The sequence below is a fragment of the Onychostoma macrolepis genome, chromosome 03, assembly GCF_012432095.1.
Source record: "Onychostoma macrolepis isolate SWU-2019 chromosome 03, ASM1243209v1, whole genome shotgun sequence".
Lineage (NCBI taxonomy): Eukaryota > Metazoa > Chordata > Actinopteri > Cypriniformes > Cyprinidae > Onychostoma > Onychostoma macrolepis.
In genome coordinates this window covers 774,641-846,729 of record NC_081157.1, presented here as the reverse complement: position 1 = coordinate 846,729, position 72,089 = coordinate 774,641, and the positions used below count along the sequence as shown (strand labels likewise).

The 72,089-nt window shown below is 38.5% G+C and overlaps 1 protein-coding gene across 1 annotated transcript; it reads right to left on the bottom strand.

Moving 5' to 3' along the window:
- Positions 1-33,229: 33,229 nt before the first annotated feature.
- On the bottom strand, positions 33,230-34,977 carry LOC131535914 (uncharacterized). Its single transcript, XM_058768440.1, has 2 exons — positions 34,338-34,977; positions 33,230-33,361 (listed from the first exon to the last, which is right to left on the bottom strand). The coding sequence occupies exons 1-2, from the start codon at positions 34,975-34,977 to the stop codon at positions 33,309-33,311; spliced, it is 693 nt and encodes a 230-aa protein (XP_058624423.1). The 3' UTR covers positions 33,230-33,308.
- Between the last annotated feature and the right edge of the window lie 37,112 nt (positions 34,978-72,089).

The following is a 72,089-nucleotide window of genomic DNA, read 5'->3' as shown; positions in this document are numbered from 1 at the left end:
GAAATAGCTATGTTTAGGTGTAGATGTAGGAGTGGGATTAGCGATTATAAAAACTTTTTTAATGCTATATTGTTACTAAAATGGTTATTTTCTTGCATGTTTATTAAATGGGTAGGTTTAGGTTTGGAGGTAGGTTAAGGGGTCTAAAATCTAAATTGCTTATTAATAAAATGATAAAACTGCATATTCGCTGTAAAATGGGTAGGTTAAGAGGTCTAAAAGTCTAAATCACTTATTGATAAAATGATAAAAATGCATTGATAAGAATATCTTAATGATATAAAAGATACGTAAATATTTTAAGTTTTGTCATGACTTTACTTGGGGGGGCACAATATTACTAACTCATCATTAACTTAACGTTAATTCATGACTTTCTAATGTATCATAATGCCATGACTTTACTTGGGGGGGCACGATATTATTAACTCATCATTAATTACTTATAACTTAACATGAATTCATGACTTGTCTTGGAGAGGCACATCTTTAAAAAGTTATCAATTACACATGTTTTATACATATTCAGTGTTTTTTAGTGGTTTGTAAAAAAGTGGAAGAGCAGAGGTCATGTGGCTGCATTTGGATGGAGAAGGAACTGAACGGTATTTACTTTGGGAGGGGGCGCCAACCATGATCTTCCATACCCCTGTGCAGTTGAGCCCCTGCCCACCATAGTAAAGGTGTGAGAACTAGCAGAGCACCGATGTGCACACATGGCCTACAGGCCTTGATCACTTAGCGCCTTTAGGAATTCCAAATGGTAAGAAAAAGATGGTTGGAATAAAAACAAATGTCTTCGATAATTTTCAACCTTACAAGAGAAGAGGTCAGGGTAAAGAAGGATTGTAAATAAATCAGTTCAGGTATTATGTCACGGTGCACACAGCGGGGAGGAATGAGGAGACACGAGACGAGGACAAACTCAAAATAACAGTCTTTAATAAAATCCAAACAGGGCAAAGCAGGGCAGGGCAGGGCAGGGCAGGGCAGGGCAGGGACACAGGGACACAGGGACACCGGGAGTAACGAGTAGACCAGACAAACACTAACTGAACAGACAGGACTATAAATACACAGGATAATCAAAGATAATTAGACAAACACAGCTGGACAAGAATTAACTGATAATCAGACTAAACAAGGACAGGAACAGGAAAAACCATATATGGACACACGACAGAGGACTGACACCTTATATACCGGATTTACAACTGTGTTAAACTTTTGAACATATTTAAATACATTTTGTTATTTCAAAATTCAAATGTACTCCAAATTCATTATAATATTGTATTGCTTTTGTCTGCTGTTACATTTTTACTCACTGTTATGTCTTTTCCATTAAAATTTCTGGATTAAATTTTTTTTGTTCAAAATTTACAAAATGTATATAATCCATATTTCAAACCTTGTTTTGTTTTATCCTGAATCACTACTGTATGTTTATAATTAGGGGTGCTACGGATCGTAGATTCTTACAGAACAAAAAAGTAGCTGGGATGAGCTCTTCACATTTGTTTACGGGGGTGATGTGGGTGTTTACATGTCGCGAGTCTCACGTGGATGTTTTACAAAAAAGTAAGCGGCGCCTTTCCCCTCGTTTTGTTTGTTCGTTTTGAAAGTTTTTCTTTATATTATGGCTGGCCCTGCCGTCCTCCTGATGGAGCAAGGGAATCGCTCTCTCGAGGACCACACTAGAGACTTTGTGTTTCTCACCAACCTCACACACTACCCAAATTCTATCACGCTGGACTTAACACCGCCACACGAGAGCAGTTGTCTGTGGACGGTCCTCGAGAGAGCCTTGCCGCTTTCATTGAGTGGGTGCTGGTGTCCTGCAAATCACAGCTCACTGTGAACATCACGGACGACGACACGAGCCCCACTCTGGACCCAGAGCCCAGCCCAGCTCAGCCCACCATCAGCCCGCTGAGCCCACCGCGGACGGAGAGCCCATGCCTGCCACGATCAACAAGCATTCACATAGCAAATCTTTTCTGGCCCAGCTCCGGGCCAGACAATCACTTTTCCCTCGACCCAAGTACCGCAAAGAATGACGGCCCTGAAGTGGCCCAGAACTGGATTAAAGACAAGGGCCACACATGGGCCATAACCAGCCCGAATCTCAGGCAGTATTCACCCTTAAGTGGCCCTGAACTGGGCCAAAACAGGTTTTATTATTGGTACCAATTCTCAGCCTCAAGTAAACCAGAATCCCCAAATCTGAGCCACACCTGAGCCTTATATAGCCCAGACCCAATACATAATCTTATATTTGATATTATTGCATTTACTATAATCGCCATTATTCATTTTGTGAAATGTTTTGGTAATGTACACACAAATTATGCCAATAAAGTGCATTAAACTGAATAGAAAATCAGCCTTAAAATTCACAGGTCATGTAACTGTGCAAAAAAAAACGTATTGCATTGAAAATGTTTTTTTTTTTTTTTTTTATTATGAAGAACAAATCAACCAAAATAGAGTGAGTGTATAAAGTATACAGTCTATAAGAGAAACGTAACAGACAGACACTTAGAGACGTAATCACAAGAATTTGTTTCAGAAATGTCAAAGAGCAGTACCACAGTAGTCCAAATGACGATGCGTTGCAGTCGTGGTCCTCTCTGGCGGAATATAATAGTTTAGTGTGAGGAGCAGGGCATAATTTAAGTTGTTAAACGATGAAAATACTATCTCGAACAACTCCGTGAGTGCGCGCGTTTCTTATTCAAAACACGCATCACCGGAAACACGGCATGTCACAATCTTTGACGAAACCGGCGAGAGCCAATGAGTGTTTGATATCCCTGATATCATAATGTCATGACTTGTCTTGGAGCCCAGTTCTTCATTAGTTCTCGATTAATACATGTCTTAACTCTTCATTAGTTCATAGTCAAGTAATTATTAATTAAGGTATTAGTACATGATAATTCATGTACTGTTATTGTAAAGTGTTACCAAACATTTATTTCATATTATTATATACAATCCCTTACGAAAATTAGGCTAACCGTGTTTTTTGGGCGTTTTTATTACCAGTTGTAGCCTATAACAACAGTTTTACTACAAATACCATGGTTAAACTATTTTTGGTTAAGGGAATATTTTCATGTTATTTTATATCTTTTTATTTTACGGCATGTATTTGTGAAAATGATGAGGCTGTACGTTTAGCATACACCACATAATGCTGTGCATTTCAAGGCACTTCAGTAGACCTTTAATGTTACCTGTTTTGTCAATGTTCAAATTATTTTAATATATAAATAAAAAAGTATGACAGGCTTTTACTCTAGTCTTTATCACTTTATTAAGATTAAGCAAAACAAAACGACCAATGTTTACTTCCACAAGCCGTCACGTATAGGCTTGTAGTAAGCTGTCTCTTGCCTGGAGACTCATCAGGTAACAGAAAGTGTCGGGAAACGACACCTCTGGCCATTTCGTTGGGTCGTTTATCCAGTCACAGATACCGTACGGACAGTCTGACACAATACAGCTCAGTTTTTTGACGTATCGTGCTCTGTCGAGCAGCAGAAATGATTTTATGTACACCATTCAGGGTCTCTCGGAGCATCTGTTCAGGTGTGTGTGCCGGCAGCAGTGCTCGCCACGAGAGAGATAGCCATGGACAGCGAGAGCGTGGAGGTAAACGCCACCCACTGCACCATGGCTGAGAGTGTGCCAAGCTCAGTGGATTATAACGTGGATTTATATGTAGACATGCCTTGTCTGCTCCCATCATCTTCCGTCTGTCCCGTCACGACCACGGAGGTAGTGTTTGTATCATCTGTCTGCCCTGAACAGTCGCTCCTGTGTTGGGGGTGACCTTATGGTGTGTGTGTGCAGCGCGCACCGTTCCTAAACCCCCTGAGCATCCTGAACTCCCGCCCAGCCTCCCTCTCCCACCACCTCTGTACCAGTCCTGACCATCACCAGCGCTGTCTCCTGGCAGCCCCTCGGCCCACCATCCGCGGGTCTGCCAGTCTCCATCGGCGTCGTGGCTGGAGGATCCCTTGTGTCCTTTGCTCTTGTGGACTATTAAATACTATCTGCATTCATCTTCATCTTCTTTGTGCGTTTATCTCACCGAAGCGTGACACTAACCAGTCGATTGTGTCATTATACAGCTCAAGTCAGTTCAGCATTGATTCAGTTCAGTTGCATAACTGTGTAAAATTCATCAGTTGTGCATACATACTGTATATACAGTGTATGTGTGCATTTGCATGTGTGTGCGAGTGATATGACAAAATCCTGCGCTCCACTGCACTCTGAACAAACAAAAAACACACAAGCAGTGTTTCACATTTTTCACATCTGTGTGTAGTTTGGCGTTTATGTGGCTAATTATTTTATGCTTGTGTGTAGAGGTACTACGTAAAAATACAATTTTTAGAAGAGTTAAAATATTTTTGAAAGAAGTGTTAGCTTTTGCATGTTGTGTGTGTTTTGTGGTTTTGTGTGTAGAGTTTTGAGAAATGGAGCCATGGTTTCAAAAGCTGTGTGAAAGCATTTTGAAAAAACTGTCAAAACAAGTCAAATGTTTTGCCTGCTATTTATTTATTTACTTTTTCAGTTTCAAAGACATTTTATTCAGTTTCAATCTTTATTTTCATTAGTTTCTTGAAAAGTTGCGTTCATTCTAGTAGCCACAAAATCAATTCTCTTATTAAGCTGCGCTTCTTCTTCCCCAGTGATTCTTCCTCAACGAATCTTTTTTTGGGCTGTGGACCCATCCTTGCTGCTGGGAGAAGACCGTCAGGGTATGCCAAGTCTCTCAGACTGGACAAGCTTCCCAGGTTATCCTAAAAGCCAAATAAACAAGGAATTATTGGACAATTGCAAAACAGGCAAATACAAGTATTATATGAAAAGAAAACCCTACCTCTGCGATAGCTTCATCTTTATCAGATGGCTCTGCAATCGGTACAGCATGAATAACAAGCAGCAGGCTTGCAAGAAAACACAGCTGGTATTGAATCTTCATGTTGTGAGTTTCTTCTTCTGCCCGTGTGCTTCGCTTCTGATCGATTAGTGCCTGATGACACCTTATATACTCTTCAAACTGTGAGGTGTTGAGCAACAGGTGAAATTAAACCATCAAACTGACACACAAGACAATAGCAGGATTTTCAGCTTTCTTGACACAGCCTCTTCCTCCTCGCCCAGATATTCACATTATTTCTCTTCCTCATACCTTTATTTAACGGAATGTTTTTAAGCATTTCTATGTCTTATAAACACAAACAAGAGCAAACTTTTATTTGTGTTTTTAAACGTTATGATTGTAACATTATCACTGTTTCACCTGCAAAATTTTCAATCATTACCGGGGTGTAAAATACTTATAAAAAGTTTTATTTTTACTTGATTACTACTTAAGTATCATTTTGGGGGATTTGTACTTAAATACTGTTTATAATGACGTCTTGTACTTTTAATTGATTACATTTCTGATTATGTTTTATGTCGACCTGTAAAGTACTCATTACATTTTTGCATTTGATATTTTTCTGCACATGCGTTTCAGCTTCAGTCATAACTTTCACCTCTGAGGAGGAATACTGAGACAACAAAGTCCCAGAAGTTTCTTCATTATTTTTAAATCAACATTATATGTTAAATTAATAATAAATCATGTTTAGTGATGCTCTCAGCAGGGAGAGGATAAATGGCATTATAATGATGTATTGATATGAAATATTCTTGTCCTAAATATGTGGTTATTTAAGACAAGATTATATATACAAAAAAAATACATCTATTAAAAACTTTCACCGAAAGAAAAAAAAAGTATATTAAATTAATTATTTTTTGTTGTTACAACCAGGTTGCAAACCACATGCATGACGAGGAAGATGACGGTTCAAACAGTCTTTAATAAATCCATAAGTAAATCCACATATTGGCAAATGAAGAAGCACACCCATAAAAGTGGACCAAAAAAAACAAACAAACAAAGGGAGCTAATTAGGACACCGCTGAATAGAATGACTAATCAGATCAGTAAGGTAACAAATAACGAAACTGGCAGACAGGGAGAAAGCAAAGACAGAAAAACCAACTCAAACTGAACATAACTGTGACAGCAGTAATATTTTAAATAGGTGTTAGATATTTAATAATAATATAATACAGTATATATAGTAAAAAATACATCCATTAAAAACTTTCATCAAAAACTGTATATTATTATTAGATATTAGGAATTTGTAAAATCTTCAAGTTTAAAATTAAAAACAGGACATTTTGCAGTATTAGTTTTAAACCTGACCTTGTATAAAACATTTACATATTTTATAGAAGGTATTATCTTTATTAATTCCAAGAATTTGCCATTTTACTAAATTGAAGAGAAACTGAAAAAAAATTAAATGCATTTTCACATAACAATATGAAAACAGTTGTGAGTTTTACAAAATGTACAGTATTGCATAGTAACTGCAGTCGCAATAACTGTGGTATTTGTGGTAAGACCATATTAAGCACACAATGTGCAGCTCCTCATTACGGTTCGACCAATGTAAAAATTAAGTAAAATTTGTGTTCTGACATCATTCAGACACTATAACTGACACTATTTGTTTTCATTACTTAGGATGACTCTAATTGTTCATAGTCACAAAATTAAAAAAAACAAAAAAAATTATACACACACACACACGTTTCAGTTAAGTGACAAAGTGAAATTTTTATTTGTACAAAATACCAAAATTCACAAAAAAAAAGAAATGTGTTATGTGTGTTCAGGTTTCAGGCCACACCCTTAAAGTTTTATTACACATATTTGTGTGTGGGTTAAGAGATCAAAAGATTATCTCAGAGTGGTTCTGTCTATTCTGCACTTTTTATTGCTATGTGCTTTTTCTGCATTAAGAGTTAAGTCAAGTCACAGCTCAGTTCATGGTTTTAGGTTTGAAAGATATAAAAACTAAAAACAATAGTTATATCGTTGTTTATTCATGCTGCTTTTCATCAGTCTTCATTTGAAACATTTGTTATATTATAGGTATAAGATACAAGATCGTTTATTATTAAATATTAATAATAATATTAAAATAATATTAAAACATGTTTGTCTGCAGAGATTTTCTTTTCTGGGTAGACCAACGGTTTAATGTCGTTACTACTGTTTGTTTGTAAATTTGATCATTTTCTTCACTACTTCAGTGTATGAATGTATACTCAACAATATATTGTTGAAATAAAAGATTGTCTCGCCTAACTCGTTATTCTGTTCTCTGACTTCATAAAAATGTCTTTATTTAACTGTAACGATTTACGCGGTACAGATATCAAGTTTTTGTTTGTTTGTTATCAGTTTAATAATTATTAATATTTAATAATAAACGATCTTGTATTTTATACCTATAATATAAAATAATATAACATAAATGTCTCAAATGAAGACTGGGTTTAAAGCAATATTTTATTAAATCAACCAAATTCATGGAAATATTGACTTATATAAACAAAGAGGTGCTAACGAGACAAAGCGTATAACGCCATAAGCGCAAGTCCTAACAATTACAAATAGGTGGGAAAAATAAGATAAGGATGGTGAAACTGCGGTACGCAAATTCAAACAGAAAGAGCGAAGAAAGTCATGGAAACTTAAAAAAAGGTTCTGGTTTCAAAGCGTAACGCTATGAATAACTTTGCGGTTTATATCTCACAACGCATTTGTGAGATATAAGTAGCGCCGTTAAACATGTAGGTAGATGAAAAACGTTAAATATAAACTAGAATGCAGCTCTGATGTGACTTATCTCAGTAATAAACAGTTGCGTTTGCTAACGAACTACTGGAATTAATGACGTGTTAACGCGTTGGTATAATGCAGATGAGGACAAAAACTGCTTACCACACGTTTTCATAAAAAAGAAGAACAAAATATCGAGACAACTGTTTTCTGGGTCAGACTTAAAAGACAGACGTCTAAAACGTCGGTATCAAAGCATTGGTGTGGACAAAATAAAAAAGACATGAATCATCCCACCTTTCACTTAAAATGACGTATCAACTGTAAGTCATTTGCCTAAACTATTGTTTAGAGACATACACAAAAGAAATGCGTATCTTTAATTGTAATAGTTAGAAAAGTCTGAAGTATAATAGTTGTATAGGTAACAGAAAGACACAAACACCCGCTTTTCGTGCTCGGTTTGTCTTGTGAACACACACATCGTAGACAGCCCAGAAAGATGTCCTAAAAGAAATATCATTTGTTTAGTCTTAAGCACCGCCGTGTAGAGGGACTGTCATATTTGATCAATCAATAAAAAAACACTTATTTTGCTGTATTTCTTTTGAGAGTTTAACCCTGTTAACCCTAATTACAGAATAATGCAATATCGGAAAACGATCAGACAAATCTGAACATAAAACACTGGATTTAATTTCTTCACTTAGAGAATTTGTAAGTTGTTGAATTTTCCTTAACTCTTGTAGGTTTATGGATAAGAGGAAAATAATAACTAGAATAAAGAATATTGAGAAAATCTGCAGTAAGGGTATCAAATTTCTCAGACCTGGTATGTTATTGTGGCAAATAATAATAATTTAGTCCTACCTCTCGATCCATCTCAGCTATCATTGAGGTTTTGTCTTTCTGTCTGTCTTTTGATCAGGTTTTCTGATTGAATGTGTTGTTTTAAGGCGGGCAGAATGCGTTAGTTCGATGCATGAACTATATGCGCAATGGATATTTATGCGTTTTGAACATATTTTCAAACTCGGTATAAGTATGTTTCTCTTTGAGAACTTGTTGGTAATTTACACGTTGGGAACTTGCAGACAACGTTCTGTTTGACAGCACTTAACGGATATGAGTTTAGTGTTTGAGTAATGTTTTATAAAGCGTTTTCATAAGAGGAATGTATTGAAATGGTTGTTTAACAAGTTTGAAATGTTTTAATGCTCCTGTTTACAGTTTTTTCTGAATGCTTAAACCCTAACTGTGATTCTTATAGCACAATTTCTAAAACTATTAATACTTATAGCAAAACCACTCACTGAGTTTGCAAAACTAAAAGCACAAACACTGCTTTGCACTCAGTTTGCAATTTTGTAACACACACTTTGCAAAACTGTAGGTACAATCCACTGCACAGCACTCTTTTTGCGGAACTGTGAACACAACTCACTGCTTTACACTCAATTTCCAAATGATCAACACACTCCTAGCAAAACCATACACATTTATGGCTATTATTTACACTATTTTGCCAACTGTCTGGCACACTGTCACATGTGAAAACTGTTTTAGATAATTAGTTCACTTTGCAATCAGCCTAAGCACTATAAATAAGCTACAGGTAAGCTGTCCGTGTGGAGTACAATGGAGGGAGCAGGAAGAGTGAGAAGAGTGAGAATTAGAGGAGGCCGAGGAAGAGGACGTGGAGGTGAAGAAGTAGGAGGAAGAGGAGGAGGAAGAGGACGACAAGGACGAGGAGGTGAAGTTAGAGGAAGAGGACAAGGAGGAGCAAGAGGAGGATGAGGAGGGGGGAGAGGAAGGGTAAGAAGAGTAAGAAATAGAATTACTGATGACATCAGAGCTACAATAGTGGACCATGTAATCAACCTGTCAATCAATGACCCTGAGGGAAGCTGGCCAACGGGTTCAGCCTAACTTGAGCCGCTACACTGTAGCAAGCATCATAAGGACATTTCGAAATGAGAATCGGTTAGTCACTTTGCACTACGATTTGTAGCACTGCCATATTCTAATGAGAAACAACAATACCATAGATGTAAAAATACTGAAATTGTTACTTTACAGAATTGCTAGACGACCAGATGCTGGGGGCAGAGGAAGAATGTTCACTGCAGAACAAGAAACCCATATAGTCAATATGGTGATTGCAAATAATTCCATAAGGCTACGAGAAATTCAGCAGCGCATAATTGAGGATGACACCACCTTCCAAAACATACACAATGTGAGCATTTCTGTATTAGGTCGTGTACTTGCCCGCAACAGAATCCGAATGAAACAAATCTACAGAGTACCTAAGAAACAGTGAACGTGTAAAACAGCTGCGATATGACTATGTGCAGGTAAGCTATAGTATCATTGGTACTGAATCTGGAAGTGCATACTGTAGTGCTGTGCATGGGCCTGCTGTGCTGAATTTGTTTTGTCTTGTCTAGAGAGTGATGGAGCTAGAGGCAGATGTCATGGGTCATGAGCAGTTTTTTGTGGATGAGGCTGGTTTTAACCTCACTAAGACAAGGAGACGTGGCAGGAACATTATTGGACACCGTGCCACAATCAATGTCCCAGCACAACGTGGTGGTAACATAATTATGTGTGCAGCTATAAGTCAAAATGATGTTGTTCACCGTCATGCAACCCTGGGCCCATATAACACTGCACACATTATTACATTCCTGGACACCTTACATGACATGCTCACTAATGTTCAGAGACCAGAGCAGACCAGATACGTCATCATATGGGACAATGTTAGTTTCTATAGGGCTGCTTTGGTCCGCAACTGGTTTACAGATCACCCACTCTTCACTGTACTCAACCTCCCCCCATACTCTCCATTCTTGAATCCAATTGAAGAGTTCTTCTCTGCCTGGCGCTGGAAGGTCTATGACCGTCATCCCCATCAACGCATAGCCCTTTTACAGGAAATGGAGGAGGCATGTGGGGATATTGACCAGGCATCATGTCAGGCCTGGATACGCCATTCCAGAAGATATTTTCCCCGGTGCCTTGGACTAGAGGACATTGCATGTGATGTAGACGAAATTTTGTGGCCGGACCCAGAGAGACGACACGATGTAGACTGATTTCTTTTTTTTACAGTACTTGAAGTTTGGATCCCTCTATGTTTACAGAACTATGACAAAAGTATGACCTCAAACTGACATAGCCTACCTTGTGCACAGAGAAAGCAAAAGTCAGATGTGTTTTTTATTCATACCATCAGTGTGTAGTTGGTGCATTGTGTGCTTATTAATGTGTTGGCTTGTGTTAACTGTTTGATACGAAAATACAATTTTTACGAAGGTTTGAAGAGTTAAGCAAGGTTTATTAGCTTTTGAAAGAAAACTACAATGTTTTGCTGATTTGGTGAAGGGTTTTCTTATTTGTGTGTAGAGTTTTGCAAAAATAGCCAATAGTTACAAAAAATGTGCTTAAGCCATCAGAAAAAAACTGTATTGCATTCAGCATACTGTAAATAAAGCAATTAAATAAGCTCATAGTAGGCTATTATTTCAATTAATTCTGCGTTAACAAACCGTACATACTTCAGCGGTTCTTTGTATGATTTCATAATAAAAGCCTTTAAATTGTTAACAGACTATTATCTTTTATATTAAAACTTAATAAAAACATTAAGTAACGCGCAGTTGTGTAAGACACGAACCAAAACATCGCGTTAATATGTTATCCGTCCTTTTACACCCATTTTGTGCACTATCGATTTTAAGAGCGTATGATTTATCGCACGTGCAGATTATATTTTAAAGTTGTTAAGCCAAATCATTGCGTTTATAAGACCGGTTTATTCTTTCTACAGGCTTATACTTTAGACATGTAGAACACATCCACATTTATCTGTAGGCTGCTCGATATCGGTCGTGACTCGTATCCGACACGAAGGATCAGTGAATGAAACCGCGACCACAAACATCATCAGGATAAATTAACAAAAGACGATACGTGTTCACGTGGTTAAATTTATTTGAATGTTTCGCTGATATAAAATGACCCTGAGTTGTTAGAAAAGAGATGTACACTGACATCACTGTGAGACGACTTAAGGAGACGATGAACCGGTTCGTTGAACCGAACTGTGGGGAAGAATCAATTCGCAGAAATGAATCGGGCTTTGCGTCACTAACGGAGATCACAAAAAGGGTTTGTAAGTACGCAGAAGAAGCGTATACTTCGCAAAAAGTGTGGAAATGCGAGTCTTTTTATATAGGTCATCTGAGCGTGCGTATAATCAGAAGTCCGATGATTTAGAGATCTGTCACGTATGACCATTTTGGGATATGGATCCCCGGCGGCCATGTTTGTAGTCTGAGGTGTATGCTGGGTATTGTGGTTCACTAACCTGAAAGGCCAGCAACATTTGAATGAGGTATTATTTAACATCTTTGTAAAAACAAAAAGAATTGTTAAAACGTATTTAGCCTAAACAAATATATAAATAAGAAGAATACAATATATGGTAAAACAGACTTGACGTGTATATGTTGAAATGGAGCCCCCGTTGTTGCGTTATTTCGTGAAATAGCATTAGGATTCGTGTTCTTGAAATCAAATCTTAAGAAAAAGTCAGTCAGTCCCATCTGCTATCTGAATATTCAGTCTGTCTTCATCGTGAACTTATGAACCCGTCATCAGCACCGTTCTGGAGAACGCATGTGGTTTTAGACGGTTTGCTTCACAAACCCCAAGTTTGTTGTTTTAGCCTCTGCATGTCTTCATCTAATTGAACGCGACCAGTATTTTTAACGACTGTTAGCTCATGCCTGTATTTTTCTAGTTTCATCGTAAACTATAAGCAGGGCCTTGTAATAACGTGTTGAACGTCTGACAAGTTGGTTGATCACACATCCGGAGTTTTACTGCGGTGCTATAATACATTTTCTGCAGCGGTTGTACTTGTTAGAATATTTTAAACTGGTTCCAGGCTTGTTTTATGAGCGTACCCTTGTTTGTCAAACTAGTCTTAAGTGATATTGTTGACATTTTTAGAGTTAAACAGGTTAATGAGCTCTTTCAGCATCTATAGTTGCAATAATGCATGAAATAACTCCATTATAGGGTTTCAGCTGCAGCTGAATGATAAAACAAACTTAAGAATATTGTTGGCAATTTGTGAGTGTCTGAGAAAGCTGCGTGCGTGAGAGAGTTTGAATAAAAAAATGTTTTAGTTAAAGATGCGATTAACTACAAGCATCCTAACTTAGAAACACACCACTATATGGTTTCCCCACAAACCGGTTGTTCGACACATTTAAAAAGTCGTAAGAAAGTTTGTGTTTTGAAGAGAAAGTCAGATATGGTATATAAATTTAAAAAAAAAATTTAATTATTGATTAATATGATAGAATCACGCTGAATTTATGAGATTATGTATTTATACTGTTTCATGTTCTCACTGGTTACTGTAATTGTTTAAATGTAACTCAGTTGTTTTAATCAATCTAAAGCTTTTAGTCTGTTGTTACAAATATCTTAAAGAGAAAAGTGTAGCATCAGAACGAGTCAGACAAAACTAAGATTCGATCAGGACATCGAAACATGAGGAGCCGAAATTCCAGGAGAACATGACAACGTCGTAAAGATGCCTATCTCCGACCTCTGGAGCAAGCCTAACCAACAAGCCTCTTCCAGAACAGTTTGCAACATTAAGACAAAAGAACACTTATTGATAAGTGTTCAACGCAGGAAGGAGATCGTCAAATTTGGGGTAAATAATCAAGATTAATGGTCAAAGAGATGGCCATCACATGTGTTCCACGAGAGAAATCACAAGCTTCTTTAGATTGACTCTTCCCCCACACATAGAAGACAAAGAACCAGACGGAAATCCTTCTGTCCAAAGAACATGTCTTTTGGTCCCCACAGATCTACACAGAGACTTTCTTTTTCATATGCATATAAAATCATCCTAAAAGGAACTTTTCTAGGCATAACACTATATTATGTATGTAACCCACACATTAGACTATCATGTTTTAAGCACATATTATGTATGTCTTTTTAATAACTATTGAATGACTTTAAGGTTAGTCGTGTTTGGTATGTATGAGTTTGACATTTCTAGCTTGAAACGTTTCTTCCAACTGATTCTTTGTCATATGTATCATATTCTGGTTATAGAAATCACATCCAAAATTATACTTTGCAAGAGTGTGTAAAATTCAGACCATGTGACCAGATAACATGCTGATTTATGATGGAAGGAACAACCCTAGCTAAGATAATAGCCTATCTAATTGGTCAAGACACCAGATGGGGTGTGTCCAAAAAGCCGAGTTTAAAACCTCAGGACAGCATCAAATCTTTCCCTTCTACTTCTTCTCGCCACCGCGTTTTGACGCTGTTTTAGCGCTCTTTGAGCGTGCTCTGGCCTACAGGCCAGTTGCTACTTAACACCACGATGAGAAGAAAAACCACCTAGTCTCGTTACTCAATTTATTCTTTTACTGTAGTTTATTTTCTTTCCGTTGAGTCTCGTGTTCAAAAGTTAAGTTTGCCGCAAAGTCCAGCTCCGACTGCACCCGCTTCAAACTTCAACCAGCAACGGACTCCAAGACCACCATATGCCATTTTTGCAACGTGTGAATGTGTGAATGCTTGTGTTCATGTTAGATTAGTTTATGTCTTAGGTTTATATAAATAAAGTCGTATTTATATTTAAAAGAGAAGTATCTTGTGTTTTGTGCTTACAAGTTAATGTCTTAATCTGCCGATCTTGTTACTGTGCTTATTAATAGTGTTTTCACTATATTTTGGATTTTAATATCCAGTGCAGAATTAATGTTATACGGCTCGTTCAGTGAATCGCTGCCGACTCAGTGAACAGCCGCAAAACAGTGATTCTGTTCAAATTCCCTATAAAATCATAAATGATTCCCTTTGAGCTAAATTAAATTATATTTATGTATCAAACCCTACATAATATTGGTGGAGAATGGGGGCAGATTAATCTAAATTGTGAGCATAAACCAAGTTATTTAATCTTTTCCATTGCTGTGGATGAAAGATGAGACGCTTCTGAGCGAGACTAGGGTGTGTGTGTGTGACGTCAGCAGCGCGCGCCTGCTTGAATGAATGAACGCAGAGAAGGCTGTAACCCGAGTCCGCCTCTCCATTGTTCAACTCCAGTAAGTGAACTTAAAGTTAACATCTGAGATCGTACAATAAAAGGTCGAAATTGAGCGTATTCCTCTTTTCTGTAATGCCTTGTTTTATAGCTGAATTGATGTCCTGCGTGTTCCAGGTCATTCAATAGCTATACTCCTGAATCTCAGTCACTGTTAGTTGAACGGAGCTAAACTGAAATAATTAAAAGGTAAATGAATCGGTGGATAAAATTAGTTTTGAGCGTGTTCCTCAATTCTATTTGATCAAAGCCTCATTATTCATAGTTTGATTTTCAGTGCGTGTTCCATTGTCAGATCATCTATGCTATAAGCTTGATAAAGTTAAAGTTAATTTTGTGCCAACAGCGAAGAAAACCTGTTGTGTTTACGTGTCCAGAGAAACTGGCACGGGCTTTTATGATCCGATCACCGTTTTCCTCAACTGCAGCACGAAGCGGCGATTCGAATAAAGTTTAATCAAACTCTGAATGAACTGAGAGTTTAAGCGCCACATCGCAGAACCAACTAAAAGCGGTGTTGTTATTTGTACAGTGTTGAAATGCGCTGACATTTCATGTAACATGCTTAACTGTAATTGCAATGCAACAATTCATGTGCTAGTCCACTAGAGTTTGTTTTGGTTGCCACAGTTACGATCGTGACACGGAAGTCTTAACCTACTTCCGGAGCAACTCTGAACTGCGCACGCGCAGCACATCGAAGCTATTGTAAACAAACTCCATACTGTTGCTAAGCTAATGAAACGGTTGTGTTTACTTTGAAGCCTATGCTAAAGCCATTAGCCTCGAAGGCTAGAAGTTAGCATTAGCATCCATTGGTTGAATACAGTGTGTGTGTTTGAAAAGCTAAAGTGGTTTAACCCTTTTAACATCTAAACTAATACACTTGTTGGTCTTTCTCTTTCTTGTTTATCTAATTTCTCACTTCTTACCACGTATTTACATTTTACTAGAAAGGGAAATACTAGTTCACAATTATTAATTGTACCAAATTTGAATTTATTTGGAATTATTCAAATTTCCCTTCAGATCATTTCATATGATCATTACTTCTAGTATTCTCGTTTGGGCCTAATCATTTTAGGTACGAATAAGCCTTGAACTTTGAAATTTTTAAACTTATTCTACCTAATTGATTTATTACCCATATCAATAGATTCTATTTAGACTTATACTCACTCATTACTTTATTGCGTGTTACCCCCTCATTCTTCCTGTTTTGGTTATACACTTAGCCACTATTTTTAGTTACTAAAACTAAAGAGTTCATCCTTTATTTAATTTCATTTTTGCTTATTTTACCCATTTATTACTTTTCAAGTTTACTTTGTCTTACCATTTTCTTTCCTCTGTGTATCCTAGCTTGGGAACGACACACCCAAGCCTTAATAGGAGACATTGTTATCCCTCACTACGAGTTCAAATAAATTAGAGAGACAAATCTCTTTCACCCAAAATTTATTTATTTGTTATTAGTTGTGCAGCAACTGAAAATAACACTCTACTCGTAGTTGGGCATAACAACTTGCTAGTGGACCCGATCCACTTAATCTACTGTCTCCTTCCCTTCTGCTTTCTTTCCTCTTCACTTTTCACATTTGTAGGGACCTGTAAGAACCATCAATTGATTCTAAGTGAATGAAATACACAATCCTGTCAAAAGGCGAATCATCCTTAAGAATTTGATTGTAATCAAACCCTCTTTCGTTCTTCCTAGCCTTCCCACATTTGAAAACGCAATCCAAATTTTAACATCTCATCCAACGCTGAGATCAATTTAATAGAGATAAGTTTTGGGTAACCGTTGCCTCACAGCCTCCCTGGTGAGCGGTCCAACTGAAAGGTGTATGTTGTCAATCCTGTCAGACTAAGAAAGAGATATCATAATTATTATTATATTCGTTTGTCTAAAACAGAGATTTAATAATATTGTTTGCCTCCTTGATAACATTTAATTGAAAAAAAAAAAAAAGAATTTTCCTCATTTGAAAAAAAAAAGGAATTGTTTATTTAATTGAATTTGTTTTTCACCTTTTTCTCTCTTTTCCCTCTTCCTCATTAGAAGTGACAAAGTCTTCACATCTCTAGTCTACCTAGATACCCTGAGACCAACACAGTCATCACCACACTACACTAGTGGTTCAAAATCACTGACAAAACACTTAGTTGTCCCACCACACATAGGCTTCTACTCCACACAGATCTGTGTCAGTCTCTCTTCTCCCCAGCGTGCTAACATGCCGCAGACTGCAACCCCCTTTGCCCAAGGGGAAGATGGGAACACTTGGCTGAGAGGCACGACAGACAGCCTCACCCCCAAGACCCTTGAACTGTTATTATTTTTAATAATAATCCTAATTCTGAGAAGATTTCTGACACAAGATTCGAGCCAGAACACCAACCACGAGGAGCTAGTCAAAATCACCAGCTCCCTAAGCTATGCCTTCATGACCCAGCTGAAGCTCAGCGACAAGCACATCACCCATCTTCAAGAGGAGCTGACATGTGCTCAACGCCGCATACACAAGCTGGAAGTGAAAGTTCAAGATCAACCCAAAGCACCCAACGAGAGGGAGCAGGAAACAACAGAACAAGTTAAGGAGCTCCAAGCAGCCCTGACAGCAGCTCAGCTTGACCAACAACATGCAAAAGCTGCCCAGAAAGACCTGGTAAACAGACTCCAGTATGCCGAACAGCTACTAGAGAAAGCCAAGAATGACATCAGCAACAAGAATGCTGAAATCAGTACCCTGAAAGACAACCTTGAAAGGTATGGAACTGAAATGGACAATTTGACCCAACAACTAGATGATACCAACTATGAGCTCTATATGGTCAGAAAAGAACTCAAACATGCTTATGAGCAGAAACAAGAGCCAAGGCAAGAGAAACATCTCTCACCCTCACGACTGCTGAGCAGAGCCGAGTCCTACGTCCAAGAACTGGTACGCAACGAAAGAAGCGAAGGGCCACAACCCAAAACCTCACCTGCCTTCGCCACAGAAATCTTTCCTGTCAACGAAAGAAAACCTCCCATCCAAGCAGACCTTGGGGCTGCACTTGGGATGACCGTCAAAGACCTCGACAAGCTGTCTAAAAACATCAGCAAGTTCAACCCGAACTCCACAGAGGGCCACACCATCGAGGCTCATCTGCAATATATCGACTTTTATCTAGAAATGAGACCTCATGTGACTAACAGAGACAGGTTATACCTCCTTAGAGCCACGTCCGGTCCCGAGGTACGAAACTTCCTAGATCGACAGCCCAGTCGAACGAAGTCAGACTACCAGCTTCTTTGTGAGGTCCTGATTAGAGAATTTACAGACCCAGAGTCGGAAAACGGACTGTTAACTGCCTTGGAAACCAAACAAGGTCGACAAGAGACTCCACAAGCTTACTACAACCGACTCCGACAAGCTTACTTTGGTGCACACAACGAACCTGACCTTGAAGAGGATGTGAACTTCAAAAGCCTCTTCCTAAAAAATCTGCACCCTGGAGTCAGTCACCATCTAGGTGTCATGGCCTGTCCACGCTCCATGACCATCCAACAGTTGCGTGACCTAACACAGAAGGCCTACAACAAGCAGAAGATGGCCTCAAAGAAAGGTAACAAAACCTCCACACTCTTGAACTCTGTCACTAAAGACTCTAACCTTGCACTGGACGACACCCAGTTGCATCACAACACAAGAGTTTTCCATCAAGAGCACGGAGAACGTGACCCCCATGTCCACAACAGCTATCAGCCCAACCGCTGGAAAAATCCATGGGACAAGCCACACTTCTCAAGAAACCCAAAAGATAAGAACAACTGGAAACCTAACCAGACATCCAAAGGTAATCGCCTGACTCATCCAAGAGCAACTCGTGTGGGTAAGCGACAGCGAAACCCACCTCAGCACCACTCAGACATGCACAGTGCTGAGTATGCACCAGAACAAGACAGCTTACCATCAGAAGACATGGAACAAGTCATGAGACAACTGAAAGAGTTCCTTCAAGATAAGCTGAACACGGATGACTACAAAATTGAGTCATGCTCGCTGTGACCAGCGATAGAACGGAAGACCGGTGATCACATGGTACACCACCATATCAGAGATGACAAGCACCTGTTCAACAACCACCCCGAACGAGCAAGTCTCTCACGGCCAACTGTGGATGAAAACTGAGGTACCAGAGAACATCACCTCAGTTACCTATCACTCAATAACAAACTGCTAAATGAACTCCAACTCCAAGAACCACATTCCTGTCTGTGCAACAGCAACCACCACAGCACAGAAGGTCAGAAAGTCTGCCACATTCAGAAGGCAGCACAAGAGGAATGCAACATAGGAGACGAAGTTTGCATCCCAGCTTCACACAGCCATGCCAAACTACCTCCGACTGTCTGCTAAAGAACCTGCCTTTCTGGACTGACCCCCATTAGATCATGGACACGCCCTCATCTAAGCCAAGGATGCAGAGAGCCCGTCTTCACTGACATACCCGAAAAGGGGGGAGACAACACAGACTGAAACAGATCTGACCACACTTACACTACACCAGTAACACACACAACATTACCTACACCCAGAGGTAACCACATCTACTGATAACACATTTAACAAACATATTCTTCCCACAAGTAGAATATCCAAATTTTAGCATAACAAAGTTACATACTCCACCATGAAGGAGCATGCAGCTATCCTCACCATAGTTAGAACACCTGACACAAAGTTAAGGTACATGACTCCCTAGCTGCACATGACATCCTAGCTCAACAGTAGTTGAAAACCATGCTAGGAAAACCCACAGTAGCTTTGTTTTGTTTTGTTCTTCTTTTACCTATCCTTTTCCTTCCCCTCTTTCTTTAGTAGGTGAAAAACCTAGACACCCTGCAAGGGTCAAAGGTCTGATATTAGGATTGACTCACCACACCTAATATCCGCAAGCCACTCTAAACCAAATGGAAGCCAGAGAGCTCCATGCACGATAGGTCAATTCATTTTACCACAAATGATGTCACCAGAAACTAAAGGTGAACACTCTTAAGTTAAGACAACTTAGAAGAAACAAACAAATCTAATCACAAAATTTGATCGAAGAATCAACGTACTAAACTAAATTAGAACAACAATTTCCAAAATTGAACTAAAAACTATTCAGTTTACCAAACTAGATTGACCAATTGAATATAACCGCCTGTACCCGAATAACCTGATGCCCTGCACCAGTACAGTAACTGTCATGGAGGTGTTGTCTTGTTGTTTGCTGTGTTTGTGTCTGCTTCTTCTGCCTCTGATTATCCAGTGCTTGCCGATGTCTCCAACTCGACACATCGCCAATCAAAGGGGGTATGTAACATCAGAACGAGTCAGACAAAACTAAGATTCGATCAGGACATCGAAACATGAGGAGCCGAAATTCCAGGAGAACATGACAACGTCGTAAAGATGCCTATCTCCGACCTCTGGAGCAAGCCTAACCAACAAGCCTCTTCCAGAACAGTTTGCAACATTAAGACAAAAGAACACTTATTGATAAGTGTTCAACGCAGGAAGGAGATCGTCAAATTTGGGGTAAATAATCAAGATTAATGGTCAAAGAGATGGCCATCACATGTGTTCCACGAGAGAAATCACAAGACTTTTCCCCCACACATAGAAGACAAAGAACCAGACGGAAATCCTTCTGTCCAAAGAACATGTCTTTTGGTCCCCACAGATCTACACAGAGACTTTCTTTTTCATATGCATATAAAATCATCCTAAAAGGAACTTTTCTAGGCATAACACTATATTATGTATGTAACCACACATTAGACTATCATGTTTTAAGCACATATTATGTATGTCTTTCTAATAACTATTGAATGACTTTAAGGTTAGTCGTGTTTGGTATGTATGAGTTTGACATTTCTAGCTTGAAACGTTTCTTCCAACTGATTCTTTGTCAAATGTATCATATTCTGGTTATAGAAATCACATCCAAAATTATACTTTGCAAGAGTGTGTAAAATTCAGACCATGTGACCAGATAACATGCTGATTTATGATGGAAGGAACAACCCTAGCTAAGATAATAGCCTATCTAATTGGTCAAGACACCAGATGGGATGTGTCCAGAAGCTGAGTTTAAAAACTCAGGACAGCATCAAATCTTTCCCTTCTTCCCTTCTACTTCGTTTTGACGCTGTTTTAGCGCTCTTTGAGCGTGCTCTGGCCTACAGGCCAGTTGCTACTTAACACCACGATGAGAAGAAAAACCACCTAGTCTCGTTACTCAATTTATTCTTTTACTGTAGTTTATTTTCTTTCCGTTGAGTCTCGTGTTCAAAAGTTAAGTTTGCCGCAAAGTCCAGCTCCGACTGCACCCGCTTCAAACTTCAACCAGCAACGGACTCCAAGACCATCCTCAGCCAACACCCAACCATTGGCTTCCCAAGACATCACTTCAAAGACTACTGAACTTCCAGCCAATCAGCAACTCGGGAAAACCCCTTTCCTGCAACGACGACGACAGAAGGGAATCCTTGTAACCAAAGGCAACGTAAGTAAAACAACTCCAGATTCTAACTGAACTGGTGCATTTAATATAAAATTTAGCCTCATTGAGAAACTCAACGCGAGGGTTAATTAAGTGATTGATGGTTTGTTCAGGTCTATGTGATAGCACATATTGCTATAAACTTGGGATTTCACTTTCTCATTCTCTAAACTCCTCCTTTCTCTCTTTCTGCAACGTGTGGATGTGTGAATGCGTGTGTTCATGTGTTAGATTAGTTTATGTCTTAGGTTTATATAAATAAAGTCGTATTTATATTTAAAAGAGAAGTATCTTGTGTTTTGTGCTTACAAGTTAATGTCTTAATCTGCCGATCTTGTTACTGTGCTTATTAATAGTGTTTTCACTATATTTTGGATTTTAATATCCAGTGCAGAATTAATGTTATACGGCTCGTTCAGTGAATCGCTGCCGACTCAGTGAACAGCCGCAAAACAGTGATTCTGTTCAAATTCCCCATAAAATCATAAATGATTCCCTTTGAGCTAAATTAAATTATATTTATGTATCAAACCCTACAAAAGCCTGTCACGCATTCTATTTTCATTTGTCTCAGGACCCTGTTACACAAAAACCACTTGAGCGTGGACACAAATATACGCTTTCATTCCAGTTTGTACACGCGTTTTAACTGATGTAGCGCACTAGAAGTTAGGATCGATAAAAATCAAAGAGTAAATAAAGGAATTAAGAGCAAATAACTAAACTAAAAGAAAACAACATTTTCCTACGGCTTAGAGTAACTGCAGTTGCAGTAACTGTGGTATAAGTGTTCTTTTGTCTTAATGTTGCAAGCTGTTCTGGAAGAGGCTTGTTGGTTAGGCTTCCTTCAGAGGTTGGAGCTAGGTATCAGATTTATGACGTTGTCCTGTTTTCTTGGGGCCTCTCTGGAATTTCGGCTCCTCATGTTTCGATATTCTGATCAAATCTTAAATTTGTCTGACACATTTTCACTTTGGCCTGCAGACCATTGAGAGCTGAAGCCATGACAGCAGCCCCATCATAGGTCTGTGCCACAAGCTTATCCTTAAAATGGTAGCCCTGCATGTTCTCATTTAATACATCAAAAACGGACTGAGCATCTCGCCCCCCCGAAACATAAAAAAATCCAGTAAAGCACTCCTGAATTTTACCTGCACTATTCACATAGCGAACAATGACAGAGTTGGGCACGGCAGGATATATCAGTCGTTTCATCCACCTGTCATCCAAAAAAGGGAGCATCCTGAATTTCATCTCTGATCTGATCAGAAATGGTGGCTGCAAGAGCAGAGATCAAGTCATTTTGAAAAGTATGGGACATTCCAGAAAACACAGTTGAGGACTGGAATTGTGTGGACAGGACAGAGTCATATTGAGCGAATGTTTCTGTGAACTCCCTGTAATTGCCCTTGTTGGATGATTCACTCCTCTCATCATGTCCCCTAAATGACAGCTCCTGCCGTCATTTAGGGGACATGCCGGTTTAGGAAGGCCCTGTTTTGTTTGACGGTTTCAATGTTTACCCACTTGAATGCGAGCACCTTCATTGATTGCATGCTCAACCCTGATACTGCCCATGCAACTTAATCTTGCACATGCACTCACGTGTTCATTGCTCCTTTCATGCCTTTTATATGCCCTGTCAAAGTTAGACAGATCTCCAAACCCCACGAGATTAACGTGTTCTAACGCATTTTTAGTCAATAAAACGTTAACACAATAGTACATATTTTAGTGGAAGCTGAGCTTGCAGTCTTAAAGAAATCCCCACTGCTTGGTTGTAACGTGGTTATTTGAGTTACTGTTGCCTTTCTATCATCTCAAACCAGTCTGCCCATTCTCCTCTGACATCAACCAGATATTTTCGTCCACACAACTGCCGCTCACTGGATATTTTCTCTTTTTCGGACCATTCTCTGTAAACCCTAGAGATGGTTGTGCGTGAAAATCCCAGTAGATCAGCAGTTTTTGAAATCCTCAGACCAGCCCGTCTGGCACCAACAACCATTCCACGCTCAAAGTCACTTAAATCCCCTTCCTTCCCCCTTCTGATGCTCGGTTTGAACCTCAGCAAGTCGTCTTCACCACATCTAGATGCCTAAATGCATTGAGCTGCTGCCATGTGATTGGCTGATTAGCAATTTGTTTTACCAAGCAATTGAACAGGTGTACCTAATAAAGTGGCCGGTGTATGTATGTGTATATATATATGTGTGTATATATATATATGTGTATATGTATATATATAATTTTTGTTTTGGTTTGTTTTTTTATTTTGTGAGTATGAACAATTAGAGTCATAGAGTCATGAATGATGTCAGAACACAAATTTTACTTTATTTTTTATGAAACATAGTTACATTGGTCTAACCGTAATGAGGAGCTGCACATTATGTGTGCTTTATATGGTCTTACCACAAATACCACAGTTATTGCAACTGCAGTTACTATGCAATACTGTAATTTTTTGTAAAACTCACAACTGTTTTCATATTGTTATGTGAAAATGCATTTAATTTTTTTTCAGTTTCTCTTCAATTTAGTAAAATGGCAAATTCTTGGAATTAATAAAGATAATACCTTCTATAAAATATGTAAATGTTTTATACAAGGTCAGGTTTAAAACTAATACTGCAAAATGTCCTGTTTTTAATTTTAAACTGGAAGATTTTACATATCCCTAATATCTAATAATAATATACAGTTTTTGATGAAAGTTTTTAATGGATGTATTTTTTACTATATATCCTGTATTATATTATTATTAAACATCTAACACCTATTTAAAATATTACTGCTGTCACAGTTATGTTCAGTTTGAGTTGGTTTTTCTGTCTTTGCTTTCTCCCTGTCTGTCAGTTTCGTTATTTGTTACCTTACTGATCTGATTAGTCATTCTATTCGGCGGTGTCCTAATTAGTTCCCTTTGTTTGTTTGTTTTTTTTGGTCCACTTTTATGGGTGTGCTTCTTCATTTGCCAATATGTGGATTTACTTTTGGATTTATTAAAGACAGTTTGAACCGTCATCTTCCTCGTCATGCATGTGGTTTGCAACCTGGTTGTAACAACAAAAAATAATTAATTTAATAATACACATTTTTTTCTTTCGGGTTTTTAATAGATTTATTTTTTGTATAATCTTGTCTTAAATAACCACATATTTAGGGCAAGAATATTTAATATCAATACATCATTATAATGCCATTTATCCACTCCCTGCTGAGAGCATCACTAAACATGATTTATTATTAATTTAACATATAATGTTGATTTAAAAATAATGAAGAAACTTCTGGGACTTTGCTGTGTCAGTATTCCTCCTCAGAGGTGAAAGTTATAACTGAAGCTGAAACGCATGTGCAGAAAAATATCAAATGCAAAAATGTAATGAGTACTTTACAGGTCGACATAAAACATAATCAGAAATGTAATCAATTAAAAGTACAAGACGTCATTATAAACAGTATTTAAGTACAAATCCCCCAAAATGATACTTAAGTAGTAATCAAGTAAAAATAAAACTTTTTATAAGTATTTTACACCCCGGTAATGATTGAAAATTTTGCAGGTGAAACAGTGATAATGTTACAATCATAACGTTTAAAAACACAAATAAAAGTTTGCTCTTGTTTGTGTTTATAAGACATAGAAATGCTTAAAAACGTTGCCGTTAAATAAAGGTATGAGGAAGAGAAATAATGTGAATATCTGGGCGAGGAGGAAGAGGCTGTGTCAAGAAAGCTGAAAATCCTGCTATTGTCTTGTGTGTCAGTTTGATGCTTTAATTTCACCTGTTGCTCAACACCTCACAGTTTGAAGAGTATATAAGGTGTCATCAGGCACTAATCGATCAGAAGCGAAGCACACGGGCAGAAGAAGAAACTCACAACATGAAGATTCAATACCAGCTGTGTTTTCTTGCAAGCCTGCTGCTTGTTATTCATGCTGTACCGATTGCAGAGCCATCTGACAAAGATGAAGCTATCGCAGAGGTAGGGTTTTCTTTTCATATAATACTTGTATTTGCCTGTTTTGCAATTGCCCATAATTTGTCCAATAATTCCTTGTTTATTTGCCTTTTAGGATAACCTGGGAAGCTTGTCCAGTCTGAGAGACTTGGCATACCCTGACGGTCTTCTCCCAGCAGCAAGGATGGGTCCACAGCCCAAAAAAAGATTCGTTGAGGAAGAATCACTAGAGAAGAAGCGCAGCTTAATAAGAGAATTGTTTTTGTGGCTACTAGAATGAACGCAACTTTTCAAGAAACTAATGAAAATAAAGATTGAAACTGAATAAAATGTCTTTGAAACTGAAAAAGTAAATAAATAAATAGCAGGCAAAACATTTGACTTGTTTTGACAGTTTTTTCAAAATGCTTTCACACAGCTTTTGAAACCATGGCTCCATTTCTCAAAACTCTACACACAAAACCACAAAACACACACACAACATGCAAAAGCTAACACTTCTTTCAAAAATATTTTAACTCTTCTAAAAATTGTATTTTTACATAGTAACTCTACACACAAGCATAAAATAATTAGTCACATAAACGCCAAACTACACACAGATGTAAAAACTGTGAAACACTGCTCTTGTGTGTTTTTTGCTTGTTCAGAGCGCAGTGGAGCGCAGGATTTTGTCATATCACTCGCACACACATGCAAATGCACACATACACTGTATATACAGTATGATGAATTTTACACAGTTATGCAACTGAACTGAATCAATGCTGAACTGACTTGAGCTGTATAATGACACAATCGACTGGTTAGTGTCACGCTACGGTGAGATAAACGCACAAAGAAGATGAAGATGAATGCAGATAGTATTTAATAGTCCACAAGAGCGAAGGACACGAGGGATCCTCCAGCCACGACGCCGATGGAGACTGGCAGACCCGCGGATGGTGGGCCGAGGGGCTGCCAGGAGACAGCGCTGGTGATGGTCAGGACTGGTACAGAGGTGGTGGGAGAGGGAGGCTGGGCGGGAGTTCAGGATGCTCAGGGGGTTTAGGAACGGTGCGCGCTGCACACACACACCATAAGGTCACCCCCAACACAGGGAGCGACTGTTCAGGGCAGGCAGATGATACAAACACTACCTCCGTGGTCGTGACGGGACAGACGGAAGATGATGGGAGCAGACAAGGCATGTCTGCATATAAATCCATGCTGTAATCCACTGAGCTTGGCACACTCTCAGCCATGGTGCAGTGGGCGGAGTTTACCTCCACGCTCTCGCTGTCCATAGCTATCTCTCTCGTGGCGAGCACTGCTGCCGGCACACACACCTGAACAGATGCTCCGAGAGTCTCGGGCTCTGGGACGATCTCCAGCTCTGTCGCTCTCCTCGGCGATCGTGGCAGGCATGGGCTCTCCGTCCGCGGTGGGCTCAGAGGGATGATGGTGGGCTGAGCTGGGCTGGGCTCTGGGTCCAGAGTGGGGCTTGTGTCGTCGTCCGTGATGTTCACAGTGAGCTGTGATTTGCAGGACTCCAGCACCCACTCAATGAAAGCGGCGAGGCTCTCTCGAGGACCGTCCCTAGACAACTGCTCTCGTGTGGCGGCGTGTCCAGCGTGATAGAATTTGGGTAGTGTGTGATGTTGGCGAGAAACACAAGGTCTCTAGTGTGGTCCTCGAGAGCACGACCTTATTTCAATGACTTAAAAATGTTAGTTTTTCACTAACCACGCATAAACGTGTACATTCGTGCTGCTCACATATCACTGTGGCCCAGTTTGTGCTGAATACAATGTTATCAGACTTTATCCATTAATATTCACTTCTTAACTATATACTTCTCCAGGGGCCCAAAACTCAACATTTTGACATTTTGTAGTCATATAGCCTAGTATGTATGATTTTATAGTAGCCTATGTTATGATTCTGTAAGACTTTTCTATGTACACAAAAGGCCTATTTCTCTCAAATCTGTCTAAATCTGTGTTAGTGAGCACTTCTCTTTTGCCGAGATACTCCATCCACCTCACAGGTGTGGCATATCAAGATGCTGATTAGACAGCATGCTTATTGCACAGGTGTGCCTTAGGCTGGCCACAATACATGTCTTAAGTGGCTGGGCAGTAGCCAACAATACATTGTATGGGTCAAAATTATCAAATATTAGAATATTAAGTAAAGATCATGTTCCATGAACATATTTTGTAAATTTCCTTCAGTAAATATATCAAAACTTATTTTTTGATTGGTAATATGCATTGCTAAGAACTTCATTTGGACAACTTTAAAGGCAATTTTCTCAATATTTAGATTTTTTTGCACCCTCAGATTCCAGATTTTCAAAGAGTTGTATCTCAGCCAAATATTGCCACATCCTAACAAACCATACATACATTATATATATATATATATATATTAGGGGTGGCACGGTACACCCAAGATGATCTACACCCAAGATGGCGGCGCGAGTACATCGCGAGGCTCTGGGTCTCTCCAGATTTTGCAATTTTGCGGTATTTTTCTTACTCATCTCGGGCCTGTTCGTGCAGAACAGTTGTGCCTTTACATCGTACACCCGTTGTGAGCTTTTGGATATCGGTTTGCGAATTTCCGACACTTTTATGGACAATCTTCGACTCCTTCCTGAGATCGCTAGGACACCCGAGGCTATGCACCCTACCCGGCCGGGCGGAAGTGCTCGCAGGCGGCGTCGAGATCGTAAACAAAGGCGGGGGAAGCGCGGACGACTAAGAGCTAAGCTAAGGCTAACACCACACCGGCTCTCTTTACCCAGCATTTTCCTTGCCAATGTACGGTCGCTAGTGAACAAAATGGAGGAGATTCGACTCAGCATCACACACAGCAAGAAACTTTTGAACTGTAACGTCCTAATCTTCACGGAAACCTGGTTAAACAGCGGAATACCGGACACCGCTATTGAGCTAACGGGACGCCACACACTCCGGGCGGATAGAACATTAGATGGCTCCAGTAAGACCAGAGGTGGTGGATTGTGCATTTACATTAACAAAGCTTGGTGCACAAACTCTGCTATTGTTGGGAGTCATTGTTCAGCTAACCTTGAGTTTCTCATGGTTAAATGTAGACCGCTTTATCTACCGCGGAGTTCACTTCCACCATTATAACTGCAGCCTATATTCCCCGGATGCTGATGCCAAGCTTGCTATGAAAGAACTTCACGCAGCCATCAGTAAACAACAGACTGATCACCCGGGCGGCTTTTATTGTTGCAGGTGACTTTAATCACTCAAACTTAAAGTCAGTGCTACCCAAGTTTCACCAGCATGTTTCCTGTCACACCAGAGGAAACAAAACCTTAGACCATGTTTACACAAACATGGCTGGAGCTTACGTTGCGACACCCCTCCCCCACCTGGGACAGTCAGATCACCTTTCTTTGTTCCTCACCCCCAAATATGCACCCCTCATCAACCGTGTGAAGCCATCAGTGAAGACCATCAAGGTGTGGCCTGCGGGGGCAGATTCCACACTCCAGGAAAGGTTTCTACACACAGACTGGAGTATGTTTGCTTCTCAAGCCACCAGTGGCGCTCACACAGACATTGACTCTTACACCTCCTCTGTATTGGATCATATCAATATCACCATTGACAGTGTTACAACCCAGAAACAGATCACCACATATCCAAATCAGAAGCCTTGGATGAACAAGGAAGTGCGACTCCTGTTGAAGTCACGCAACACTGCCTTCAGATCAGGAGATGCACAAGCCTACAGCACATCCAGAGCAAACCTGAAGAGGGGCATCAAAAAGGCCAAGCACTGCTACAAGCTAAAGATAGAGGGACACTTTTCCAACTCTGACCCTCGACGCATGTGGCAGGGCATTCAGGCCATCAGTGACTACAAACCCACCCACTCCACCCCCGCAGCCACTGATGTCAACTTCCTGAACGAGCTAAATTACTTTTATGCTCGCTTTGAAAGAGACAACAGAGAAACTGCCACCAAGCTCAATCCCTCAGATGACCACCCACCAATCATACTCTCCTCCACAGGTGTCTGCAAGGAACTGAGCCGGATCAACGCGCACAAGGCTGCTGGACCAGACAACATCCCTGGTCGTGTTCTCAGGGCATGTGCGGAGCAGCTCGCTGGGGTTTTTACAGACATTTTCAACCTGTCTCTTGCCCAAGCGGTCCGTACCAACATGCTTTAAATGCACTTCCATTGTGCCAGTGCCAAAACACTCTAGTCCGAGGTGCCCTAATGACTACCGCCCTGTAGCACTCACACCCATCGTCATGAAGTGCTTTGAGCGGCTGGTCCTGGAACACCTAAAAGACTCTCTACCATCCACATTGGACTCACACCAGTTTGCCTACCGTAGCAATAGGAGCACAGAGGACGCAGTTTCCATGGCACTGCACTCTGTGCTCACTCACCTGGACAATAAGAACACTTATGCACGTATGCTGTTTGTTGACTTCAGCTCAGCATTCAACACTGTCATCCCAACCAAGTTAATAGCCAAACTTGGAGACCTGGGCATCAATACCTCAATGTGTAACTGGATTTTGGACTTCCTGACCAACAGACCCCAGAATGTTCGATCAGGATTCACCTGCTCCACATCCATCACACTTAACACTGGTGTACCACAGGGCTGTGTGCTAAGCCCGTTTCTCTACTCCTCTTCACCTCTGACTGCAAGCCTGTGTATGGATCTAATTCCATCGTCAAGTTTGCAGACGACACCACGGTGATTGGCCTCATCAGTAACAACGATGAGACTGCCAATAGGGAGGAGATCCAGCACCTGGCCACATGGTGCACTGAAAATAACCTGCTCCTCAACACCACCAAAACGAAGGAGCTCATCGTGGACTTCAGGAAGGAGTCAAGAGGCACACGACACCATCCACATCAATGGAATGGCTGTTGAGCGTGTCTCCAGTTTCAAGTTCCTGGGGATCCACATCTCGGCGGACATGTTGTGGAAAACCAACACCTCCAGCCTGGTCAAGAAGGCTCACCAGCGCCTCTTCTTTCTGAGGACACTGAGGAAGAATCAGCTCTCCTCTGCTATACTGGTGAACTTCTATCGCTGCGCAATAGAAAGCATCCTGACCAACTGTGTCACAGTATGGTATGGGAGCTGCTCTGTTGCGGAGCGCAAGGCACTGCAGCGGTGGTGAAAACTGCCCAGCGCATCACAGGGACTCCACTACCTGCCATCGAACACATCCAGAGGAAACGCTGTCTGCATCGAGCTGCAGCATCCTTAAGGACCTCTCACCCAGCCCACAGACTGTTTTCTCTCCTGCCCTCCGGCAGGCGTTTCAGGTGCCTCCGGACCAGGACCAGCAGACTAAAGAACAGTTTCTTCCCCAGAGCTGTCTCTTTACTGAACTCTACCCCCCGTTGATCCACTTCCTCATATATTATTAACTCTTCTCTCCTACCTCACATCTGCCTTATTTGCACTACTGAATGTAAATTTTTATCACAGTAACAACTGTTTACTTTTGTATCTTGCACTACCATACCTAAATTGGACTATGCTCATTTGCACTGCCGACTGTTGTTACATTATCAATGCTTACATTAATATTTTGCACCGTATGTCTAATTGTAATATGCAATCACTTCCACTGCACTTTTACACCTTGTTTATAGTAACAGTCATCTGTATATATATTATATTGATAGTACATATCACCTGTAAATTCTGCCTATAATAATAGCCATCTGTATATTTATTCACTATACATATTCACCTGTAAATTCTGTATATTTATTCACTATACATATTCACCTGTAAATTCTGTATATTTATTCACTATACATATTCACTTGTAATTTCTGTATATTTATTCACTATACATATTCACCTGTAAATTCTGTTTATATTAATAACCATCTTTCTATATATATTTATACATATACTCAGTACATATCCTTGTCCTGCACTTATTCAACCATTGTATATACTGCACTTGCTACTATTGCACTTCTGGTTAGACCTAAACTGCATTTCGTTGCCCTGTACCTGTACTTGTGTAATGACAATAAAGTTGAATCTAATCTAATCTAATCTACACAGATGTCACGGTTCGGTACGTACCTCGGTTCGGGGGTCACGGTTCGATATAATTTCGGTACATCAGGGGAAAAAAATAAATCTACTATGCTCAGTTTCTTTTCATTTATTTTGAACAGACAGTAATGCAAATTACAAATTTTTACATGTTATATAAAATCTGTTTTGTTTTTATTGTGAGTGTACACAAATAAAAGCAGACCTTTATACAGCGATTATTAATAAGACAATAACTGTTTATAGTTGATTCTGCTGGTATAAGGAAACAGTTGAAGTGATCGCACCGGAGCCACGCTACACAACACAACACAACACAACAGTTCCAGCATTGTTAACTTGACAGCGCAGTTGGTACTTTACCAAAATAAAATACAGTGAGCCAAACATCAGCACGCGTGCCTCGTTGGAACGCGTCTGAAGTACATTTACATAATAAATAATAGTTTAGCATTCAGATACGTTACATCACAAATATGGAAATATTATGGAATATTTGGATTTGTGCCAAACGAGAGAGGATACACATTTACATTTAATCATTTAGCAGACGCTTTTATCCAAAGCGACGTACAATATGAGAACAATAGAAGCAATGAGACCATCGAGAGTGCAGCAGTATACAAGTGCCATGACAAGTTTCAGTTAGCCCAGCACAGTACATGTAGCTAGGGTTTTTTTTTTTTTTTTTTAAATAGATAGAATAGGTAAGTGTTAGTATTAGTTGGTCAGGTGCTGGAGAAAAAGATGCGTCTTTAGATGTTTCTTGAAAATGGATAAAAATTCAGCTGTTCGAATTGTGATTGGGAGGTCATTCCACCAGCTGGGCACAGTCCAGGAAAAGGTCTGTGAGAGGGATTTGATGCCTCTTTGTGATGGCACCACAAGGCGTTGTTCACTTGCAGAACGCAAGCTTCTGGAGGGTGCATAAGTTTGAACTAGTGAGTTTAGATATATTAGTGCAGTCCTAGTTGTTGTCTTGTAGGCAAATATCAGTACCTTGAATTTGATGCGAGCGGCTATTGGTAGCTAGTGTAACGTGATGAAGAGAGGGGTAACGTGAGCTTTCTTTGGTTCATTAAAGACCACTCTGGCTGCTGCATTCTGGATCAGTTGCAGAGGCTTGATAGTACATGTGGGAAGGCCCGCCAAGAGAGCATTACAATATTCCAGTCTGGAGAGAACAAGAGCTTGGACGAGGAGTTGTGCGGCATGCTCCGACAGGAAGGGTCTAATCTTCCTAATGTTGTATAAGGCGAATCTGCAGGAACGGGCCGTTGTAGCAATATGGTCTGTGAAGCTTAACTGATCATCGATCACAACTCCAAGGTTCCTGGCCGTCCTGGAAGGAGTTATGGTTGACGAACCCAGCTGTATAGAGAAGTTGTGGTGAAGTGATGGATTGGCTGAGACCACGAGCAGTTCTGTCTTGGCAAGGTTGAGCTGAAGGTGATGGTCTTTCATCCATTTAGAGATGTCACTCAGACAGGCTGCAATGCGGGCAGCTACCGTCGGATCATCTGGTTGGAATGAGAAGTAGAGTTGAGTGTCATCAGCATAGCAGTGATAAGAAAAGCCATGCTTCTGAATGACCGATCCTAATGACGACATGTAGATGGAGAAGAGAAGTGGCCTAAGCACTGAGCCTTGAGGAACCCCAGTAGCAAGAATTTGTGACTTTGAAACCTCACCCCTCCAAGACACCCTGAAGGACCTATCTGAGAGGTAAGATTCGAACCACAGGAGCACGGTTCCGGAGATGCCCATCCTTCTGAGAGATTACAGAGGATTTGGAAGCCGCTCTTGCCAGTCTCAGGGACTCTGTAACCGAGAGTAGGGCAGTCTCAGTAGAGTGGCCGCTTCTGAAACCAGATTGGTAGTTGTCCAGAAGATTGTTCTGCACAAGAAACAAAGAGAGTTGGTTGAACACAACTCGCTCAAGAGTCTTTGCAATGAATGGAAGAAGGGATACTGGTCTGTAGTGTTCTAAAAGTGCTGGATTTAGAGAGGGTTTTTTAAGCAGTGGGGTTACCCGAGCCTGCTTAAATGCTGTTGGAAATGTACCAGTGTGAAGAGAGGTGTTGATAATGTGAGTAAGCGCAGGTATGACCGAAGAAGAAATGGCCTGAAGGAGGTGAGTGGGGATAGGATCTAGTGGACAAGAAGTGGGATGATTGGAAAGGATGAGTTTTGAAACTTCCGTCTCCGAGAGAGGAGAGAAGGAGGTGAGAGAGTGTGTATTTGTCGGTAAGAAGTTATCAGAAAAGAAAAGAAAATTGCAAAGTCATCAGCTGTAAGAGTTGATGAAGGAGAAGGGGGAGGAGGACAGAGAAGTGAAGATAATGTTTTGAAAAGTGTGCGAGAGTCAGAACAGTTGTTGATTTTGTTGTGGTAGTATGTCGATTTAGGAGACGTTTGCAGAGAAGGAAGAGAGGAGTGACTGATACGCACTAAGGTCAGCAGAGTTTTTTGATTTGTGCCATTTCCTCTCTGCAGCCCTTAGTTTAGCGCGATGTTCACGGAGAACATCAGACAGCCAGGGGGCAGAGGGGGTAGAGCGTGCTGGTCTGGATGAAAGGGGGCAAAAGTTGTCTAAGCAAGATGTTAGAGTGGAGCAAAGAGTGTCAGTAGCACTGTTTGTGTCCAGTGCTGAAAACTGAGAGGGTGAAGGAAGTGCAGATGTAACTATTGAGGAAAGGCAAGAGGGAGAGTGCGAGTGTAGGTTACGGCGAATGGTGACCTGTGGGGGAGTATGTGCTGTGTCCGGAGTTAGTGTGAGGTTAGAAGTGATGAGGAAGTGGTCTGAGGTGTGCAGTGGAGTAACTAATGTGTTGTCAGTGGAGCAGTAGTGTAGATGAGGTCCAGTTGGTTACCTGATTTGTGAGTAGCCATAGTAGTCACTCGCTTGAGGTCAAATGAAGTGAGAAGAGTGTTGAAGTCAGCAGCCTGGGGTTTTTCTAGGTGGATGTTGAAGTCACCGAGCAGTAAAAGAGGAGTACCATCCTCAGGAAAGTTGGACAGTAATACATCCAGCTCCTCCAAGAAGTTACCCAGTTGACCTGGGGGACGATACACAACTACAAAGTGGATTTTAACAGGGTAGGTAATAGTAATTGCATGAGATTCAAATGAGCTGTTGCCTGTAAGAGATGGTAGAAGCTCAAATTTCCATTCATTTGAAATAAGGAGGCCCGTACCTCCACCCCTCCCAAGTGTGCGAAGGGTGTGGGAAAAAGTGAAGTTAGTGGAGAGTGCTGCAGGAGTGGCAGTGTCCTCAGGTTTGATCCAAGTCTCAGTTAGGGCCATGAGGTTAAGACCGGAATGAGTAGCAATAGAAGGAATAAAGTCCGCTTTGTTTACAGCAGACTGGCAGTTCCAGAGACCAATTGGAATAGAGAGTAAAGTAGTAGAAGACCGAGGGACAGGCCGTAGGTTAGTAGGATTGGCCTGTTTCCAACATACAGTGCGTGCCTTCCGAGCATTAGTAGTAATAGTGGCGATTTGAAAGCACATAGTGTGTACAATTGACTGAATGAATAAGTGAGAACAATTAGTATAAAAGTAAAGCAAGGGGAGAAAGTAATACTCAAGTGCCTTGTCGGTGTTCTTGCTCGGTGGAGTCGTGCAAGGTAGAGTCGATCGTCTTTACACTCGTCGGTCTTCACACGAGGACTGCCGCGGTATACAATCTGATTTTATACTTGCCTAAATTATTCCTTATAGAAGTCAGCTGACCACGCCTTACTACTTAGCCAAGCGAAACTGGGAAATTCCCAGCACAAAGCTCCATTTCGCAAACAGTTGAGTGCACAAGCCTTTAAAGTATACTCCTTTGCAGTGATGGGAATAACTGTGTTATAAATAAACGGCGTTACTAACGGCGTTATTTTTTCAGTAACGAGTAATCAAACGAATTACTGTTTCCCCCGTTACAACGCCGTTACCGTTACTGACAATAAAATGTGGCGTTACTATAATTTATAATATTATTATCATTTTATTTTTCAGTTTATCTGAATGGAAGCGCAGTGTAGCTGTATTTAACGTACCGTAAACTCTTGTGTTAAGGCGCACGGCTCGCCGTCGCTTTGTCTCGCGCGCAAAGAAAGATACAGAGCAAGATAGTTTTTCATAACATGCAGAATTGATGCACTACATGTAAACGATATTTGTTGTATTTTTCTGTCAAAATAACGGAATTCAGCTTTTGAGAACTGCCGGGTTCTCTGGTAGTGGGCGGAACTTATGCGCAAGCGACAATCTCATTGGCTGGCGCTCTTATCGTCCCTGTTTTGATTTCAGCAAATCAATTCGAGTGAATGCAGACAACGTGATTAATATTCATGAACCCAGCAGCTCATTAATCATTAGTGCATTTTATATTGTTATTAGTAGTAGAAATAGTAGTAGTTTTGTTATCTTATCAGTATTATTTTTAAGTTTTTTTTTTTATCGAAACACTAAATGACAAACAATATCTTAAGCACCACCACCAGTCCTAAGTTCAGTCAACATGACAAATAATTACTAAAGTTATATCATCATATAATGCTAAATTATCATAATATCAGATTATAATGCTTGACTGACTGATGCTAAGTGTCAGATATTTAAAAAAAAAAACTGTGCCATTTTACAAACATAAGCTTTATATATATAATTGGTTGATACTATTTACAATAATTTATTGAATTTGACAGGTGTCTCTCACATTGTCCCACAGATATATTAAAATAGATTAGTGTACAATGTTTTATAATAATTTCATTCATTTAATATTGGGGGCATCCAAGTTATTTGACATATTTTTTATAAAGTAACGCAATAGTTACTTTCCCTGGTAATTAGTTACTTTTATAATGATGTAACTCAGTTACTTACTCAGTTACTATTTGTGAGAAGTAACTTGTAACTATAACTAATTACTTTTTTAAAGTAACGTGCCCAACACTGCTCCTTTGTGTGTGTGTATATATATATATATATATATATATATATACACACACACACACACACATTTGTTTTAGTAGTTTACGGGGACTCTCCATAGGCGTAATGGTTTTTATACTGTACTTACTGCATGTGCTATTGCCCTACACCAACCCTACACCTAAACCTACCCCTTACAGGAGACTGTCTGCATTTTTAGATTTAAAAAAACACCATTTAGTATGTTTTTTAAGCCTTTTGAATTACGGGGACATAGGCAGTGTCCTCATAAACCACCTTCAAATTGTAATACCTCTGTCATATCCGTGTTATTACCGTATACAAATTTTGTCCCCGTAAACCACAAAAACCAGTACACACACACACACACACACACACACACACACGTGTGTGTGCAATAGACATTAGCTAATGGTTTTCACAGCATTTAGTTAATAATTCATGTGAAAATAGAGTTGTCACTTTCAGTGTGGCAAAATAAGAAACAACCCCTCTCCCCCTGTCAAAAGAAAATGGCAGACCCGAGACTGCAACAACAATAGACATTCGCATTGACAAGCACTTGTGTGAGTGGTTATGAGATAGATTACTTTAGTTTAAAAATGTACAAAGACATTTTTATCATTCATAACTTCTGGAGAAACAAATAGCACAGACACTAGAAAAGATGGAAATTTAAAGAGCACCAAATGTAGTGTTTTGAAAGACTACGCATTTGACTGTACATATATGCTGGCATAGGTGTAAAAATGCTTTGGGCTTAATACTGATGTAATGAGATCACAGGTGTATATTCAGTGTAATTTATAATTGCTTTGATTGCCGCCCAGATAGCAAAAATCATTTGGGCCTGATCTGGTCCAGACCCATCGGACGTTCTGGACCAGATCCGTGTAACAGACTCGGGCCGGTGTCTTTTGGCACAACGGGCCAATACCGGCATGGATCCGGTTTTTCCGGATCTGGACCAGAACTGGGCCAGCTCCAGACCAGATGTGGATTCCTTTATGGTGATTTGGCCCAAATGTGGGCAGCATCTGGTCCAGTACCATGCCGGATCTGGGCCAGCTCATTTTGTGCATTTTATATTATATATATATATATATATATATATATATATATATGCCTTCATACACACACACAAATAAGTTGTATACATATCTAGAATTCAAACACAATTTGTTTATTTGTACAGTGCTTTTCACAATACATATTCCAATGCAGCTTTACAGAAAATGCATTTAAAAAGAGTATTGCATTTAAAAGTTACAAATAAAAAGAGTAATGTCCATATGCCACAGTATTTTTACAGTTCCCGGATAATACAAATCATACAAGTAGATAATAACTATTTAAGTAGAAGTGATAAATACCTTTAAAGCAATGATTACAAGCATCTTACCCAGACAGCAAGCAGTGTCGGCCCACAACTGGCCCGCATGGATTTCACACGGGCCAGATGTGGGCTGGATCTGGGCCAGAACTATGTTGCTGTCTGGGTACATAATACATAATTAAATATCTTTTTTTTTTTCTTAAGGTATAATACGAAGGTCTTAGACAACAAAAAGTTTAAAGACATGATTTAGATGTACAGACAATTACTGTCCTGAACACTATTAAAACAATATTCATATAAAAACAATTGAATTACTACACAAAACATCTTTTACTACACTACATCTTTTCTTTTGATAATTTTTGCATCAAAAGCAAAATTAAAATTAATTTAAAACACTACCCAAAGTAGTATAAGTCTCTACTTCTAGTGCTTACTGTACATAATATTCAACAAGCTTAAAACAGTGCTACACAATGAGAATGAGAAGAATCTGAATAATTACCACAGTGAAATTTGATATCACAGGGAAAGGTCTTACAAATGTGTGTCACCATTGTGTGCTTGAGTTGGTTCTAGTTGTTCGAGTCTTCTGCAATGCCGTTTTTCAGGTAAATGCGAGCCCTCCATCTGACTCCACAGCTTAAAGACAGTTCCCCCCTTTTCGTAGTCTCTAAAAAAAAAAAAAGATTAAATATCTTTTTAATATTAACATATTAATATATTAAATATATTATACACACACATACATACAGTACATATATACACAAACACACACATAAGGTCAAAAGTTTACATACACCTTGCAGAATCTGCAAAATGTTAATTATTTTACCAAAATAAGAGGGATAAGACATTTACATATTGTCCACAAGAGAAAAAAATTGTTGAATTTATAAATTACATCCACTTGATTCTTAATACTGTTGTTCCCTGAATGATCCACAGCTGTGTGTTTTTGTTTAGTGATAGTTGCTCATGAGTCCCTTGTTTGTTCTGAACAGTTAAAACTGTCTGCTGTTCTTCAGAAAAATCCTGTGCTGTGCTTTTCCAACATTTTTGTGTATTTGAACACTTTCCAGCAGTGACTGTATGATTTTGAGATCCATCTTTTCACACTGAGGACAACTGAGGGACTCATATGCAACTATTACAGAAGGTTTAAATGCTCACTGATGCTCCAGAAGAAAAAATAATGCATTAAGGGGTGAAAACGTTTTGAATTTGAAGATCAGGGTAAACTGAACTTATTTTGTCTTGTGGGAAACATGCAACCCAGACAGCAACATAGTGTTGGCCCAGATCCGGCCCACATCTGGCCCGCGTGAAATCAATGCGGGCCAGATGCGGTCGGATCTGGGCCGACACTGCTTGCTGTCTGGGAAGTATCTTCTGAAGGGCAGTACTAAATGAAAAATATTTAGGCAAAATAAGAAAAATGTACACCTTCATTCTGTTTAAAAGTTTTCACCCCTTAATGTATCGTGTTTCCTTCTGGAGCATCAGTAAGCGTTTTTAACTTCCAGTTCTTGTTGATTATATAATTATAAAATGATCGTACACAAAATTAATAGTAGTTATTATGATTGATGTGGTTTGGAATTGGTAAAAGTGCTTAAAAAAATATGATCAGAATATTGAATCGCCTAATAATTATGCACGCACTGTATATGCTTTTCCACCATAAATGTTATCCATGGTTAGCATTTTTTAATTTTCCTGTAATCGAGTAATTTTGTCCTGCTTTGTGTGTAACAAAGATAATGTTCATTCTGCTTACTGTCCATAGGTATAAAGTATAATAACTGATATAACAGAGAAGAAAAGCAAGGGGAAACTGTGCCACCTGTTTTATATATTAAAAAAAACACAACTAATTGCATATTACACAGATATGTTATGAATGTATTTGTTTCATTTAGTATTACAAAGCAATGTTTAAGCCTTACACATAAGAGTCACAGTTTATTAACATGCTCCACTGTGGAAATTAGTGCATGGGACATCAGTGTCATACACACTTCCTTTAATCACCGACTTGAGATGAAAAAGGGTTTGTACCCAAATGACACACAGACTATAGCATTGCTAGAGGACTATGACTGTCATAACAGGTATATTGTTCAGGATGAGTGTGAAGTTATTTGAAGGAGCATTTCTCCAGAAAGCTGCAATTCAAAATCGGCCCTAACAAACAGTAAGTTTTGAACAGCACAAGTTGTAACATTATCAGGCACTCATTATTATCAATACTCAATTATAAATTGTGGCATTCAAATAGCTTGAATAACTCAAACTCCACTGAAAACTTAAAAAAAATGGACTCACCTTACTATGTGACAGTCCCGGCTATCAGCTGGAACCTGAAATTGAAACAGATCGTTATATACTGTAGTGTTGCTGGACAATTTCTCAGTTCATTTACTCAATTAACATGGAGCATACCGTTAACAGAAATAAAAGCATATTTTGGCAAAGCTTTTATAAATAAAAACCATACCAAACAATATAATGCAATACATGTATATCTCCTCAGTGCCCCTCTGTTTCAGGATGTGCCTGAAAGCGTTCTGCCTGCTTATTCAAGGGGACTGGGCTCGTCAAACGTTTGGACACATTACTGTTTTTAATGTTCTTGAAACAAGTCTCTTATGCTCATCAAGCCAGCATTTATTTGATCAAAAATACAGAAAAAAAAAAAAAATTGTGAAGTATTAAAAATAATGAAATGAAATAAAATAATGGTTTTCTATTTTAATATACTTCAAAATATAATTTATTTCTGCGATCAAAGCTGAATCTTCAGCATCATTACTCGTCTTCAGTGTCACATGATCCTTCAGAAATCATTATAATATACTACTTTGATACTCCGCTGTTATCGATGTTGGAAACAGTTGTGCTGCTTCATTTTTTGGGAACCTGTGATACTTTTTTCAGGATTTATTGATGAATAAAAAGTTAAAAAGAAAAGCATTTATTTATTCAGCTTTGCCATCACAGAAATAAATTATATTTTAATTACAATTTTAAAAGTAATTATCAGTTAAAATATTTTTTTATGAATATATTGTAAAATGTAATTTATTTCTGTGATGTGCAGCTGTATTTTCAGCATCATTACTGCAGTCTTCAGTGTCACATGATCTTCAGAAATCATAATAATATGCTGATTTGCTGCTCAACAAACATTTCTCATTATTATCAGTTTATGCTCCTTAATATATGCAGAAACCATGTTATACAACCATTCACATGTTTGGTGTGTGTTATTTAATAGAAATGAGTGTTTTTATTTAGCAAACAGGCATTAAATTGATAAAAGTCAAAACATTTATAATGAAGCAAAAAATATATTTCAAATAAATGATGTTCTTTTGAACTGTCTATTCATCAAAGAATCATAAAATGTTTCCAGAAAATGTTAAGCAGCAATTTTTTTTTTTTTTTACATCTAATAATAATAAGAACCATTACTGATAACGGAGCACCAATAAAAATCCAGCACTAAATCAACATATTAAAATGATTTCTGAACGATCGAGCACTGAAGACTGCAGTAATGATGCTGAACATTCACAGGAATAAATTACATTTTAAAAATATATTCAAACAATATTTCACAATATTACTTTTTTAATTTTATTTTTGATCAAATAAATGCATGCAGCCTTGAGGGTTAGCACTTAACATTGCTAGCCCACCATGACTAATTATCAGGCAGCAATCTTAAACATTAAATTTCAATAGAAGCAGTCAAAATTACTAAAGTTTAAATTAAGTAATTAAGTTAAAATTCGTTAATTACGTATAATTACAGACCTCTGGACCGTTTTCTCCATGTTAGCAAGTCCTCTGATACTAGGCTTAAAGTGTTTGCTGGTCCAACACCGATCTAAGGAGCAATAAAAACACCAAACCTTTAAGTTATCGAGTACACAACATAATAAGAGATTAATTTGTTAGTAGAACAGTTTGACCACACGGTGTGACATGCCTTGGTGAAGTTTTTGAGGATAACAGCGTACAGCCCGTGCCTCGATCGTCTTGACGTCTTCTTCTTCTATTAAGGTTTATTGGCGGTTGGCAAACAACTTTTTGGTGCATTACCGCCACCATCTGGTGTGAGTGTAGACCAGAATGTTGTGTATAAGCATTGTTTAAAAAAAAAAAAATCCTTCCACTTAAATTGGTTTCTCTAACATTATATTACAACTCTTTCCGCGAAATGCTAATCAAGCCAGCATTTATTTGATCAAAAATACAGAAAAAAGTATTACAATTTAAAATAATGGTTTTCTATTTTAATTTACTTCAAAATACAATTTATTGCTTTGATCAAAGCAAATATCTTTGACGTCTTCTGTTCTGAACTGCAGATAAACGCACGCTCGGCCCGGATCTGCTCTGCGACAGTAGTTCCCGCCACTGAAACCGGGCCCGGGCTGGATCCGTGTTACAGCACTGAAACGGATGTGACTGTAATACGGATTTGCCGGTTTGAAAACGGATCCGGCACAGAGTCAACTGCTGTCTGGGCGGTCAGCCAATAATATTCAAGGACTGTAACTATACGTTTTATACAATGTATGGTAGGAACATGGCACACATATGTACAAGTAACTTTCAGGAAATGACTGCATGTGTGAACACATGAAGGTAAATGAACAAAGTTGCAGGTGGTACGCATAAGTGTCAGGGAAGGGACTGTCCCAATCATGGATTTCACACTATGCTGTGGACCCAGGTCTGTTTAAGTATCACTATGGCGTTATGAGGCTTTAGTGAAGCTTCACCTGGAAGACGAAGTAGAGATCTCCCACCGGAAACTGCAAAATGAACTCTTCAAGCTACATGTCTGTAAAAGGTACAGAACATCATCCATCCATTTTGAAATGTGCCCCTTTGGCTTTCAATAAATATATTTCCATATATTTATTATTTAAGTATATTGACATTTTTCAATTCTTTAAGATGTTCATCATAAATATATGGAAATATATTTTATTTGTGTAAGGGTTTATGTTCTGTTCTTTTGGGGTGTACACTCAGTTCCCCGATAGCAAAATGTGATTTTGTAACATAATTGTCGTTCTGAGTCTGATCCAAATACAGTCTTTAGCCCTATTTGGACGTTAATTGTTTCTCATGTAAATAAATTTACATGGCACCTCACTGATAAAACTCGTGGATTCGGATGGGGATTTATTCACAGTGGAGGAGCGAGTTCTGTGATCCTACGAACCCGGGCGCTGCTCACATGGCTAGTCACATGATTGTGACAAATTTATTCTTATTATTCTGTAAAATGTATTAAAAAAATACTTATTATGTGAAATGTATTCTTATTATTCCAAGCTTATTTTCTAATATATAATCCTTTTTATCATTTAAAACTCCTGTTTAAAAATAGGAAAATAGACACACTATAGCTGTATATATTTATAAGCAATATAGTTATGTATATAACTGTATATAATACACATTTTAAAATTTTATTGCATACCTGCTGCTGCCAAAATAGAGACCCATTTCGAATGTTTACATGCTTTTCTTCTTTTTCTGTTCCCACTCACTGTGGTGGAACAGTTAAAGTATTGTTCTTGTAAATACTTTCCAGCATTTAAGAAATAAGTATGCATGCAAATTACACCGACGTACAACAGTTACCATACGGTCTTCGGCAGTGGTCAAAAAGGATTTGAACATTGAATTTTGAATCATTTTCTTCTTGTAAACTCAGAGATGTGAATTTGGACAGCAATTAAATTACCACATGACCTTGGTGTTCATCAAATAACAGTACGTAATTTGGCGGGGATTTTTAGGTGGGCGGTGAGAGATAAACACAGACATTCTGGATTCAGACGGCAATAAAATCACTGACTACCTTACATCCCCCTGAGAAACAATTACCGTCCAAACAGAACTTTTGATAAAAACATGATTTTCTTCTATGAAACGTATCACATTCGATTGCTGATAAAAAGGGAATGCATAAATCCAGATTTAAAAAAAAAAAATTTTAATGTAGAGGCTCTTATTTTTATTTATATTTTTGTGCAGATATTGATACTACTAAATATTCTAGGGGCCATGCAAGTTTAGTGAAAATCTTCAAAAACGCTGGCGGTAAATAGCAACTAAAAAAAATTTTGGTGGGAGTCAGGGTTCTTCCATAAATTTCCAGGAGACGATCATAGAGTTGCAGAAAAAACTCATTCATACACAAAACAACTAATAAATGAACTATCGGCACATTACGGAGTTCTGGGCCTCAGATGTTTCTCCAGGGATCCCTCACCAGAACTAACTCAGCCATCGAAAATTGAACCCTTTTAACAAATCAGACCAAACCATTTTATAATTACAGTGGGTCTCACAAGATCTTAATTCAAAAATGTAGTACATCATACCTCAAAGCAAAAGTAATGTACAAATAAATTACATTTAACAAAGCAATAACAGAAATAAACTAAAACACAAAAATAGACTTTGTACATAACATCCAAACAAACAACCCAAACGGTCCCCAAAACTACATTTCCCATAATTCCTAGCGAAAGATATAAAGGACATCAGGAAATGCCGCGCTCTTTTAATAACAGGCCTTTGTTCCATGCTGCAGTCATGGATCCTGGCAGAACCACGGGTAAGATACACAATTCAAATAATTAAATACATTTAAACCCATTTCTGTCTAGTTGTGGTTTTATTCAAGCGTGCACTCTAGTAATGAACTGGGTCGCTCTTGGATCTTTAATGCTCGCATAAAGAGTCAACATGCACCTCTAACACAATATTTTGGGTAAATAAATAAAAGAAAAAACTAAAATAAATACACAAATTTATAAACAAACAGACAAACAATAAAAATAAAACAATTGAAATGAAATATTTATTAAGTGTGGCCTTAGCCATCACAGTGGGGAAAGAATTAAATAGTTATTTATGTATTTGTTTTCTGTAGTGTTAACAAGTGTCTACAAAGTCATCAACTCTCATGTAATGCCAGAGTAAAGTAAAGAATGCAGCATTTCTATCTGCCGAATGTAAGCTTTTCCATATTCCAAGCTTGCCTGCTGCACTGGGGACATCACATGCCAACCTGATCTCACAGAATTCCGTGTAATGTTCACGGACTTAATTAACCCTGAATCTGTGGTGGCATCACGGAATCGCCGAAAATTCCATGCTGGGCTCACAGAAGGCATCAGCCGTGGTCCATGCACGGATTCACTGGTTCAACACCAGCGCTGCATCGGACCACGTAAAAAGAGTGACTCCGATGCAGTTATACTTTCACTGGAGTACCTGACCCCACCCCTACCCTAAACCTACCCAGTTCTGAACAATAATGACGATAAATGTCCCAGTATCGCGTCGGCATATTGATGCTAAGGGTTTCCGTGCGTGGTTCACGGCTGATGCCTGTCACTGACTTACATTGGTATCACTTCTGTGAGCCCATCACGGAATTTTCGGCGATTCCGTGATGCCACCACAGATTCGGGGTTAATTAAGTCCGTGAACATTACACGGAATTCTGTGAGATCATGTTGCACATGCGTATGTGAGTCGAGTCATGAAAATTATGAAAATAAATCTAGGAATTATTTGATTGTTAGATGTTAAATCAGCGGGGTTGAGGCATCAAAAGTAACTAAGCTGTTTTATGGATGGTAACTGTAATATTATTACTGAAATCTTATTAGTAATTAGTTACACTACTAGTTACTGCAAAAAGTTATATTATTACAGTAACTAAATTACTATAGTAACTAGTTACTGCCCAACACTGCATCCCAGTATGATCTGAGAATGTTCCAGAGAGCATCTTGTGGGCTTAACAGAAGTAAAAAAATCAGACTTTATGTACAGTTAATGTGGTCATCGTCAAATATGCTCTTTTTGCTTGTTAAATTTCTTGATTAGTGACTGAGAAGGTATGACATCTGTTTATATTGTGTTTACATGCAGGTAGCAGAGAGCAAAGACGACATTGTGGAGTTGATTGCCGTGTCACAGATGGAAGATGACCTTGTTCTCCTGGCATCTGACTTCGAGGAGTATACACTACCCTCGCATGTCTACAGCGGGAGCTGTAATGAGTGTGTAAACATGCTCCCAATAAAAATCAAAACTGAACGCTCAAATCACAAAGTAATAAAAATGGAGTGTACAAATGAGATTGAGTTATAAATGAGTCAATAAATGAATTTTTAGTCTGTCAATGTTATATGATTGAAGGTTATTTATTTCTAATATTTTGACGTGTTATTTTGTTAAAGACCGACTATAGATATTATATTGATGAAACATTTTAGTATATGTTAAATACTAACTGTTGAATACTGTTTAAAGTATATGTTAAAATGTTGTATTGATATTCAGTCTAATTGTTTTTGGTTTAATTTTTTTGTTTAGTTTACTTTTACTCTTAATTATTAGTATGCTGGCGTTATTATTAATTTGTTATTGTTAAAATGTTAAACACACAGAGTGACTGCAATGAAAAAAAAAAAGAAATGGTAGATAATACCATCGTTTAGTATAACTGATAATTACTTAATAGTCTTTATTTTCCAAGTCAGTCTCATCTTTTTCCAGATGTCCCCACATGCATAAAATAACAAATCTGTGTACTAATTTCAAGTTTCATATTGTTGTCATTTCTGAGTATTTACATACAGACAGAAATAAAAATACAGCTCCTCACCAGCATACTGTAGTGCGTTAAGAAAAAAATACATACAAAGACATTTCAACTTACAAGGTTAAGCAGCCAAAACATTTCCAAACTCAAAAATGTATAGCTGTGTAAGAAAGTTAATTTTAATCTGTTGGTTTGTCTGTCTATCTATCTTATCTGTCTGGTTGTCGATTTTTCTGATGGACTTTATTGCCTTCAAAACATTCAAACTTTGAATTAGTTCTAAAGTTTAATCTATTACAATGTTTTCAACCTTTCTGGCCTGGCTTTTTCACGCCAACTTTAAAGTTTGACATCAAACTTTACTCATCTAGTTTAAGAATTACTTTACTGTTGTAATAAAATGGTATAAGACAGAGAATAAAACAAAATAAAACCTCATCTTTTTCTGAATAACTGAATAAAACTATATAAATAAAAAGGAATATGAGTTTTTATACAAAATATATTTCACTTAAATTATTTACAGATAAAATAAAAGTGAAAGAACAAAATGTGCTGAGGGACTTTGTGACGTGCTCCAAAGTTCATGGAAAGGAAACCGCGGCAGCAGAGATTAAGCAGCATTCTGCTTGTTTTTAATTATGTTTTGTTTCTGTCTATATGACCATAAATTATGAAGTAACAATTTCCTCTCTAAGGGCATGTTTATACAGTATTTATGTAAACATTTTGCTTTATTCACAGGTATTTTAACCTACATTATTTCTGAATGTATTAATAAAATGTGACGTAAAGCCTAGTGACTTAGGCCTATCACACACCAGCTACAGGTGGAGAGGAGAGAGAGATAGAGCCAATCAAGTGGATGGGGATGGGGACACCTTTACAATTAATCCAAAATGCAGCAGCAAGATTAATATTTAATGAGCCGAAAATCACACTTTTGTTCATCACTTTGCACTGGCTACCATTAGCTGCTCGCATAAAATTCAAGGCATTAATGTTTGCCTACAAAACAACTGCTGGCTCTGCACCCCTTTACCTAAATTCATTACTTCAGACCTATGTGTCTCTAGAAGCTTGCGTTCTGCAAGTGGACGACGCATTATTGTGCCATTCCAAAACGGCTCAAAATCACTTCCACCAACTTTTACATTTACTGTTCCCTCCTGGTGGAATAACCTTCCCAACTCAATTTGAGCAGCTGAGTCCTTAGCAATCTTCAAGAAATAGCTAAAAAAAAAAGCAACTCTTCCATCTATACTTGACCCTCTAAAACTAGCACTAGCAGTTTTTTACATTTATTAAAAAAAACAACAACACTTGATCCTTTAACACGTTCACTTGGTGAAAGGTGCAGTACTCAACCAAGCGTTCTCCCCACCCGCCAACCATTAGAATTTCCGTAGGCGGGATTTATTTTAATGATATTCTAATGGGCCAATTTGTGATATCACAAATACAGGAAAACAACTTTGTAGTCCAAACGAGCCATTCATTGTAGTTCTTGAAAAATGATTTTTTAAAAACGAAATATCTCCCTTAGGAGTTGACTTTGAGATTTGTAACTTTGTAGATCTTTTTATGCCCAAACATACACACTAACTAAAATTCAAAAAGTGAAAAAGCATAATAGGACCCCTTTAAATTTAATAATTATTTAAAATATATATATTTTATTTACTTAACACCCTAATTATGGACTCTTCCTCTCATGTTTTTGAGAGTTAGAATGTAGGATCAACTGGAAACAACCTTTATAACACATTAGGAGCTGAGTTTTAGAGCTATTTATAGCATAACCTCAATGGCAAACAAAATATCAAATCAGACATTTAAACAGTCAACCACCCATTCAACACACCTTCATGAAACCATTTATCTAAGATTCCTGTCACAATGTATTATTTGCATAAAAAAGGACCTGCACTTTGACTTGTTCATAGTGAAACTGAGAGTCTAAGCTTTATATTGATATAAATTACTTAATTGTACCCTCAGAATTGCCAGACTTTTCAATGAGTTTGCTTAAACTCCCGATACAAGCTCAATCTGATCTGTGCTATAAGAGAAAACTGTGAGGCATGTTTTAGTTGAAGCTTTTGCACAAAATGTAAGGAGGGTGGTGTTTCTATGGCTGTCCTGAAGGATTCACTGTCAATGGCACCAATAAGCAGCTTTAATTTGATATAAAACATATTTATATACAGTCATGGCCAAAAAATATCTGTCAGAAAATGCAAGAAAGCAAAAACGCTTATTGTTTTTGTTTGCACTGCAACAACACAAACAGAAGAAAAGTCAAACTTGATCAAATTTCACACAGAACTCAAAATGGACCGAACAAAATTATTGGCACCTTGTCGAAATTGTAAGAAATAATTGCTTTTCAAGCATGTGATGCCCCTGTAATTTGTATTTAGACACACCTGTGGCAAGTAACAGGTGTCGGCAATATAATAATCACACTTGCAAACAGTTAAAATGGAGAACAGTTGACTCAACCTTTGTGTTGTGTGTCACACTGAGCATGGAGAAAAGAAAGAAGTGTAAAGAGTTGTCTGCGGATTTGAGAGAAAAAAATGTGGAAAAACATGGTCAATCTCAAGGCTACAAGTCCATCTCCAGAGATCTTAATGTTCTTGTGTCCACTGTGCTCAATATCATCAAGAGGTTTACAGCCCATGGCACTGTAGCTAACCTCCCTGGATGTGGACGGAAGAGCAAAATTAATGAAAAATTACAACCAAGGATTGTGGATAAAGACCCCCGATTAACTTCCAAACAAATTAAATCTGATCTGCAGACACAGGGTGCAACAGTGTCAGCTCGCACTATCCGTCGCCATCTGAATAAAGAAAGCGAAGCTATGGTAGAAGACCCAGGAGGACACCACTGCTGACACAAAGGCATAAAAAAAGCAAGACTGGAGTTTGCCAAAACGTATGTGACAAAACCACAATCCTTCTGGAAGAACGTACTATGGACAGATGAGACAAAAGTAGGTTTCGGTAAAGGACATCATGGCACTGTTTACAGAAAAAGAAACAAGGCCTTCAAAGAAAAGAACACAGTCCCTACAGTCAAACATGGTGGAGGTTCAAAGATGTTTTGGGGTTGCTTTGCTGCTTCTGGCACTGGATGCCTTGACTGTGTGAACGGTGTCATGAAATCTGATGATTACCAAAGAATTTTGGGGCGCAACGTAGTGGCCAGTGTCAGAAAACTTTTTTTTTGATTTGTTATTTTTTTTTCCAAAGGGGGTGCTACCAAATATTAAGTTAAGGGTGCCATAATTTTGTCCAGCGCATTTTTTTGGGTTCTGTGTGGAATTGTATCAGATTTGATTTTTCTTCTTTCTTTTTTTTTTTTATGTTGTTCCAATGCAAAAAAAAAAAAAAAAGCATGTGAGTACCAAAACATTTGCAACTGCAACAATTTTCCGAGAGAAGGGTTGCATTTTCTGACAGAATTGGAAGGGTGCCGATATTTTTGGCCATGACTGTATATAGGTTTTAGTTTGGTCAAAAGGCAAATTTTTGTGTATGTTCTGACCCACAGAAAAATGAGCAGCAGTGCTGACAGTGGCGTGGAGGACCGTGGTGGCAGCAGTATTGTAAGTACTAATAGAAATTAAATAAAATGCTTCATAATATAAAAAATATATAATGAAAAATGAATTTGTTTTTCCACAGGCCACCACAGTAATAATGAGATGCACTGTAAGTGTATACTTGTGATTAAACTATGCATATAGTTTTGGATTGTGATAATTAAATGTTGTTAGGTTTGACAGCTAGGTTTGTACTGTTTTACAGGACACGGAGTAAAGCTCATCAGGAGAGGAGTATGGACCCCCAAATGTTCCACTTTCCTCAGTAGCTCCACCTTCACCTCTCTGGTTGTAGTGTCCTCATGCAGTGTTAAACGAGATGGCCTTGTAAGACATACAGGACTCCAAAAATATTTAATATTTATTTGATATATTTTTTTAATATCTGATAAACTTTTGAATGTTTGAGGTTTTACTTACTAGTCAGATGGAGATGTTCTTCGACAAGAGGTCCCCTCCAACTCTGCTGCACGGCCATCAGCATGGAAGACTATAGGAACATAAACAATCTGTCACAGAGCCAACAATAGTATACAATGTCAGGTTTATTAGAAATAAACTACAGCAGAGGTGAAATGCAGAAATGAGAAAGAATAATGTACAGAACATGCAAAAAAATCTTAAGAAACAAAGATTTACGTTTTTAGGTTTTAGAGATGCATGATGATATAGGTGAAATATATTGGGAAAAATGCATATGAAGTTATTTAATATGCTTTCTCAGATCGCCTGTGTTTCCTGTATCTCTATCAACAGCATTCGAGGGATTTTTCTGACACTCCTAAAATCACAGTGCAATTTTTATCAATATTTGTCTACAATGAAAGATAAAAATGTGTTTGAAATAACGTTAGCTTCAGCCCATTTTAGTTCATGTAACTTTAAGTTGATTAACAGTACAGTGCATACTTTTAGGTTAAATTAAGTGGATAGTAGACCTAAATTGAATGAGAATATAGGATCTATAATAATAATAATAGCTTTAATGGTAAACGTTTTTTTATACAATAATTATACAATAATTCGGGTCATATTTTCAAACTTAAAATGGCGCGCACAGTTTCATTGGCCAGTTTCATGAATGACAGCCAGATTAACCAATCATGAGCAAAGCAAATAAGGTTAAATAACCAATAGGAATTGTTTCAGCATGGTAAGGCAGCACAATGTGTTTAGTTTTATTGTTGTTGGTAATAGTTATACCAGAAGGTTTCATGATAAAAATGTAAAATGATAATAAAATAATAATAACGATCTTAATAATAATTTAAAAGGCAGAAATGATTTATTCTGTACATACATTAAAGGTGCTGTATGTAGGATTTTGACTCCACTAAAGCATAAAAATACCATAATATGTTTGCAGATATTTAAGAAACATGCTAAGTTAACATACTTGTTTATCTGAAAAACAATGCTACAGTCAGTTATTCTCCTTTGAAAATGTGCGTTCCGGCCCAGAATGTCTGTGTTTGTTATGGTTTGTGAAACCCGCCCACGGCCAGTTTACCCAATTGTATTTTGGCACCCCGGGTTGCCAGTTCGCTGAAAACACAGCGTATTTAATTTCATTCATCGTCACGTGCGCTCGTTTCTGTTGGTGTCGTTAATCTGGCAACCTGCATGTGCGTCAAGTCTGAGGAGGAGGGGGAGAGTGAAAAAACCGTCTCCAATATTTTGAATTTGGACTGCAATACCGAGTTCAACCGCTGGCTGTCAATCCTACATACAGCACCTTTAAGTGATTCAACATACAGATCTTGTAAAAAATAAATAAAAAAAATAAAAATATCAAAGTTGATTTACAAGTGTTTTTATTAGCCTTTTTCAACCATTTAGCATTAAACATTGTTTCAGCGTTGTTTCAACATTGAAACAAGAACTGACCTTATTTCTACCATATTTCAACGTTGAAGGTCGGTCATGTGCCAGCTGGGATGTAGCTTATGAAAGCATGAAAATGAACATTTTCTAATGAACATATAGAGTGTGGGCTGCTTTTGGTGCTTGAATTTGTTTTTCAGTAATGACGTCCAAGTTTAGCTAATACACTAGAAGGGTCATTCTACAGAAACGTCCACTTTTCTGTCCCTAGACTTTAAAGAAATATTACAATTGAAAATACACATTAGGCTTACAATTTTTTAATATTTTAAAATGAAACAATGTTATTTGAACAATTACACCTTCCTGAGCCATCAATGTGGCATTATTTTTTTTATTTATTAATTATATAGAATTCCAAGTACCACAAAACTGCTCGTTCCCACAGCCATGTACAGCAGGAAAGTGCTTTATTTTGAGGTCAAAAACAGTATTTTCTACCATTTAAAATACAAAAGTCTATTCATAACTTTCAAATATATGATATAAATGTCATAATAAAACAAAATGCCCTGGAGTTGTGTCCCTGGAGTTGTGTCACAGTTACCGCTAAACACAAGTCTTTTATTTTGGAATAAAAAAAATCACACTGATGACATCACTCGACTTCCTCCTTCCTATTTTCTAAACATCTATGAAAAAAGGCCCATGTTTAGTCCACTGTTTCTTTTCAGTTATGATCAATTTTCTCATTTATCTCATGATTTCATATGAAGCTTTTAGTTGATGTCACTGGTGTGACCTATTTATTGTTAGGGAAATGTAAAAAAAACTATAATACAAATGGATTAAACTACTTAATTTAGTGAGTATACCATGATTGACAACATGTGGCTTGATACCTTGCAGCAGACATTTTGTAAAATGCATTTTTCATGAAAATGTCACTGGTGTTACTGTCACTGGTGTTACCTTCCTTATGGATAACACCAGTGAAGATCAGTATATCAGGTCTAATGTATGTCACTGGTGTTACTATCACTGGTGTTACTGTGCTGTGTTACTGTGTTACTGTACTGTTTATGTCTGTCACATTAAATAAATAAAACATAATCTCCTTATTTCACAGACGTTTGTGTAGAAAACATAATGACAGTCTTTGCAGAAACAAGCTTGCGTTGTTGCGAATTGCCAAGTCACGCGGGAAAAGACAAAAAATACTGCTAGTATATGCACCTCTTTGAGTTTTGAAACCAGTGGAGGCGGCAGCACAGAATAAAGCCGCACATGCCAGCTTCCTGCGTTTCTGCCGCTGCCTCATAAGACGAAATCCATAATAATAATAATAATCTAGCGCGACGGCAACATGTTGTCATGTCGTAAGACAACATCTGTATTGCAAACTGTATTGCTGTTATTGTTGTTTTTATTGTTGGCATAACAATGCAACGGCATTGCCATAGAAACCAAAGCACATTCCGTAAAACAAAAGAGTGGATAATGAACAGTTGCGATACAGAGTGTGGACAGTCAGTTATTCAAATCAGATCCAGATATGCACAAAATCGGATTGGGGCTGACAGTCTGAACGAGGCTGTAGACCTCCAATAAAGCGCTCCTTAACACAGCACCACTGGCCGATGATGTCAGAGTTTCAGATGGACCATCTAGCAAACGGTCCTGGCCCAAATGTGGCCTCAAGCTGGCACTGCTGGCCTCCTGTCGGTAATGGCTTGTACCCATTCAGCCAGAGCTGGGCCATGTGAGGCAATGATGGCACGGCGTGGATCACGGCAAACAATATGAGGGCTGATTGTTGGTGGGAGGAGTGTGGCCCAGTTCAGTCCAGTGATCATGTGGCCCAGATCAGTCCAGTGACCTGACAGCATATTATGTGGCCCATGAAAAACAAGATAAATAAAATGTGATAAAATGATCACAGAAATTTCTTTGCGACTGAAGAAAGAACGACATGAACATCTTGGATGACATGGGCTAAGTAAATTATCAGGAAATTTTTATTCTGGAAGTGAACTTCTTTAAATTAATCACACAGAGAACAAGAAAAATCTCGATTGCTGGTAAAATGTCTGATTGTTAACCTTCTGGGTTCTGAGGTGTTTTCTGGGCACTGGAAATATTTTGGCATGGCCTGACATTTGTTTATTTCAGTTACCTATAACATTTTCGTAGCTAAAGTCACACTGTATTTAGCATAAAATGTACTACCAAAATATGTGCGTACCATGTATGTAAATGTTTTGTATCGTTGAGAAAATTACCTTTATACATGGTTAGTATTTAAAAAAAAAAAACAGAAAACATTCCACATATGCAGAAATTCTGTTGCAGTTGTTACCCATGTTCTGATTTCTGCAAATCACATGAAAACTATGTGGCCTGAAGAAGTTGTTGGTTTAACAGACCTCGGTCATTGGGAGGGAGTGTGCTTAAACATGATCCCAACCAAGGAATAAATGCAAACGGATAAGGGGTAAAAAAGGTGAGAACATTAAGTTGATAGAGAAAACCTGCTACAACTGGGGGTTCCTTGGCATGCTCCACAAAGATATTTTTTGAAGGATAGTTGCTTTACACGCAGGGCTGGATTGGGACAAAAATCAACCCTGGCAAATTTGGTCAAAGCGGCCAACCGTTGAACGCCATACACATTGGCATTCAAAATACACACAAATTAACAGTGTGTGTGTGTGTGTGTGTATATACCTACTGTGTATTCCAGTTAAAGTAGACCAATGTACTCACTCGCTCTTTATTAGTCAGTCAAAGTTATGACTGTTTGAGGAAACCAGCACAAAAACTAGGCATCCACCGGTCATTATTTTTCATGGCAAATTCCGATACTTCTGAAACTGTCTTGTCTTCTGAACATACAAGAAAGAATGAAAGAGTACTAGAACAAGATGTTTATTTGCTCTAAACAAAGCCATTTGAAGCCATTTGAAATTAGAGGCAACCTCTGCTTTTAAATCACATTTCAATAGATGCTACATACATGTAGCATGCATTTATTTTATTGAAATTCAATTACGTAATTTCAAGATTCAAGGCAAACAGAGTGCTCTGATTTTAGCTTTGTGAATTGTGCTGAAAATGCAAATTCACTCTCTCGTGTTGCTTATGGAACAGCCACAATATAGTGTTTCCTTGGTTACTGCTGTAAACAAAGCAGCACTGCGCTTACAAACACTACTTTAAAGGTGGCGTAAGTGATTTCTGGTAGCCAATGTTGATATTTGAAATCACCAAAACAAACACGCCCCTACTCCAAAAGGGTCTCGCCCCTATTTTGATAGCATCGCCCCACACATACGTACGCAACCCAGGCAACGATTAGTTCTGTGATTTGAGTTTTTGAATTAGAATTTCTGAGTTCACCTAACGAGAAGAAACAAAGCAGCCTCGGCGTCCAATCGCAGGCCTTCCCGCTCCTTGAGTTCTCTCCAGCGCTGGAAAACTGATCCGATATTTACAAGCGTTCTACTTCTTGCCTTATCGTAACACCGTGTCTACACCGGCGCCTCTGTAATGGGGCAAACGAGACGTGCGGATCCATGTGCAAGCTTTATTCAAAGGCGTGGTTACAAACAGGCATGGTTCAGTTAACAGCAAACAGACATGAATGAGGCAAGACAGAGAGTATTCCTAGGACAAGTGTGGGTCTTCGATCAGCGAACAATATCCAACAGGGCAAGGCAGAGAGATAATCCAGGTAAACGAGCAGTAGTCCAAGAGAGGTGCAAACAGAGTCCGAACGGCAAGGCAAAGGGTTAATCCAGGAAACACGGGCAAGAATCAAAACACTAGAAAACACACAAGGCAAGGCAGGACTATGACAACTAAGTGGGCTCCGTAGAGTAGCTATCGCTAAGAGAGTGATAAACGCTATACAATGCTCGGCGATCTGACTAAGGAAGTCCATGGCTTAAGTAAGCTGTGTGATCAGTGCAATCAGCTGTGTGTGTGTGTGTGTGTGTGTGTGTGTCGTCAGTGCAATGGATGATGGGAATTGTAGTCCGTGGGTGACGTGCAACAGTAGTGTAGTGCAAGAGTCAATTCGATGGAAGGGTGACCTCTGGTGGCTATCAGGCGGAAGGCCACAGACCGGATTTGTGACAGAGCCCCCCCCAAGGAGTGGCTTCCAGACACTCCTAATACAGTAAAATCCAGGTGGGTGGTGGAGCGGAGACGGAACAGGGGGAGGGACGGAGGGCCAGGTCCACGTGGAAGTGGGAAGACTGGGGACTGAGGCAGAGCCGGCAGAGCAGGACACCCAGGCAGAACCGGCAAAGCAGGAAGCAAGGGCGGAGCAGAGCAGAGAACCAAAGTGAAGCAGGGAACCAGGGTGGAGCAGACAGAGCAGGAGCCCGCCAGTATGGAGCAGGCGGAACTGGAGACCACGGCAGGAAATGGGACCTAGGTAACACTGAGACACACGAGACAGACAGAGCATTTATGGCCCCAAGGGCCAAGGCAGGGAACACAAAAAGTTCATCGGTAGTTTCACTGGTGGCAACTGGACGGGCAGACAGATCAGTGACTGAAGTAGGACAGACAGACAGTTCATAATTAAATGCATTGGTTGGAATGGGATTGGCAGATAGTTCACAATCAAGGGCATTGACAGAGGCTGTAGTAGACAGCTCATTATTAGTTGTCTTAACTGAAGCTGGACTGGTAGACATTTCAGTGACTGAATCTGGACAGACAATTCATACTCAGATTTGACTGCAAAATTTAAACCAACAGACAGTTCGCAATCGGATGCATTGATTGACACTGGATTGGCAGACCGTTCAGTGTTTGAAGCTGGATAGACAGAAGGTTCAACATTAAACTTACTGACTGAAACTGGACTGACACAAGGTTCAAAATCCAGGTTGTTAACTGAAACCAGATCTGTAGACGGTTCATAATCAGATTCATTGGCAGAAATGGGACAGACAGATAGTTCAGAAGTCGACTCATTGACTGACACAGGATGAATAGGCTGTTCATTAGTGACCTCCTTGGCAATGACAGGGTTAATAGAGCATACAGAAAGTTCTTTTAAGGCTTCCATGGACAGTCTTCCACAACTGAACAGTCAGGAAGTTCACAGACAGCATCCATAGCCGTGACAGGACAGGACGAGGATTCATATACGGCCTCCATAGCCACATCGGGCGGAAGGCCACAGACCGGATTCATGACAGCCGCGCTGCGACACGACAAATCCCCGAGAGTAAACTGCTGCCGCGTTTCTATTTATGACGTATTGACACAAATTTCAACTGAGATAAAATGAAAAGAAAATGCCATCTAAACTTTTCTGAAAACAATCAGTTCCCTTTAGAAATACATTCATATCAACCTCCACCCTCAATTCAATATTCAGAATTTTCTTTGATTACTTTACCCTTTATAGACATAGTTTTTAAAAAGGAAAAAAAAAGCTATACCTATAAAACCAGTTCCTTATAATTCCTTGTAAGACCACCATTTATGTTCAGCTTTGCCGTGAAAAAAAACAAAAGAAATACGATCAGCCCCAACCCAATCCCATCCCCATCCCCTTTCTCATGGGATCTATATGTGAATCTCGTAGGTGACCTATTTTGATCTGACAATTTTAAAGTTGGAGGAGTAAATCAGTTTGAGGTTTTAACCGAAGTACACAGACGAAGAACTAATCGCACGTGTCCTTTCCAACAGGATTACGTAATGTGTGAAGAGGCGCATCGCAGAGCTAGAGCCCCATATGGAAAAGATATAGATAAATTTTACTAAATATTTATATCTTTTATCTGAAATTTGTAAGTAATATATATAACAGTCAAACAAGACACAAAATCCTTAGTAAAATTGTGTAATATGAGATTTAAGATAATTTGGGAATTTATAATTACTATATATGACAGTAAATCCACATACAATATTCTTAGTAGATACACGTAACATCAAAGTTATATGAGTTGGGCAATCATTAGTGAAACCAAAATCTTGGTATATTGTATAAAAACCTTACAAGACAATAGACATATGTAAGATGTCACATATATGGGACATTAAAGTACATGGAAAAGCACATGATGAGATTACCAAAAATAATTTATGGCATTTCTAAGATTTTATGACACTGGCATTGTATCAGGTTTTTAGATCACACTTTCTTCAATCTCAATTAGTGATTTTTTCCAAAAATGATTACATGGGTTATATTTGTTGTTATTTAAGATTTTATGAGTAATTCTATCCAATAAAATAGTCAAAAATTATTTTTTATTTACAGTTAGATTTTCAAGTTCTTGTGTATGCAGCAAATATTCAAAATTGCCATGTAAAAATAAAAAAAAGTCACTAATTTCTTGCCGTAGAAAGATTTAATTTTGCACTTAATTAGTATATGACATACAAGTTGCATATTTACAATTTGAATTTAAGTGGCAATACATATTATTAAATTAGCTAAGTTTATTAAGATGCTACTTTAATAATTGTTTTGAAACCATACCTTGCACTTGTGTCCTTTTGGATGTTACAATGAAATACATAAATGTTGATGACAAGCATTGAAAAATGTATTAAAGAAGAATACATTTATATTTTGTAGTAAACTCTTCACACTGCTGTGTGCTTTTTCATTATAATTTTGACAGATTCTCACATTAGATTACAGTAACAGTAGAAGCAATTAGTTACTTTCCAGCTCAGCAACCCTGAATGAATGTGACCATCTTCACATTTAGTTCATTTACAGTAATATGTCTTAAGTAGCCGACAAACAATTGAGCTGGACTGTGGACACTGAATATACTTACATGGTCTAACTACCTGAGCAGTGTTTATGGCTTTGTGAAAGCCTGTGGGAAAGAGGACAGTTGACATGTAGCTCAGTGGAGTTTTGATAAGAGAACCTCTGGCTAACTTCTGCACTGTGCAATTACCATAGTTTCCTATGGCATATAAACACTGATCACCCATGTCAATAAAGTGGGAGACTCTAAAAATACTCCCATCCTTCAAAAGCACAATAGAGTTGTTTCTTTGTTTTGTTTTGCTGTAGGTATGACCATGAACAACCTCTCCATTTACAGCAATTATCTTGTAGTAATTTACCACAGAGTTTGGGGAAACCTCTCTCACTGAGTGGAGGGCAGCTTGATCACTAACAGACATCAATCTTACATTTGGTGGACCAAGGGCAGTTACCTCAGTGAACTTCGCAAACTTCTTGACATGATGCTTTTTGGTTCTCATTTCATTACAGAAATCTGTAACTTCTGCAGGTGCATTTGTTAAAAATTGCTTTGCTAAACGGGGAAACAGAACTCGTTTGCATATTTGTTGTGGTACAGCTTGGCTACTTTTTACTTGTTTCAGGAGATATCCATTGAAATCTTCAAAAATAAAGGCTGAGTGCGCCCACAAAGGACCACAATGCACAATACTTTTGCTCAAATGCAGAAGTGAATGAACATTGAATGTCATGTGCTCTTCCCCATACAGTGACTGCATACCTCCAACAAAGTACACTAATGCCTCATGGGCATGATTTATCTGTTCTGTATTTATTTCAGATCCCAACAGAATGCTTATGCCCTCTATCAGTAATGCCCAATGACAGTGATACTTCTGTGGAAGTATGCCTTTTAGAACTGGCAAGCTATAGTACAGAAGCCAGTGTTGCCACTCATGGGCTTTCCAGAATTTGCGTTCAGTCAGAGATCTTGGAACTCGAGCAACAATACCTGGAGGTTTTATAGACAAGAGGGGTAACACTTTACGGTAAGGGTACATGAATTACCATGAATTCATGCATAAATTAATGTGTGAATAATGCATTACTTCATGCATTAATATCTCATGAATTATCAGGAACTAACATGAGTTTAAAGTCTTTCATTCATGACTTCATGGATGAACAACACCTTAATTAATACATTAACTAAGGTGAGTACATCATCATGATTTATTACGCATGATCATGATGTTTTCTTTGTTCACAAAAGAAACAAGGTCTTTACTATCTATTGTGGATAAAGCTATGCTTATGGTACATTTCTTTCTTGAATTATTAAAAGAATATACAAAAATCCACATTACCTCATGCATGCATACAGGCTAGAACAGTATATCAATTAAAGTGAGAACTAATGTTTTTCATTAAATATGATATGAGTTATCAAGCATGTTCATATCACTTTAGTTGAGGGGCCACACACATGATGAAGTCATGAGAAGTTAATGCTTAGTTAATGATGATTAATGTATTTCGATGTTAACAGAATTCACATACTGTGTTCTGTGATTGGCCAATGTACATTTACCTGCAGGCTACTATGAAGAAGATATGAACATGCTTGATAACTCATATCATATTTAATGAAAAACATTAGTTTTAACATTAATTGATATACTGTTCTAGCCTGTATGCATGCATGAGGTAATGTGGATTTTTGTATATTCCTTTAATAATTCAAGAAAGAAATGTACCATAAGCATAGCTTTATCCACAATAGATAGTAAAGACCTTGTTTTTTTTGTGAACAAAGAAAACATCATGATCATGCGTAATAAATCATAAATCATGATGATGTACTCACCTTAGTTAATGTATTAATTAAGGTGTTGTTCATCCATGAAGTCATGAATGAAAGACTTTGAACTCATGTTAGTTCCTGATAATTCATGAGATATTAATGCATGAAGTAATGCATTATTCACACATTAATTTATGCATGAATTCATGGTAATTCATGTACCCTTACTGTAAAGTGTTACCGACAAGAGGTGTCTGTCCAAGATAGCTGTTTGTGTGCCAATGTACCATGGCTCAGAATAGTTTTTTGAATCGATCCATAAAGTTGCCAAGCAACACACAATGCATATAGTCAGGGACCATCCCATTGATTACATCAAATTTTGGTAAATCTACAATGGCAGATGGGCCCTTTATGCCCAATATTGTTGTCCCTTCTCTTTCAGCAATTTGTCCTATCTCTACTGTGGTTTTATGATTTCTGTCACTTGGTTTTTCATCTGCACATGTGTAAACCCTTGACTTTCCTTTTCCTTTCCTCATCTGCACCCCAGGGTGAAGGCAGACTCCGCAGCCATATTCACCATTAAATTGCTTAAAATTTTGTAGTAATGGCCTTGCTACTGCATCACACACACAGCACAATGGGTGCACCTTCACGTGTCTCCATGACTGATCACTAGGATGTTGCCACTCAAAGCCTGCTTGTGAAAGATTGGCACATTCCTCTACAAATGGTTGGAAGTAGCAGGTCATGTCTGGCTTTTTTGCTCCAAACCATAAAGCACATAAAAGCACATGCTTATCTCTACTCTCAGGGGGTATCTCATTAACACAACACAGTATAGGCCAAATACTAAATTTAGAGGACTGAAAGACTGGTACACCATCACAATTAAATGTAAGGGAGAGGAAATCCTCTTCACTGTTTGATTTTAAGGTCTGATATAAGGTGCCATCACATATATCACTTATTACATGCCTACTACTGTCATCAGGACAAAAACAGAGATCGTGCATACCTTGATTCTCAAGAACATCCTTCAGTTGATCCTTTAATGGAATACTGATAAAGAAATGTCCTTCCTGTAAACTGTCTTTTACTATTATGGACGAGGAACATGACACACATGTAAGTGTTTCTTCTTGTGATTGTGAAGTGCCAAGGTACTTAGTACATACTCTGCAGTAATGATGGCGTTTTAATTGATCTATAATACCAGCTAATGGTTTCTCCAAAAAATACTTGCTTGCTGGTACTGCATTTGTCCCAGCAGAATGTAACTTTAGAAGTTTCAGCAGGTCTTCCATCAATACACCAGTAGTGTTGTGTCTCAATGCAAAGGAGAAAATAGAGATGCAACTTTGCCCTTCCGTTAGTCCATGAGAGTGGATATCATCACGTATTTCTTGAGGGGCATTTTCCTAAAATTACAGAAAAAGAAGCACCATATTAAAACGTATAAGGTTCTGCTTTACCATAAAGGTAACCTTGTTTTGCTCTACTGTACTTAGCACAACAAATTTAATGGAAGCCACAACACATGCAAGAAACAAACAAAAAGAGGAAAGACAGACAGTGTCTGTACACATCTAAAGCCCTCTTTAGATGCCTCTGTTTTAAATAATTTTAGACCCATTTCCAAGCTGCCATTTTTATCTAAAATTTTAGAAAAAATCCTTTCAACTCAGTTAATCTCCTTTTTGAACAATAATGACATTTTTGAAAAATTTCAATAAGATTTCCGTTCCCTGCATAGTACTGAGACTGCTCTGATTAAGGTCACCAATGATTTACTGCGTGCAGCTGACTCAGGAATGTTCTCTATTTTAATTATTCTTGACCTCAGCTCAGCTTTTGACACTGTGGACCATGATTTTTTAATTAGCCGTCTGAAAAACTATGTTGGTATCAGTGATGTGGCCCTGGATTGGTTCGTCTCCTATTTGTCAAATAGGTCATTTTCCGTGATCCTTGGAGAAGCCTCCTCCTCTCATGCTCCTCTATTTTGTGGGGTCCCCCAGGGGTCGATTTTGGGGCCACTGTTATTCAACATATACATGCTTCCCCCAAAAAATAATTCAGACTTATAATATTGATTTCCATTTTTATGCAGATTACACCCAGTTGTATGTCCCGTTAAGGCCTGGTTCTTCCAATATCTCTGGCATTCTCTCTTGCCTCACTGAAATAAAAGCCTGGATGTCTAACAACTTCCTGCAGTTAAACGACACAAAATCAGAAATAATTGTATTTACCTCCATCGGAACCAGCAGTGGCTACATCATAAAAACCTCACCACTAGCCTGGGTGTCTTCTCAGACAACATTCAGAAAGAAGCTCGCACCCTTGGTGTCATTTTTGATTCAGAGCTGTCTTTTGATGCCCAGTTGACAGAAGTAGTGCAGTCCTGTTTTGTCCAGCTGAGACAGCTAACTAAGATTAGAACATGTCTCTCCTCTGCTGACTTATGGGCCTTTCAGACAGACTGCGACGACCTGCGCTGTGAAACCCATTATTTTCAATGGCTTGCGCCGCGCAACAGCGGTTTGTTGTTGCGTCCAGCAAAGCGCAAGCACAGCACAGTGCACTGCTCGGCGACCTCGCGCACACGCCGCGGTTAAAGTTCAAAATAGTCGAACTTTTGCGCTGAACTCGGCGGTTTTGCGCTGAGCCCCGCAGCCAGCGCAGTGCAAATCGCTTCCTATCTGAAAGGGCCATTAGAGAAGGTCATCCGTGCTTTTATTTCCTCAAGACTCGATTACTGCAATGCTCTGTACTCTAGTATCAGTAAGGGAAGTATTCATAGATTACAGCTCATTCAAAATGCTGCAGCCATATTTTTAACTGGCACTAAGAGGAGTGACCACATCACACCAATCCTCGCCGCCCTTCTCTGGTTACCTGTGAGTATTAGAATTAATTTTAAGAATTTACTACTCGTTTTTAAAGCCCTGAACGGACAGGCTCCTGCCTACTCTCTGATTTGATAACTCCCTACAAGCCGGACTGATGCCTGAGATCCTCTGGCAGAGCACTACTAGTGGTTCCAAAGTCTAGTCTTGTCACTAAAGGTGACCGAGCCTTTGCTGTATGGCATTTTTATAAACATTATATTATTGTTGTTATTGTATTTTCTGATTTTGTTGATTTTTCATTTGCATTTACATTTTTAAGTATGGATCATGTTTGTTTCACTGTACAGCACTTTGTAACTTGTTTTTGAAAAGTGCTATACAAATAAAGTTATGATTATTATTATTATTACTATTATTATTATTACTTCCATGAGCTGCAGAGATAATCTGTGCATTTTGTCATAGCATTGTTTGTCTCGTGATTATTTAATGTCATATCAAATTATGTAATTAAATTCATAAATGTCTTTACTGTAGTTTTGTCTCACCTGTTCCAATGTGAAAGGTTCTGCTCTCTGCTCTTCTCTTTGGGCATCTTCATCACTTTCCTAGGAAGGATACAAATCAACAACTTGTTAGATAGATAGATTGCCAGAGTGATAGAGAGAGAGAGAGAGAGAGAGAGATAAATAGAGAGTCAGAATACTGTAGTTTTGTCTCACCTGTGCCAATGTGAAAGGTTCTCCACTCTGCTCTTCTCCTTGGGCATCTTCATCACTTTCCTAGGAAGGACACAAATCAACAAATTATTAGATAGATAGATAGATAGATAGATAGATAGAGTGAGAGAGAGAGAATACTGTAGTTTTGTCTCACCTGTGCCATTGTGAAAGGTTCTCCACTCTGCTCTTCTCCTTGGGAATCTTCATCACTTTCCTAGGAAGGATACAAATTAACAAATTATTAGATAGACAGGATACACGCGCGAGAGATCACTTCCGGGGCTTTCCGGCGCTTGCGCAGACAGAAGCACCCGCGCCCTCAGAGTACTTGGACGTGGCTGTGGTTAAAAGAGGTAAAATTACATTAATACTGTTCGTTTTCTCACACAAACCGCTCGGTTCGTGTCTTAGGCCATCAATGTGTACTTACATTTACGAGTCATTAAATCATGTTTAATTTGGACTTCTCTGTGCATGCTCTTTGAGATGGTGACCATAGACCTGCATTATATGACTGACAGACAAGAACGGTTTGACCAAAAAATATCAAAATTGAAAATACTGTGGAAACAAAGACACCTACATCTTGGATGCCCTTGAGGTAAGCTAAAACATATCAAAAATTAATTTCAAAGTGAACTATCCCTTTAACAACACAGAAATGCGATACAATCACATAGGAATTTTGTTGTTCACAACAGATATGAGCTGCAAATATATTTTAAATGCAAAGGTAAAATAGTTAGTAAAAAGTATCATCGTATAAGCTATATAACTTTTACAATGTAACTATCACTAATAAGATCAAGAGGACATGAACCGGATAACACTTACATGTTGTTGCGCAGTATGTTTTTCGATGTCAGTCAAAGTTCTGTTGATTTTCCTAAAGAAACAGTGGACAGTAACGTTACGGTAACTAACGTTAACTGGCAACGAATCACTGCAACCTTAATGGAGAACTCCGGTCAATTTTAACATTAAGCTAATTTTTTTTTAAATTTGAAGTGCTGTCAGTACAGAGAACAACGACAAAAATCGGCGTGTCCTACACCGTGTTATCCTCTTTTTAAAATTTGCACCCTGTTGACTTCAATGGGTCACGTTTAAACCTGCGTTTAGCCTCTTAACATCCTTGATGTGTCATTACAAGTGCACAGCCATGTGAGTGACTTTATTTAGAGTGAACACAGTGAATCTGACTGCAGTAGATAAGGGGGTATGATGATTCCAAGATGGACCAGGATGGGAATACCTTTGCCACCTACTCAGCCGTAATTGAATGGCGCCATGGGAGGAAACAACGAGGAGGCTGGCCTCACTACAGAGGCACTGTCATTTTTGTTAGTGGTAAGTTAAGAGTTACTAACTTACTCTAATTCACACAAACACAAGTACTATGTGGTTTTCACGCTGTAAGTGCCACAATCAGTATGTCATCTGACAACTATGTCAAAAATGAACTAAAAATTTAACTATGTTAAAAATTAGATGAGATAATAACACTTTGACAGTTGAAACCAGGTTGAATAAAGCTTTTTGAATAGTTGTTTATGTCAGGTGTCATGTATACCTTATGCATAACCCCCTGAATATTTGCGTAGAGTATACATAGGGTATGCAAGTATACAAGTATATGAGCAATGCATACAGAGCATGCATGCAGTGCTTGCACTTATTTTGGAGCACACATCACTAACTTCAAGTATATTTTCAGTCTTAGTGTTACAAGAGGGTGATCTGGTGTAATCAGCTGTTTGAGTATAACTCTGGTCTATTTGCTTTTGTTTTCTAGCTACTCGTTTTGAGACAATCCGTAAACTGAACTCACTGATGAAGGAAGAAGAACCTACAGAGCTGACAAAGAGGGCCTCAGTGGCCCCCCAAAAATATGGGTACGATTCAGATTGCTCAACTGATATTGAAACTCAGTCTCAGCAAGCAAAGGTGACGTTAATTTACTTTTAGCTCCTATGCAATGACCATATTTCCCAGTGGTACAATGTACATAGAATGTGTAGGAGTTGGCACTATTGTGTAATAGGCATTACTATCTAGCTAAATCTGTAAGGATTCTTGATATTGATTATCTTGTACATAATGGCTGCTCAACACCAGCAATAGCTGTCTTTTTATTTTGGTTTTGTTTTTTTCCTATCTCTTGACACCCAGAAGTCAAAGGCTCCCAAGAGGACAGACCCTGCAGAAGAGTTTCTTAAGCTATACGGTTAATCACAGCCTTCTTCAGATAATCACAACAGTCCGACTCAGACTGTGGTTGAATTAAAGCAAGTTGAAGGAGATTGTTCTTCAAGGTATCATTGATTCATATCAAATATTGAACCATCAGACAAGTAATAAACCTTTCTCTAAATGACTGTAGGCTGAATTGGCTGTATTGTCCTAAAGGAGTGATAATAATAAATTATTTGTTTTTGATGTACTGTGTCTAGATGTGCCAGGACTCCTACTGAGCTTGAGGAATATAATAGATTCGGCTGCACCTCCTAAGAGATCCAGGGTGGAGCCTACCAAAGCATTACCGGCCCTTCCAGGGTCTCCGCAGTCCAGGTCCAGTTCTCCATGTGCCACTTCGCTGTCCCTCCCCAGATCTACGCTGTCCAGTTCCACATCTGTGTCTCCATCCCTGACTGCCTCCCAGTCTTCTAAGGTAATTATTTTTTAAAGAATAAATAAATACAGCATAAAAAATAGATCTACTGCTTGCCAGACTTGCTTTTAATTCAATTCAATTCAAATTTGCTTTATTGGCATGAATGTAACAACAATATTGCCAAAGCGTCCCACAAACCACATAAAAACAATCAACCCCATACATTTCATTAAACAAGTAATTACAGTGTAAAGTAATGAGTATGGCAGATCTAATGTGCTTATATGTCTAAAGTCTGTTGGGCTGAAGAAGTCAGACATACTGGTATTTTAAACTTTAATGCTCACCTTGTGTCCAGGTTGAGATCCATCCTGGGACCGGAGTCATGGTTGAGAAACTGGCGTGGGCCTATGCCATCAATGCCAATTCGGCAACAGTCTTTGTGAGGAATCTGCTCACCGCAGTCTTTCCAGTGGAAATACTGCTGGTGAGCAATCTTCGGGGGAACAAACGAGGCGGAGGAGAGGCTCGTCAACCATTAGACAAAAATAAATTGGATGCCATTTACAGTATGTTTTCTTCTTTTTAATGGGTGTTTGACCAATAGTCTCTGCTTTTGTGTGTTTCCTGATTCCAGCCTACTGTAATAATTTTTGCATTGTTCATGTTTAGGTGCAACTCTTGAGAAGTGGCCAGGGACCCAGCTTTCCAGCATTGGAAGTACGATCAATGCCAAGATTACAGAACTCCGGTCAAAAAGTAAAAATGTTGGTGTGTACACAGCTCCACATTAAACTGTTTTGTTTGCTCTGAGTTTCACACAGGTGTGTCACATAGTCCTTGGCCCTGGGGCAAAACAGGTTCTGACTACTGTCTACTGAAAGTATTTACTGCTTATAGTGCCTGTTTATTCTGAGGTATCCAGTGTGCAGAAGAACAAAACTGGCATATATGTAAGCCATTAAGGCATTTTAAGTTTACATTATAAAATGTTTTTGTTTGTGTACTTTGCAATTTCAAAATCGAGTATACTCAAAATATCTAAGTAAACAGTAGTAGGCAGTATTAGCATTATGCTCAAAGCGATTGATTGCACTTAAGCCCCATGCCTCGTTCCTTGAATGTGAATACACCTGTTTGTATTGACAATGTTTAGTTGTTGGTGACACTGTTCCCATGTTAGAATAGGAATAGGATAAGCATGTGCTCCTCAGGTTTGTATGCAGGCTTGTAGTGTGTGAAAATATCAAATTGTGAAAGATATTCCTATGTAGTCACAAGTTCATTTAAATCTAATATTTGAAAACATTGTTCTTAGGATAAGGGTTTACTGCTGTCAGCACTGTAATCACAGAAGAGTGTAACTGTTAATAAAGACTATTTAAAAGATATCCTAGCAGCTTTGTTTTTAATATTACAGATGTATTCGGACTGCATTTATGTCATTGTGTGGTAGAAAGTAGTTGATCTGGGTGTTGACCAAACCCTTGCCAGTTTTAACTCTGCTTCATCAAATGTTTTTGACTGTAGAAACTCATATGAAATTATATAATTTCATACATAAAAAGTATGTTTTTAATGCTGCTATGTTCATTGGCTGATGTAAGAATTTTATTTAAAAAACATAAAAACAGCATAGTTTACATGAAAATATTAATAGACATTACATACAAAAAAACCTATATAGAATGGTATATATTCATATATAAAAAGTATATGCTTTTATACATACATGGACATGTTACTTGACTGACATATAACAAACTTATAAAAAACATATAAAGAAAGCATAGTTTACGTTTAAATTAGATATACTTTACGCACAAGAAAGATGTATGTAATTGTAAATATTAATATATAAATTGTATATGTCTTTATAACTAAGACATGTTTTACATAGTAATTAAAAATGCAAAAATGATATGGAACATATACGAAAAATACTTTGCCATGTACTATCCTTATAAACAGCATATATATTGTTTGTTTGATTCATACTTAATTCATATAATTACGTTGTATGAGAAAAATGCGAAAGTGGCCACTTTCATGAGTAAATCATAATATGAGACATATAACTCTCATATAAAACATAAACATTTACTATTGTAGGCAATTGGAAATTCTTACAAGTTTTTTCTGTTTCTTTTCCATATGGGGCAAGCTGAGCATTTGTGGTTAAAAAGTGTATAAATATGAACTTTTTTTTAATGAAAATGACCGATCGTTTCACTAGATAAGACCCTCATTCCTTGGCAGCATGAACTGTACTACATGTGAGTACCATGTAGAAAATTACCTTTATACATGGTTAGTATTTTTAAAAAAAACAAAAAAAAAAACAGAAAACATTCCACATACAGTATGCAGAAATACCCGTTTCTGTTGTTACCCATGTTCTGATTCCTGCCATCTAAACTTTTCTGAAAACGATCAGTTCCCTTTAGAAATACATTCATATAAACCTCCACCCTCAATTCAATATTCAGAATTTTCTTTGATTACTTTACCCTTTATAGACATAGTTTTTAAAAAGGAAAAAAAAAGCTATACCTATAAAACCAGTTCCTTATAATTCCTTGTAAGACCACCATTTATGTTCAGCTTTGCCGTGAAAAAAAACAAAAGAAATACGATCAGTCCCAACCCAATCCCATCCCCTCCCCATCCCCTTTCTCATGGGATCTATATGTGAATCTCGTAGGTGACCTATTTTGATCGGACAATTTTAAAGTTGGAGGAGTAAATCAGTTTGAGGGTTTAACCGAAGTACACAGACGAAGAACTAATCGCACGTGTCCTTTCCAACAGGATTACGTAATGTGTGAAGAGGCGCATCGCAGAGCTAGAGCAAGCTGAGCATTTGTGGTTAAAAAGTGTATAAATATGAACTTTTTTTTAATGAAAATTACCGATCGTTTCACTAGATAAGACCCTCATTCCTTGGCAGCATGAACTGTACTACATGTGAGTACCATGTAGAAAATTACCTTTATACATGGTTAGTATTTAAAAAAAAAACAAAAAAAAAAACAGAAAACATTCCACATACAGTATGCAGAAATACCCGTTTCTGTTGCTACCCATGTTCTGATTCCTGCCAATCTAAACTTTTCTGAAAACAATCAGTTCCCTTTAGAAATACATTCATATAAACCTCCACCCTCAATTCAATATTCAGAATTTTCTTTGATTACTTTACCCTTTATAGACATAGTTTTTAAAAAGGAAAAAAAAAGCTATACCTATAAAACCAGTTCCTTATTTATCCTTGTAAGACCACCATTTACGTTCAGCTCTGCTGTGTGAAAAACAGAATCAAAGTTGGCCCGTCATGGCCTTAATTTAGACCAAAAATCGCCGTTGAAAATTGGTCTTTGTTTGGTCCGATGGATTTGGTCCAGATTTAGCCTAGAAATCAATATTTAATAACTAGATAAAGTTTGTCTTGACAAACTTTATTTAAGTTGGCTTGAGAAAGCCGGACCAGAAAGTTTTGAATAAGTTTGAAAAGTTAAAAATGTTTAAGAAGTTAAAAACGTTTTAAGTTTCAGTCTGAAAGAGTTTGAAGTTTAAAGTAGTTTTAAAAGCTTAAAGTTTTGAATGTATTGAAGGCAATACAGTCTGTCAGAGATAGATAGGAGAATTTTATCCACGAGGCGCTGAAAAGTAGCCGGAGCCCCAAACAACCCGAAGGGAAGTGTGACAAATTGGTGTAATCCGAAAGGCATTGTGAAGGCTATTTTTTCTTTGGATAGAGGCAATAAGGGAATCTGCCAGTATCCTTTAGTTAAATCCAGTGTTGAGTAAAATCGAGCTTCGCCAAGCCAATCAAGCAATTCGTCGACCCGTGGCATTGCATATGCTTCAAATTTCGACACAGCATTCACCTTGCGGTAATCCACACAGAATCGAACAGAGCCGTCGGTTTTAGGAACTAAAACTATCGGGCTTGCCCAATCGCTGTGGGATTCCTCTATTACCCCCATATCCAGCATCGCCTCTAATTCTGTCTGAACAATCTTTTTCTTGTGTTCAGGCAAACTATACAGCCAGCTGCGCACCATCACGCCTCACCACGTCTCAATATGGTGGTGGATGAGGTCTGTTCGTCCGGGCAGGGGCTAGAACACATCTGCAAACTCTGCTTGCAAACAGGCTACGTTGGTAGGCGAGACGTGGTCCCCTCCTGGGGCCAGGGTGAGAGATTGAACTTTGGTGCTCACTTCTGGCCCGAGGTCCTCCTCCCTGTTCACCACCATCGCCAGCATCACCGACTCCACCTCACTCCATTTTTTAAGGAGGTTGACGTGATACATATCTGACGTGCCCCGCTCCTGTCCGTTCGCACCACCTTATAATTGAGCTCTCCGACTCACAATCTGCTGATTGGTCAGTTTGAATGTCTCCCATTTGGTTTTCAGTCACATGATCAAGGAAGGGATAAAATAAGACTGTAACTGTTGCTCTGTCTCTTTCCTTTGTGTAGGGTTTATACATAAATATAATTTAATTTAGCTCAAAGGGAATCATTTGTGATTTTATAGGCAATTTGAACAGAATCACTGTTTTGCGGCTGATCACAGAGTCGGCTGCAATTCACTGAACGAGCCGTATGACATTAATTCTGCACTGGATATTAAAATCCAAAATATAGTGAAAACACTATTAATAAGCACAGTAACAAGATCGGCAGCTTAAGACATTAACTTGTAAGCACAAAACACAGGATACTTCTCTTTAAATATAAATACAACTTTATTTATATAAACCTAAGACATAAACTAATCTAAAACATGAACATAAGCAGTCACACATTCATACGTTGCAGAAAGAGAGAAAGGATGAGTTTAGAGAATGAGAAAGTGAAATCCCAAGTTTATAGCAATATGTGCTATCACATAGACCTGAACAACCATCAATCACGTAATTAACCCTCGCATTGAGTTTCTCAATGAGGCTAAAATTTATATTAAATACGCCAGTTCAGTTAGACCTGGAGGTACTTGCTTGCGTTGCCTTTGTGTTACAGGGTTTTCCTGAGTTGGTGATTGGCTGGAAGTTCAGTAGTCTTTGAAGTGATGTCTGGGGCATTGGCTGAGGATGCGGAGTTGGTCTGGTTGAAGTTTTGAGGTGGTCACAGGCTCGAGTTGAACTCAGAGACAAGGCGTGGCGGCAAAACTTAAACTGAGAACACGAAACTCGCAACGGAAAATAAAATAAAATAAAAGAAAGAAAGAATGTAACGAGACTAGGTGGTTTTTCTTCTCATCGTGGTGTTAAGTAGCAACTGGCCTGTAGGCCAGAGCACGCTCAAAGAGTTTTCTCTCCACGACAATTACTGTAATAAGACACAGGTGTTTGTCATCTTGAAATCGACCTACTTACTCACCACCAGTCTCCCAACTCGGGTACCTGGGGCGGTTCCTAGGGTGTTGCTTTCTCAAGCGATCAGTGCAAAACTGTGCACAGCGGGCACATGCATTTACAGTACATTTACAGTCTG

What these genes read in the sequence shown, in the direction of transcription:
- LOC131535914 (XM_058768440.1), bottom strand. Translation starts at nt 34,977, where the DNA reads ATGTGCTTTCAAATCGCCACTATTACTACTAATGCTCGGAAGGCACGC. An exon ending in TATGGCTACTCACAAATCAG is followed by an intron (nt 33,362 to 34,337) that starts GTAACCAACTGG and finishes TTTCTTGTGCAG; the next exon opens with AACAATCTTCTGGACAACTA.